At 40.3% G+C, this 71,079-nt stretch overlaps 5 protein-coding genes across 9 annotated transcripts; all 5 read right to left on the bottom strand.

The window, feature by feature from the left end:
- Positions 1-22,129: 22,129 nt before the first annotated feature.
- On the bottom strand, positions 22,130-31,235 carry sgk2a (serum/glucocorticoid regulated kinase 2a). Its single transcript, XM_034086247.2, has 13 exons — positions 31,137-31,235; positions 29,262-29,325; positions 28,431-28,492; positions 27,994-28,051; positions 27,235-27,318; positions 25,807-25,938; positions 25,288-25,400; positions 25,132-25,168; positions 24,939-25,025; positions 24,684-24,779; positions 23,840-23,995; positions 23,430-23,519; positions 22,130-22,674 (listed from the first exon to the last, which is right to left on the bottom strand). The coding sequence occupies exons 2-13, from the start codon at positions 29,280-29,282 to the stop codon at positions 22,519-22,521; spliced, it is 1,092 nt and encodes a 363-aa protein (XP_033942138.1). The 5' UTR covers positions 29,283-29,325; positions 31,137-31,235; the 3' UTR covers positions 22,130-22,518.
- A 1,896-nt stretch (positions 31,236-33,131) lies between these two features.
- Positions 33,132-48,947, bottom strand: l3mbtl1 (L3MBTL histone methyl-lysine binding protein 1). 4 transcript variants are annotated; one of them, XM_071203628.1, is made up of 22 exons: positions 48,870-48,947; positions 47,212-47,416; positions 46,410-46,591; positions 45,813-45,939; positions 45,106-45,268; positions 43,076-43,214; positions 42,847-42,895; positions 41,901-41,989; positions 41,359-41,463; positions 41,073-41,208; positions 40,588-40,679; positions 40,036-40,187; positions 39,853-39,929; positions 39,526-39,644; positions 38,944-39,054; positions 38,617-38,785; positions 37,847-37,979; positions 37,563-37,751; positions 35,444-35,493; positions 34,812-34,969; positions 34,657-34,719; positions 33,132-33,915 (listed from the first exon to the last, which is right to left on the bottom strand). In XM_071203628.1, exons 2-22 carry the CDS (start codon positions 47,387-47,389, stop codon positions 33,781-33,783), a joined length of 2,616 nt encoding a protein of 871 aa, XP_071059729.1. In that variant the 5' UTR covers positions 47,390-47,416; positions 48,870-48,947; the 3' UTR covers positions 33,132-33,780. The 4 variants fall into 4 exon arrangements, with proteins under 4 accessions (XP_071059729.1, XP_071059730.1, XP_033943467.1 ...); XM_071203629.1 differs by having other exon boundaries at positions 37,874-37,979; XM_034087576.1 differs by having other exon boundaries at positions 39,526-39,611.
- Positions 48,948-49,200: 253 nt separating this feature from the next.
- LOC117449271 (serine/arginine-rich splicing factor 6-like) lies at positions 49,201-54,026 on the bottom strand. 2 transcript variants are annotated; one of them, XM_034086836.1, is made up of 6 exons: positions 53,786-54,026; positions 53,209-53,399; positions 51,462-51,580; positions 51,150-51,352; positions 50,981-51,031; positions 49,201-50,838 (listed from the first exon to the last, which is right to left on the bottom strand). In XM_034086836.1, the coding sequence occupies exons 1-6, from the start codon at positions 53,890-53,892 to the stop codon at positions 50,403-50,405; spliced, it is 1,107 nt and encodes a 368-aa protein (XP_033942727.1). In that variant the 5' UTR covers positions 53,893-54,026; the 3' UTR covers positions 49,201-50,402. The 2 variants fall into 2 exon arrangements, with proteins under 2 accessions (XP_033942727.1, XP_033942728.1); XM_034086837.1 differs by having other exon boundaries at positions 53,236-53,399.
- A 952-nt stretch (positions 54,027-54,978) lies between these two features.
- eif2s2 (eukaryotic translation initiation factor 2, subunit 2 beta) lies at positions 54,979-61,737 on the bottom strand. Its single transcript, XM_034087451.2, is given in 10 exon segments — positions 54,979-56,297; positions 56,806-56,891; positions 57,044-57,100; positions 57,185-57,333; positions 57,914-58,014; positions 58,105-58,234; positions 58,365-58,424; positions 58,426-58,466; positions 59,864-60,047; positions 61,606-61,737. Coding segments are annotated over 10 exon segments (999 nt in total). The 5' UTR covers positions 61,621-61,737; the 3' UTR covers positions 54,979-56,121.
- Positions 61,738-63,105: 1,368 nt separating this feature from the next.
- LOC117449819 (charged multivesicular body protein 4c) lies at positions 63,106-70,174 on the bottom strand. The gene is made up of 5 exons (XM_034087707.2): positions 69,837-70,174; positions 67,574-67,751; positions 65,993-66,107; positions 65,446-65,572; positions 63,106-64,429 (listed from the first exon to the last, which is right to left on the bottom strand). Exons 1-5 carry the CDS (start codon positions 70,021-70,023, stop codon positions 64,365-64,367), a joined length of 672 nt encoding a protein of 223 aa, XP_033943598.1. The 5' UTR covers positions 70,024-70,174; the 3' UTR covers positions 63,106-64,364.
- Positions 70,175-71,079: the final 905 nt, after the last annotated feature.

Below are 71,079 nucleotides of genomic sequence, written 5' to 3'. Positions count from 1 at the left end.
GGTAGGTTTTCGCCTGTTTGGGGAGTTTATATATATATATATATATATTGCTCGCATAAAATCCCCGGGGTTTTTTGCTTTGTATGTCGGGGGCGGGAGATTCATGTGATTGGTTGTTGGTCGCGTTGCTCGCAAAAAATCCCCAAGCTTTCAGACACGCCCAGCTCCAAGATTTTCAAGATTTTTGAAAAGCTGCTGTGTGGACGTACCGTAACAGACAAGGGGACGAGTAATGACCGGAAAAGCATGACATGGGACCTGTAAAGGCAACCGAACAACAAATATTTGCCAGTGTGAACATATGGTGTGAACAGTGGCGAGCCGTCAGGGCCCTCTGTGAGGGCCTAAGATATTCGAAAAAATAATATTTGAAAACATTAAAAAAAAACATGTTTTTTAAAATATCATTTTTTATATATTTTTTTGTTACATTTTTAGTTTTACCAAAAATAACTTGATTTAATTGTATTTAAAATAACATTTCCAAATAAATAAATCCTTCGAATCTGCCTGTACAGTTTCTGTTAGAATGTGAAGGGTTAAATGCCGTCTCTGCGAGTTACTGTGAAGACGGGAGAGCATGGTCCCTCTCTACATTCACAGAGGGCCATCTATAGTAACTCAACGAGAGAGTAATGTCAAATGACAGTACAATTGACCAATCATATCTTCCCTCTAAATGGGCGGGCTTTATTTTCGCTGACTTTATGACAAGTTCCGCCCGCTGTGAAGTCTATGCAAGTGGTGCAGTGACACGTCCTAAAACCCGGAAGTAAGCTGCGCTCGGATTCCCTCGACAGAAAGCAACGGGATTTCTCCATAGGATTTTGGAAAATAGCTTGAAATAAGGTCTGTGGAAAACGAACCTGTTAGATAAATGCACGTTTTGTTCAGCCGAATAATATCCACATGTCTACCCTACTTTTATTATTTTCTAATCATAAATCTAATCGATAGATTTATGATCGATAGATTTATGATTAGCATAAGTTCGTTCATGATGGCTCAGGGGGGGTCAGAGGGCCTAGGTATAAAAGTCACGGCTCGCCACTGGGTGTGAAGCTTTTCCAGACGTGTGGTGTTGACAGCAAATCAGGTCTTCTCTTTGAGTGCATTTAAGATGTATATTTGGATTGCAGGATGATGACAGCAAAACAAGAGCCGGGTGTTTAACTGATAACTAAACAACTAACTGTGATAAAGAAATAAACCGAAATTAACTCAAAACAAACAGAAAACAAGCGAAAACACGCACAGTTGAAAAACTGTGTGGCTTCCCTCTGGTGATTCCCAATCCCTAATGCTGTGCACCTGTGTCCTCCCCAAAGAGTAGACTGTACCCTGAAATTGGCTGAGTCCCCGCCTATGCCCAGGTCAATTCAGTAGTATCACAGCACCTTCATATACAAATATTAAAGTACATCAAATTGGCTGCAACACACCGGCTCCTAATTGTTACTGTATAATAACATAACAATTCAACAACATACAAAACATTGCAGCCAAATAGAATAGTCCATATCAGTATTGGTAACCCCAATAATAGAAGTTGGGTTTCAGTCTTTATTCAGCTTCCAATAGAAGACAGATCTTCGTTTATTTGATTGGTCGCTTCAGGATGTTGTACTTCGTCCGGACTTTAACCGACCGCACAAGTCCTTGTCTGTCGGGAAAGGTCTGCAGTACCTTGCCCAACAGCCAGGATCCGCGAGGGGCATTAGAGTCTGCAACGATGACAATGTCTCCTGTGACAAAGTTCCTCTTGTCCTTTGGCCACCGTTGTCTCTCTTGCAACAATGGTACATACTCCTGAATCCATCTGTGCCAAAAGAGATTGGCAAGGAATTGAACTTGCCTCCATCGTCGTTTGGAGTAGGAGTCATTTTTGTCAAAAAGCCCAGGTGGTAGAGAAGGTTTGCCTTTTAACAAGAGAATGTGATTTGGAGTCAGGAGTTCGAGATCATTTGGATCCTCTGAGGTTTTTGTAATGAGACAGTCATTCAATATGACTTCCACTTCGCACAGGAGTGTATGTAGTCCTTCATCATCCAAATGTTGCTGATGAAGAATAGAGTTCAGCACTTTCCTGACCATGCGAATGACTCTTTCCCATACTCCTCCATGATGGGATGCGGCTGGAGTGTTGAAACTCCATTTCACTCCAGAATGAAGCAGTGAGTTTTGAATTTTCTGATGGTTCAAATTAGATAGAGCTTCTCTCAGCTCAAGTTCTGCTCCAACAAAGTTGGTTCCGTTGTCTGATTTGAGGTGATGTGTTGGTCCTTAGCAAGAATGACTGGATGTTTTGTATCTTCAGGAATTGCTCCTTTGCTAAGCCTACCTCCCACTCTCAAGATTCCTTGTTTCAGCACCGGATCAAGTTTATAAATGTGACTTATTTTCTTCACTGCAGATGTTCCCTTTTTCAAAGCAGTGATTTCATCACTATACTTGTCCATTTGGCAGTACTGAATGATGACACTTTCTGCCGCGTCAATATCTTCAGGAAATAAGACGTGACCACCCATTGTGGCTCTGAATCTTTTCATGTCCTCTTCCTCTTTGTTCTTTTGTTGAGTTGGGTCAAGTCCACTGCTGGACAGAGAAGCTTGTATTTCTTTTCTCTTTTGACTCAACAACTGCAACGTCTTTCTCAGCTGGAGAAACCACGCAACTGAGATCTTAAGCCTTTTCCATGAGGAGAAGTGGGTTATCAGTTTATTTACTGCATTCTGTGGGTCTTTATCAGAGATGTTATTTGTTGCATTTGGTGCATCATTAATGATGACAGTATTAACTGAAACTTCTCCTCTAACCTCTGGATCATCACTGCTGATGGAAGTTGAATCCAAGATGTTAAGAGGCCATTCCTCTTCACTCTTGGAAAGAAACTCTGGGCCATGGATCCATCCGCTGCAAGTGAGAAGGTGTTCAACTTTCACCCCACGAGAGGCCTCATCAGCTGGGTTCCGTTTTGTGTCAACGTACCTCCATTGTGAGATGTCTGTGGCTTCTCTTATAGCAGAGACCCTATTGGCAACAAAGGTGTGAAAGCGCTTTGTTTTGTTCCTGATGTACTTTAACACTGTTGTGCTGTCTGTCCAGAAGATTGTGTTTTCCAGCTCTAGTTGCAACTCTGCTTTCAGGAGTCTGTCAACTCTCGCTGCCAGCACAGCAGCTGTTAGTTCCATCCTTGGGATTGTCACATTCTTTAGAGGAGCAACTTGTGCCTTTCCTAGAACGAAAGTTACATGGATCTTCTCATCATCACTCTGCAGCCTCAAGTATGAAACTGTGCCATAGCCGTTCTCGCTGGTGTCAGAGAAATGATGTAATTGGGCACTTGTGAGCTGTCCAAATCCTTTGGGTTTAATACATCTTGGCACACTGAAAGTGCTGAGTCTTCTTAGATCTTCTAGCCACCCCACCCACTGCAACTGGTAGTTTTGAGGAATGTGCTCATCCCAACTGTAGCTCATCTTACAGAGGTTTTGCAGCATTATCTTGACAGGTAAGGTGAAGGGTGCTAAAAATCCAATGGGTTCATAGACCGAGCTCACCACCGACAGGATACCTCTTCTTGTGAATGGTCTTTCTTGGACTGCCATCTTGAACCTAAAGGTGTCAGTTTCTTCGCACCACTGCAGTCCCAGGGTTCTTTCGACAGGAAGGCTGTCTCTGTCGAAATCCAGTTCTTTCACTTCCTTGGCTCTTTTCTCCACATCAATGGCTTCCAACACTGACCTGCTGTTGCTGATCCATTTCATCAGTTGGAATCCTCCCAAATGGCATAGAGCGGTCAGGTCTGTAACCAAAGACATGGCTTCTGCCTCTGAAGACAAGGATTTCAAGCAATCGTCCACATAAAAGTTCTGCTTGATGGTGTCTGTTACATGAACTGGGAAGTCTGCTTTGTGGTCTTCAGCTGTTTTTCTAAGGGCAAAACTGGCACAGCTGGGCGATGATATTGCACCAAACAGATGAACAGTCATTCTGTACTCAGTGAGCGGCTGTGTCAGATCACCTCTTGGCCACCATAGGAAGCGAAGAAAGTCTACATCCTGTTTTGCCACTTGGACTTGATGATACATAGCTTTTATGTCAGCCATAACTGCTATAGAGTTTAGGCGAAACCTTGTGAGAACTCCGAACAAGGAATTTGTCAAGTCAGGTCCCTGGAGTAGTTTAGTGTTGAGTGACACACCTTTGTAGCTTGCCGCACAGTCAAATACCACTCTCAGGGTTTTCTTTTTAGGATGGTACACCCCATGATGCGGGATGTACCATACCTTTCCTTCTTTTCCTTTCACCTGATGCTCTGGCACACTCTCTGCATAGCCGTTGTTTATGACATCACCAAGAAAGTTGATGTATTCCTCTTTGAATGTTGGATTTCTCTCCAATTTCCTTTTTAGGCAGAGGACCCTTTGCTCAGCAAATGGTGGTTGTTGGGCATGAGAACATTGTCCTCTTCTCTAAAAGGCAACTTCAAGCAGTAATGTCCATTGTTGAGTTCAGCTGAAGTGTTGGCAATTTGCATGAACTTAAGATCTTCTATGGACATTTCTGGCTTGTCTTCTGCTGATTTCTCATTGAAGTCATGGTTGTACTGCTTCACCAGCAGTTCCTCTATGTGAGCAATGGATATGCGGTTGGCTGTGACTTTGGGGCAAATACTCCCACTCTCATTGCCTCCTCTCAATGGTCCGTTGACAACCCATCCCAATAGGGTTCTAACAGCGTAAGGTCCTTTACCCCTGCTGTTTATCACTTCCCATGGCTCCATTACTTCTGGAGAGTTAGTTCCAATTAACAGCTCCACATCAGCATCGATAGCAGGAATTTCCACAGAGTCCAAGTATGGCCAAGCATACAAGTCTTCCTGTTGTGGGATGTTATTACGAGTCACAGGCATCTTGCGTTGGGTGTACACATCAGGCAACTCAATATAGATGTTACCATTGAGTGCAGCTACCTCTAGTCCTGAGATGACGTGACTGTTGACAAAGCTTTCTTTATTCATTGTTTTCATCAGGAATTTAGTGTTCCTTCCTCTCACCTTTAGCTTCCTCATCAGTTGCTCAGAGCAGAAAGTAGATGAGCTGCCGGGATCTAGAAATGCATAGGTCTTTAGAATTGTGCTGCCTTTCTTTGCCTTGATCTTTACAGGCACAATTGACAAGACGCAATCCTGTGCTCCGGCTCCTATATGGCCACATGTTTTGGGAGTAGTGGCTTGACTCATCCATGTTGTTTCTTGCTGTGTGTCCTTTGATTTGATTTCTTTCCATTCCTTTGCATGGATATGGAGAATGCTAGGATGTTTCAGGTTACACAACTTACAAGACAGCCGACTGTGACAATCTTTGCTCATGTGTCCAACTGATAGACATCCAAAACAAGCACCTTTCTTTTTTAGGAAATCAATTTTATCCCGATGCTGCTTCTTTTCCATCTTGGGGCACACTTCCAATCTGTGGCCCTCTTCACACAGCAGACAAGGTCCCTTTGTTGACTTATCAGGTAAGTATTTCTCCTTTTGAGTTTCAGAGTTAACAGCTGCCACAGATGTAGCGAAACTGCTTCCTTTCTCCTTTATGCGTCCCTGTGACACTTTATTTCCAACTTTGAATTTTGAGAATGAGACAACTGTGTCTTGAATGTCTCCATACAGTGGGTCAGATGCAATAGACACTTGTCACTCAATAAAATTGACCAAGTTACTGAAACCTGCTTGACGATGGCGTCTCTCCTGATGTTCAAAAGCAATGTTTCTCCATTTTTCCCTCAGTTTGTATGGTAACTTCATGATTATAGCACGTATGTTGGATGGCATATTCATTTCTGACATCTAGCTTATGTCCTCCATAGCGTTACAGCAGACGCGTAGGAATAGTGAAAATGCTTGTAAGGCTTTGATGTCCTCTGACTTCAGTGGTGCCCATCCAAGTGCTTTTTCCATATATGCAGTGGCTATTTTTTGTTTTTTTTCCAAAGCGTTCTTCTAAAAGCATTCTTGCTCTTTGATACCCCCTGTCAGATGGCATGTGTTGACAGCTCTTGACCAGGTCTCTAGGTTGCCCTCGAGTGTACTGCTCCAGGTAGTATAAGCAGTCTACACTGCTAGCAGCTTTTCCTTCCACTCCATTTTCAAAAGCTCTGACAAATAAGTTGTACTCAAGAGGGTTTCCATCAAACACTGGTATGTCCCTTGGGGGTAATGATAATGAAGACTGCTGTTGCACTAGTAATGCTGTGATGTCGTTTTGCTTTTGCATGATGGTGAAAATATTGCCTTGGTCCGGTTCCTCACTGTTTTGGTTTGATTGCTGTGCAGTTGGATATGACTGACGAGATCTTTAAGGCATTCTGCCTTGGTCCTCATCGAGTTGGATACATTGCTGTTGTGTATATGCACTGGGATATGACTGCAAAGACCTTTGAGGCATGCTTGGGATGTGATTTGAAGCATACGTTTTTGATCTGGTTCCTTGTGAAATGGTTTCTTTGCGCCGTGCCCCTGTTCCACTTGGCATTGTAGCTGCAGTATTGAACTGGTTGTATGGATTTTGATGTGATTGAGTGGGTTTTGTAGTTTTACTGCCTCCTGTTGGTGGATGATTGTATTGGCAGTTTGGCTCCAATAATTGTGCTTTCATTGACATAGCAGTTGTACTGCCTCCTGTTGCTGGATGATTGACGGTACAACTTGAAGTTTGTGGAACAAATGGCACAGCAGAGGGTTTGAGAGCAGACTTGTGTTTTGACACATATGCATTTGTTCCATTTGTGACTCCTATGTCAGCCCCTCTGTTTCTGAGTACTGTGACTTTTGCTGTCTGCGCAGCAGTCTGACTTTGCACTTCAAGCAATTCCCTTTTCTTCCTAATTTGAGCTTCTTGAGCTTCCAGCTCATGCTTTTCCTTGAGAGCAGCCTCCAAAGCCAGGAGTGCAGCCCTTTCAGCCTCTGCCTTGATACGTGCAGAGCACGTTGTTGACCTTGAGGACCTTGAATGGCCAAAGCTTCCAACTGACACATTTGTTTTGTCACCAATGTTAGAAATACTGTCATTTGGCCCAATATTATCCAGCTCCTCATTTGCATGTAACAAATCATCGATTTCATCATCCACAACCTGTATGCATTTCTCCCTGTTTGCATGGACCCATTTTTCCATTTTGTGTAATACTCCTTTAACATTGTGCATTTGATTTTGAAACCATTCCGTTTGTTTAAACATTTCATCCTCAGGCAACAAAGGTTGTAATGACTCATGCAACCTTGTAGTTTCCCCAGACAGTTTCCACAACATTTCATGTTTGATTTGCATGTCAGAAACATTTCCATCTGAAATCATAATTTGTTCCAATTCCTTTGCCATTTTACACAATTGCTTTATCCCAGAATTCCTGTCCTTTTGCATAGATAATATCTTTGCTTCCGCTGCTTTATATGTGAGTTTAGCTGTCCTTTTACCAAGCCCATCCTCCTTTTCAGTTTGATTGACAGCAGCGTTCATTTCTTTGTTCATTTCCTGATTTTCCTCGTTACTCATGGCCATTATTTACCAATCCACGGAGGCTTTGTTTAGAATTACTTTATGGGATTTGCCTGTATCCCGTTGCGTGAAGGCCACTCTCCTCCGCAACCTTTTATTCATTCATAAATACTCCTACCGTGACTTTGATGTTTGGTCCGTCCCCGTTCCTCTTGCTGGTGCGTAAAGTGGATTTAAGTCGGGAAAAGTCAATTAATACAGCGCTGTCCTCCTGTGTCCAACTGTCCATCCGTCTTTGGAAGCAAGTTTTTCAACAAATGTAAAGGCAACCATCCATCCATCCATCCATCTTCTCCCGCTTATCCGTGGTCGGGTCGCGGGGGTAGCAGTTCCAGCAGAGAGCCCCAAACTTTCTTTTCCCTGGCGACATCAACCAGCTCTGACTGGGGGATCCCAAGGCGCTCCCAGGCCAGCGAAGAGATATAATCCCTCCACCTGGTCCTAGGTCTACCCCTTGGTCTCTTCCCAGCTGGACGTGCCTGGAACACCTCCCTAGGGAGGCGCCCAGGTGGCATCCTAACTAGGTGCCCGAACCACCTCAACTGGCTTCTTTCGACGCGAAGGAGGAGCGGCTCAACTCCGAGTCCCTCCCTGATGACCGAACTTCTCACCTTATCTCTAAGGGAGACACCAGCCACCCGGCGGAGGAAACCCATCTCGGCCGCTTGTATCCGCGATCTCGTTCTTTCGGTCATGACCCATCCTTCATGACCATAGGTGAGGGTAGGAACGAAAATGGCCCGGTAGACAGAGAGCTTTGCCTTCCGGCTCAGCTCCCTTTTCGTCACAACGGTGCGGTAAAGCGACTGCAATACCGCTCCCGCTGCTCCGATTCTCCGGCCCATCTCACGCTCCATTGATCCCTCACTCGAGAACAAGACCCCGAGATACTTGAACTCCTTCACTTGGGGTAAGGACTCATTCCCTACTTGGAGTGGACAGTCCATCGGTTTCCTGCTGAGAACCATGGCCTCAGATTTGGAGGTGCTGATCCTCATCCCAGCCGCTTCACACTCGGTTGCGAACCGATCCAGTGAGTGCTGAAGGTCGCAGACCGATGAAGCCATCAGAACCACATCATCTGCAAAAAGCAGTGGTGCAATCCTTAGTCCACCGAACTGCAGACCCCCCCCCCCACGACTACGCCTCGAAATCCGATCCATGTATATTACAAACAGGATTGGTGACAAAGCGCAGCCCTGGCGGAGGCCAACCCTCACCGGAAATGGGTCCGACTTACTGCCGAGGACCCGGACACAGCTCTCGCTTTGGGAGTACAGAGATTGGATGGCCCTGAGTAGAGACCCCCTCACCCCATACTCCCGCAGCACCTCCCACAGTAACTCCCTGGGAACCCGGTCATACGCCTTCTCCAAGTCTACGTAAAGGCAACCGAACAACAAATATTTGCCAGTGAGGGATATGGTGTGAACAGTGGCGGCCGGCCCATAGGGGCGCCGCCCCACCTCTTGCCAGATACAATATAAAAAATAAAAATAAATATTAAATAAAAAAATATATATTTAAAAAATATATATTTAAAAAAATATATATTTTATATTTTAATTTTTAATGAACAAGGTAAATATCATACAATTAGTATCACAAAAATGTATAATCTACAATACAATCTCGTTTAAAATTGTGTTACGATGTCTAAAGTTACTGATAAATCACCTGTTTCCTGCCTGGCCTTGCCCGTGGCATTAGTTTATCATTACGGGGCAGAGCCCCCGAGCCAAACAGCAGCAACCAGCAGGTTGCAAAAGTCTCAATAGAGAGGCGAAGTCACGCCCATCTACTTCCGGCCCATGGGACCCTGGAAGCGAAAAATTAACATTGAATTCAATGGGGAGAGAAAACGTATCTTTTGATCCCGTTTGAATTGTGCCACGAACTACACATATGATGTTTGTCAATCTTAAACAATAAGTTCCATGTCAAAAAAGTCACATTTTGTCGTAAAACTGTTGAAATATAAGACTATGAATAATACGCGACTACAAAGACTACAAATCCCAAATCCCATTCTGGCTCGCGTAAGTGATGTCACAGGCGATAATGCTCCAAGTGGTTGCGACTCGTAATTAAAGCGAAGAAGAAGAAGATCTCATAACTGATTTATTCCCTCCAATAAATAAGAGATTGCTAAAAATAAATTCACTTTTACAAGATGTCTGTGTGCTTTGTACCAGGTTGTAATCACATAAGTGATCATACTTATAGATCATAGCTCGTTCTATCGCTTCCCGTCTGATGAAAGGACCAGGAGTCGTTGGACCAAACATATCAGGTAATACACATGTTGTGCATGGAACACAGTCAAGCTAGCTACATAGCTAGTAGCGAGCACGTTAGTTAGCATCACATTACTTAGCCTTGTCATTTGTATTAGCCTTAACATGAAGTAGGCTAACGGCAGATTAGCATCTGCGATCTTTTCTACTTAATGCTATCTGCTCAAATGGTTAACATTGAACATTAAAAGATCAGGCAGTTCAGGGAGAGTCGAAGGAAGGAAGGCAGGCAGGCAGCTTTGCATGACATGTATTTATTTATAGAAGGACCATGCATACAAAAACATTAATCTCAGCAAAGAGAAGAGATGCAATATGCCAGATTATAGCTAATAGCTCATTTCCATCTGTGGTCCATTCTTCTGGACGTGTTTCATTGTGATGATAGTGAGTCAATCTGTTTGTTGGAAAGACAGTAGTTGAGTGATTACTGAGAGAACATTATTAAAAGAGATAATTCTTTAAAGTGTTGTTACTGACCTTTTTCTCTTTTATTTCCTTTCCCTCACCTGTAACTGCTGAGACCCTGAGGAACATGCACACTGGACTGACCTGCTCTGGCAACCTGATTTCCACTGTACGTAATAGTATTTGGTTATGGTATATTATTTATATACATCAAAGGCACAATGCACCCCCCAGAGACACACATGTATTGAGTGTGATATTGTGCATAGGTTAGGGTGACCAAACGTCCTCTTTTGCCCGGACATGTCCTCTTTTCACGCCCTGTCCGGGTCGTCCGGGGGGGGTTTATAAATTCATGAAAATGTCCGGGTTTCGCGGACCGTTTGCATGTACTTAAATTGACTGGCGCATTGCACACTACGGTACTCTGTTGCGTGTGTGACGTAATCCCTGAGTCTGAAGCTTTGTGGGCGGCTCTACAACTACGCTGACACACACACAGAGGAAGGGGGCAGAGCGGACCGCAGCTCACATTCACAATGCCAAAGCGCAAATGTACTTTTACAGATGAATTGCAGAAGAAATTCCAAATCTACCGACCCGGTCGGAACAAATGGGAGGCGGAGTGCACCGTGTGCAAAGCTTGCACATACGTGTGTGTGTCCAATAAAGGTGCAGGCGATCTTAAAGCGCACATGGACACAGACAAACATCGGAAAGCTGTGCAAGGTGAGAGTTTGTCGGCAAAGTTGACAGACTTCTTTGTTAGACCAGGCAAAACAGAGGATGCTGTAAATGCAGCGGAGGGTGCGTTTGCATTTCACACTGTGAAACATCACAACAGCTACAGATCTATGGATTGCACAAGTGCCTTGCTAAAAAAAGCATTTCCAGACTCTGACACTGCCAAAAAATTCAGTAGTGCGCGCACTAAAACCGAAGCCATTGTCAATGGTGTTATAGCGCCCCACTCGATTGATGTCGCACATGAAGCACTCAAAGAAATCCAGTACTGTGGTGTTTCTACAGACGGGAGTAACCACGGAGCAGTGAAAATATTCCCAATCATAATCCAGTACTTTGACTGGAAGAGGGGTGGCATGCAAACTAAATTAATCGAGGTTAAAGACACACCAAATGAGACAGCAGAAACCATTGCACAATATCTCATTGAAATATTGGTAAAAAACAATTTGTCTGAAAAATGCATTGCATTTACTGGCGACAATTGCAACACAAACTTTGGAGGAATCCGACGTGATGAAGGGGGAAAGAATGTGTTTGCAAATTTGAAGAGGTTGCTGCAGAAGAACACTCTGATCGGTGTGGGTTGCCCAGCACACATATTGAATAATTGTGTTCATCATGGGGCAGACACAATAGATATTGACCTCGAGAATATCATGTTCAAAATCTACCAGTACTTCCACATTTACACTGTGCTCAATGAGAGCCTGAAGGAGTACTGTGATTTTGTTGACATTGAATACAGAAGGATGCTTTCTCACAGCAAGACAAGGTGGCTGTCATTGTTCCCAGGCATTGAGAGGATGATACAGATGTTTCCAGCCTTAAAGGCATTCTTTCTGTCTCAGCAAAAACCACCCATAGTGATCAAGAAGTTTTTTGAAAACGAATTCAGTGAGATCTACCTCTGGCACATGCACTCACTCATGTCTGCGTTCCACACCCACATTCAAGACATGGAAAAGGAGAAGAACTCCATTATGGAGGTAAAGAAAATAATGAACAGCATCCACACCATTCTTCTTGAACGCAAGAGCAACAACCTCATGTCCCTTAAAGTTAAGGGACTACTGGCACAAAAGCGTAGTGATGGACTTGGTAAGGAATATGACCAGTTCTGTGCTGATGTGCAAGTCCTGTACAGTACATGTCTGGAGTATCTGGAGAAGTGGATGACTCCCATGGAAGAGTTCTCCACATTCACGTGGATGGATCTGAGTGAGCCACCAGAGTGGGATGATGTGGAGGCCTGCATCAAGTTCCTAGGAGAGAAGGGGGTGGTAATGGATGATGTCAAGTGTTTTGACCAGGTCACCAATCTGAAGAGATTCACAGAAAGGTGCAACCGTGACGAGGAGATCAGTGGCCTGCAGGTGCACCAGAAGTGGACCAAATATTTTGAGAAGGCCAAAAGCATTGCATGTTACTCAGAACTACTGAAGATTGCACAGTTTGTCTTTGCACTTTCCTCTCACAATGCAAATGTTGAGAGGATTTTCTCACTGATGCAGAGCCAGTGGACCAAGGAGAGAAACCAGCTGTCTGTTGAGTCACTGAAGGGGATTCTATTTGTACAATTTGAAAGACATGTCTTGCAAAGACTTTCATGCTTATTTGTTGAGCAACCGAAAACTGCTGGGAAAGATCAGCTCCACAGCTAAATATCGATGGGCAGACAAGGGGGATGAAGAAGAAAAGCAGGATGAAGAAGATTGAAGTATGCAGCTATGCAGAGAGAGAAAGCTATGTAGCTGTGGGAGAGAAACTTTAAACTTTTAATTTTAAATTGGGACCCTAGAAAACTGTTTGCTAGAAGCTAGAAATATGTGAAAAGTTGTCGTTTCACTGTGGTTGTTTACAATGAAGGGGCCTGGAATTGTGTTTACAAACATTTAAAGTAGGCTTATATTTGGTTCATGGTGCCTCAAAATGTGTTTGGTTTGATTTAGGTAATCAAATGTTATGTTATGTTCACTAATGGCAATTATGCAAATGTGAAATCCAAAACTGCATAGTGCACTTTTAAAATAATTGGATTAGTATCTTTGTGAGGTTACTGTTTTATTGTTTACATTGACAAGATACAAAGAGATTATTTGTTAAAGCTGGATTTTCTATTTTCTACTATTTCATATATTTTGTTATTTATTTTTGTCCAGTAAGACTTGAAAAGAGAGCTATTATTTTATTACAGGTTGATGTTTAAGTTATTCTTGTGCATTTGAGATTTGTCAGAGATAGTTCTAGGCATAATAAAGCTGTTAACAATGTTGATTGTTGAGTAACCTTGGTTTGGTGTGTCTTTGGTTATAGAGAGATATTATTGTGTTATATACAGTAAAAGAATATAAATAATAATTTTATATCCATACAGAGGAGGCATACTTTAAAACAATAAGGCATCTTTGAATAAATGTTGAGTATCATCAAGTATCTCGAGGCTGGGGGCAGCATGTACTCTTTTTTGGAAATCAAAATATGGTCACCCTAGCATAGGTCAAGTGAAATCATCTTTACACACTAGAAAACTGTAGGAGCGGCAACTTGTTCTGAAATTGAATTTTTAATATCCGATAATGAAGTTGATCTGTTTTCTTTATTCTTCTCTCTTCCCAGCTCCATCCATCACCGTGCTCTGTTCCTGCAGGTCCTGCTTGCTAATCAATGCTTTATTTTTGTACACAATTACAAATAAAGTCAATGTATTGTATGACATGAAGTTGTGCTTCATTCGGAGTCAATAATAAATTCATTCTGCCTTCAACTGCACAATGATTGTGGACTGCACCGACATCCATGTAGCTGCCCCCAGTAAGATGAACCAAGCAAAGAGGGTCAACATCATGCCTAAGGACATCCCGCTGCATCCGCGAGAGAGGGCTTAGACTGACCTGAGACCAGCACACCCAAATACAACGGCTCTTTTAAGAGCCACCTACAGTTTCAAAGAGTTGCAATCCTACGTTATTATAATGATTAAACTGGTTCATGTGTCACTTAGTTTACTGAACCGTGATGAATGAAAGAAATTAGTGAGGTAGTGGTTTAAATAAGTTACAAAGACATTAGTATATGAGTAACAGGTCAGTGTAAACACAAGCTTCTGTCAATTATGGATCACTCAAACTATTTATATAAAAATATGTAATAAAGTTCTAAAACAAGTATTAGGTATATTCCTTGATAGCTTTTGGAGAAGGTTGTTTTTAAGTTTACTAAAATCTATCGTTTCAACTGTTTCACTTTATAAAAAGGAACAGGTGAGTAGACCATTATTGAGTTTCTTATTCTGTCAGTAAATTATCCAAATGAAATGTTTATCATTATTTTATTCAACCCTAAACAAATTGATTGTACCTTTTTAATAATGACCTTACATGGTTAAGTTAAATTAACTTCAGAAAATCAAATCTGTTCTGAGAAAAAACTAATAAATGTTTAAAGATAGGAACTTGCCATCCCGCTGAAAAACAGTCCGTAGAGATTTAAAGGCGTAGTTGTAGTTCAGTCCAACGTTTCATTTGGATTCATTTCTCCAACAGTCAACTATTTTCATAAAGAATATATATATTTTTCAAAGTCAACTTTATTGTCAATCTTACTCAGTTTGTGTTTATAGACAGAGATCAAAAATACTTTTAAATCAAATAAAATTATACAATTTACAGATATGTATACAAATATATATATATATATATCCTATATAATGATGGTGGACACTTCACCTCCAGCAGGGCAGATGGCTGCACAAGTCCATCGGGGGATGCTCCCAAAACACAGACTCGCTCACAAAGAGACCAGACTCGAACACTGTCTCCTGATAGGCCTGCACAAAAGCCTTCACCCCTTCGGCCTCGTTTACAACCCCCCAGTTGACAGCCATGACTCCGTCCAAGTTGTACCCCCCGAGCACCCTCTTCATGAGGGACGCGCATGGAGTGGATGAAAGTCCCGACCGCAGCACAGCACCAAACTTGCTGGCTGTCAACCTGCCCCGCCTGTGTAACTGCCACTTTGTCCGCTGTCCTCCGGTGGCTGTCTGGATGGCAGCTTGCTGGTCTCTGCTCAGTCGCATTGAGGCAAGAATTGCCTCAAGCCCCCGACCCCCTTCACCAGCTCCGGCACGGTGACAATGGCCTGATGTTGAGGCCGCGGCTCTGGCTCAGGTGACAAAAGCCATGCCATGCCACACTGTGCGCCCCTCAGTGCAGACCTGAACCAGTCTACATCCTGAGTGGCGATGTCTCTGGCCAGTGGGTTGTATGTCTCCTCTCACTGTTGGTAAAGTTGAGACACCGGCTGGACTACTTTGGAAGTGCCAGGCTTCCTCCACTGGCACTCAACATCTGTGGAGCTGATCTGCCACATGGCACATATTGCCAATGCTGCAGCGTGGCTGCATTTGTACATCCCCCGTGCACAATCACAGACAGCGCTCTGCATCGCGCCATCGTCTCCCATGCAGATCTGTACAAATAAAGAAAGTACCATGTTTGTTAGCATGCTATAATAGATTGAATGAGCAATAATACAAGGATGGTCCGGATCTGGGGGTGGGAGGGGTTATTTTTCCATAGTTTTGTCTGATTGTTGTTATTGTTTGTTTTTTCTGTATTTTTTGTAATTTGTTGTACTGGTTGTGATTGTACATTGTATTTTTCTAAATGTGTATGAATACATTTTTGAAAAACATTTGATCAACAATAAAAAAGGATTTGGTCAGGATCTAGACTCAGTGTGTAGTTTATTAATTAATCAATGCTCTCTACATTAGGAAAACACATACCAGTGTACCCGAGGGAGTCACGCACAGCTGTGCCTGGATAACCAAACAAATTGACAAGATAACCAAAACCCTTGAATCTACACACAGCAAATAAACTCAAATGACACAACGAGATGTAAAAGGAGATCACACATACAGTATAGTCGATATAAAACTGGCCGCTTCAATCTGAAGAGCAACTAAAACAAAACACGGGAGTTTACCTTGTTCTTGTGAACACTAATGTTATCCACAGCACACACAGACCACGAAGTTCTAAAGGAGAACACTAGTTACTGAAACAAAACACGTTAGTGTACCTTGTTAGCTAATGTTAGCTAGCTGACATTAACGTTACACATTGCACTCATATTACTCACCAACATCTTGTAAAGCCGGTCCCGCTGCTCTTACAGAACCGAATAACTCCCCTTTCGTGTATGTACAGCTCTCAACGTGTCCAGACTTGTAGTCACCTCGTTTTATACTTTTATTCTCATTCTGAAAGAAACAGGTGAAATTTGCTAACGTGACGGCCATCTTTGTGATGGTGACGCGTATTGTGCGAGACCTAGAGACCTGTAGTTCACTCAGCGGTTTCACACAAAAAAATGTGTAACTTCACAGTTTTACGACACATTTTAATTTTTTTGACTTGCAAAATATTCTTTTAAATTGACAAACATCATATGTGTCATTCGTGGCACAATTCAAACGGGATCAAAAGATAACCTTTCTCTCTCCATTGACTTCAATGTATAATTTTACGCTTCCGGGGTCCCATGGAGGCTCCCGGAAAGGGAGGGACTTCGCCTCTCTATAGTAAACTGTGCCGCCAAAACATAATTTCAGCCAATCAGCGCCGTCAAATATTTTGGTCACGTGGACGCTCACGTTGGCGCCCATGTTGCTTACGTGCGTTGACGTGAGGAGTTGTTTTTTAGACTCGTGAGTGACCAAGGTGACGCAGTATTTGGATGAGAATGGTGTGCAGGTGGAGTCGCCGGAACCTCGGTCCGCCCAAGAGCTACTCTCCAATCCTTTTGAAAGGAGAAGTTTGGGAGATAAATTGATACTTAAAGACCTTGGACCGGATATATTTGTATATATCACAGCAAGCTCAAAAAGACAAAACGTATCAACAAGGCTTCTCACATGGCTAGCTGGATGCAAACAGGTAAATGCTATCTTTTGTTTCACATGCTTGCTCTTCAAACAGCCGGGGACAGATACGATCTGTTCAGAAACTAGACAAAAGTTAAACAAGTACAAACCACAGACTGTCTGTGTCATGGAGAATACAGTCGCTGGTTTATTTATGTCTGTAGACCGTTGTTGTGAGTGTGGACGGTCGGAGCATATATAGCGTTAGCTTAGCCAAGCTCCATTCAGGGAACAAGCATTCTAAAAGGTTTTTTGCCTGCCGTCTGTCTGCAGACTTGTCAAAGCATTAATTCATGGTTTTTACTAACCAGTATCAGTATGTTGTTACGTCGGCATCATTTAGAAACGTGTATTACAATTTAATCACGGTAAAATATGTTCATGTTGTTGTAGCTGTAGCTCCCGAGCCAGCGCGTCTTGTTTGAATGATGCGAGTAAACACAGCTGACAGCTGCGGTGAAACTCGAGCGACTAGAGCGATGCGATAGGAGCGTTTAGAGCGAAGCGAATATTCGCATCGCGTCCGGTCTGAACGCAGCATTAAAGCGAGCTCCGCGCTGCACTGGAAACGCGCCATTACATCACCAGAAGTCCTAATTTAAGGGGTCATTTCTCCCAAAAAAAATGTTTTACTCACTCTATCAATAGCCTCACCAAAAATATGTTCCACCAGCCGCCACTGGGGGTGAAGCTTTTCCAGACGCGTGGTGTTGACAGAAAATCAAGTCTTCTCTTTGAGTGCATTTAAGATGTTTATTTGGATTGCAGGATGATGACAGCAAAACAAGAGCCGGGTGTTTAACTGATAACTAAACAACTAACTGTGATAAAGAAATAAACCGAAATTAACTCAAAACAAACAGAAAATAAGTGAAAACACGCACAGTTGAAAAACTGTGTGGCTTCCCTCTGGTGATTCCCAATCCCTAATGCTGTGCACCTGTGTCCTCCCCAAATAGTAGGCTGTACCCTGAAATTGGCTGAGTCCCCGCCTATGCCCAGGTCAATTCAGTAGTATCACAGCACCTTCATATACAAATATTAAAATACATCACATTGGCTGCAACAGGACCTTTACATATTGAAGTTAAAAGCATCAATCTGGTGCACGATGAGAGCAAAATGAAGAGATCTATGGATACATCTCAACATCCATATGCAACAGAACTGTAAACAAATTTAGTTTTGGTGCTAAAAATCTTAGCAAGTTCTTTGTCCTTTCGAAGGGTGTAGTAGTCCATCATTGCTAGAAAAATACCACAACTCCCTTCGCCTCTTGCATCCAACGCATCAACAGAGCCACGGAAAGGAAACTGGTTTACAGCTATACATTGAATGATGTGCTGCTACATAGGTGCGGTTTCTCTCCAGTTGTGCTGCATTTACAAGAGTGGAAACCTCTGTACCAGTCTCACTTCTTGCACGCCTCTCCTTCCACAAAGCCACTAACTTCATGTGCTCTTTGCTTGATTCATGCCTTCCCAGTCCCATCACGTAGCGTACAAGAGCATGGCGCCAGTTGTTGTAGCCAGTTGTGGTGAAGACGTACTAGAACCGAAATGCATGCATAGCAGAAGATGGCATCTTTTTTACAAGAGTATTCCAGCCAATCTCTGTTTTTAAACCATGAGCTGCAAAATATGCGCCTTACCCCACTCTACATGCGAGTTGGGTACTTTTTTAAATATACCTGGGCAGGCTCTGTTTTGCCGAGGTCCTCTGGCACTTGCGGGCCGCCGAGGGGTGGCGGTGTTTGGGGCAACGAAGACGGCTGTGGCTGCTCCGCCTCCGTGGGCGGGGCGGGCAAAGCCGGCGAGTTGGGCGGGAGGACGTTTGTGTGTCCCCATGATCTGAACTGTTATTACCTGCAGTAGATGCAGTGTTACTGTTGGCGATACGGGCTGATTGTTTTAACCATTTTCTTATGTCCATCATTGACTGCTGTTTAAGCACCTTGGAGATGACGAACGCGCAGCGGCACAGATCACGCACACCTGACATAATAACGTTACTTACCGTTTAAATTGACCAAATAAATGCAGCAATGTTATTTAACCACAATTACAATTTATTTTATTTCAACTATATTCTTCTTATTATTATTATTATTATTATTATTATTACTACTGTTATTATGTAATATTTTTCACTTTTCATTTTTTTCACTGTTTTTCTTCAAATGAGGGTGCATAACGACTCAACTGAGGGTGCAATGCACCCTTATGAACCGGGCCTGTCGTATATTTACAAGTCACTGTCTTCTTAGGTCGAGTTGGGTTTAGGGTGACCAGTTGCCCGCTTTGTGCGGTCATCAATAAACTGAATGGATTTTTAAGAAAACATGACTGATTGGTTGAATATAAATACATTGTTTCTGTTTTGAACACAAGTCTAATGGCTCATTCAAAGGAAACCATAAATGTTTTGACAGCAGTTTGATTTATTAACACATCTTGCGCACACACACACACACACACACACACACACACACACACACACACACACACACACACACACACACACACACACACACACACACACACACACACACACACACACACACACACACACACACACACACACACACACACACATGACCCGTCTCCTCTATGTTATAGGATCAGTCAGGGAACAACAACTTGGGATGCCAGGTTACAGTTTGATAAGGCAGCATTTTTCTGAGTTAATTGAGACCATTTAGAAGAAGAAATTACACTTCCCCCCCCCAGTTTGTATATTTTGTTTCATTGAAATGCCTTTCATACAGTATCATGGATATTTAAAACTTTGAACGAAACCAACAGAGATTTTCATAAGGAGGCATATAGGAACATATACTATCATTTGAAGGGAAGAGCTTCCTTGATGTTAGTAGTATTAATCATGCCCCTTTCGTCACATTAGTATGCACGACAAGTGACAGATGACACGTCCCCAATTATGCAAATGAGCTAAGTCCCGCCTCCCATTGTTCGAGATCCTTTGATGTGAGTGAGTACAATTATGTTAATGAGCTAAGTCCCGCCTCCCGTTGTTCGAGATCCTTTGATGTGAGGGGTGAGGTGTTATAACAGGTAGGTGTGAAAAGCCCCCCTGTGTAGTGCCTTTGTTGTCTAATCCTTTGATGTGTTGATTAAGGCAGTCTCTTTGAAGTTATGCTGTCTGGCCCCTGTCCCCTCACACCCCTTTGTAGTCTAATACTGTGTCTTACTGGTTTCCTTAATCATGGTGTCTTACCAGATTCCATGTTATCTGTGCTACTTGTGCCAGTCATCAAGGATAAAGCTGGGAAGATTAATGGCATTGATAATTACAGACCCATTGCTTTAGCTAGCATTCTCTCCAAAGTGTTGGAGAAAATTCTGTTGGATAGGCTGGAAAGGTATATTACCACAGCTGACAACCAGTTCGGTTTTAAAAGAAAACATGGCACAGATATGTGTATTTTTGCTTTAAAAGACATTATAGCAAAATATAGAAGCCATAATTCCACCATGTTTCTGTGTTTCATTGATGCTTCCAAGGCATTTGACTGAATCATTACAAATTATTTGACAAAATGTGCCAGAGAGGGGTACCCAAGTACATAATAAGGATCTTAGCCTTTTGGTATGCACATCAGACTATGCAGGTGAAGTGGGGCAATACTGTGTCTGAAAATTGTTATGTTGGTAATGGGGTCAAGCAAGGTGGGATTGTATCTCCTTTGTTGTTTAATCTGTACATGGATGATCTGTCGAGGAAACTGAACTTGTGTAAAACTGGCTGTGTCATCGGAGCTACTGTTGTCAACCACCTTATGTACGCTGATGATTTAATCATCTTCTCCCCATGCAGTGCTGGCTTACAACAGCTTCTGAGGACTTGTTCCCAGTATGGCATTGATTTTAATATTAAGTATAACGCCAAGAAGAGTAGCATCATGATTGTGCGAAGTAGATAAAATAAAAAGGCTGTATTTCCTAATTGTATTCTCAGTAGCAGCATTCTACTTGTGTGCAGTGAGATGAAGTACCTTGGTCATTATAGTTCTGAGGATCTCACAGATGACAAAGACATCCATAGACAACGCTGCAAACTGTATGCCCAGGCAAACATATTAATGCGGAAGTTTCACAAGTGCTCTGTAGATGTCAAGGTATCACTTTTTAAAGCTTTCTGTACACCATTGTACACGGCTCACCTGTGGAGTAACTACAAGGCTAGAAGCATGCAAAAACTAAAAGTTGCATACAATGATGGTTTACGGTTGCTGCTGAGGGTACCAAGATGGCCCAGTGCCAGCCAGCTGTTTATTAACTTGGGGGTATCTACTTGTCAAGTTAATGTACAAATTCATGTGTCGCCTAGAAGACTCGGACAATCATGTTATCTCGATTTTAATTAACCCTGTGAAGAGTTCTACCCGCTTCTCTTCCATGATTTGGAGACATTGGCGCAATAGCCTATACAGACAGTGAGCATGTGTGGCTAGCTGTGATTGGACTGATTTTATGTTTTTATCTGTTTGTTTTTATCTGTTTTGTGTTTAGCTTTTTATCTTATTTATTGATGTGTGTTTTGTCTTTTTGTATGTGATATGGACCTTGAGTCTGGAATAAAGATTGGAAATATAAGTGGAAAGGAAAGTTATGTACTTTATAAAAACAATACAAAAAATGCAGTTTGTGCAAGCTATGCAGCATTTTCCCAGTGAAATCTAATCACCTACACATTCCATCCATCCATCCATCTTCTCCCGCTTATCCGTGGTCGGGTCGCGGGGGTAGCAGTTCCAGCAGAGAGCCCCAAACTTTCTTTTCCCTGGCGACATCAACCAGCTGGGGGATCCCAAGGCGCTCCCAGGCCAGCGAAGAGATATAATCCCTCCACCTGGTCCTAGGTCTACCCCTTGGTCTCTTCCCAGCTGGACGTGCCTGGAACACCTCCCTAGGGAGGCGCCCAGGTGGCATCCTTACTAGGTGCCCGAACCACCTCAACTGGCTCCTTTCGACGCGAAGGAGGACACATTCATTATTTATATTTTGCTCATTAATTTGTATTATATTTTAATCCTTCATAGGATAACACCTCTTGTAGTTGTTCCTGGTTTCCACCAATGCCTATGGTTCACAACCATTTATGTTTGTGCCTGGGATACGCAGCTTGTGTTTGCTTCTACACCCTTTTCTGGAAAATAGAATCCGAAGTCTGTATGTACACATGATTTATAAAACATATTCTTAATTACATTGCAAATTATGAGGGTAGAGACCATTGGCATTGCATCTTACAAATTATCCTTCTTCCTGCAAGCCAGTCATAACACGTTCATTTTGCTATCTCTCTAAGAAAAGACCTGGGACCTCCAGGTAAAAAGTTGTACACATACAGTATATCAATTTAAAATGTCTATTGCAGATGTGCTTCCTCTCTGCTACATCCTCAAGAGGAACAATTTATGAGAACCAATGCCGTAGGATAGATGCCATGTTAGTTTTCTGCTATCATACAGGAGGAGCTCTTATTTACATGAGACCCAAAAGAGGTTTGATCACTCCTTTAAAAAAATCTAATGTTTGAAAAGGTGACTGCCGCCTCACAGAAAGCTGTCCTCTGTGGCGACGTAGGAGAACCCATTGAAAGCGTTGTTGGAGCTGCTGCTGCCGTTCAACTCTGGGGTCCGACTCACTGAGTTAGAGACCATTTCTCTTGTGAACTCTGGATCAATGTGCTGAGTGTCAGCTGGGCCTCTCTGAAAGATGAAACAATCTCTGTAACTGATCATAATTATAGTATTGGAGGTGAAGTTTCTATTTTCCATAACAGAACATGTCTGGATGCACTATCACAGTTTTTTAATGGTAACTTAGCAAAGAAAAAGGAGGCTGTATTGTTGCTATGGTTGCATGCACTTTCACATACTGCACACTGGTTTATTTAGAAGCAAATATGGCTGTTGCCATGGTAATATGAATAAAAGACTAAACCAAGAGCACACAAAGCATAAGTGAGGACAGGAAAAATAATCTGGATGCATATGACTGATGTTTTTTATGTTGCCCCAAGAAAATAAATGTTTTTAAGTTCACATATGCAGTGATGATTACAAAAAAATATAGCTGAATAAAAAATAAAAAATGTCTAGGTATTTAACTTAGACAGAAACATTGAATGGAGAGGATGTTCAAACTGTGAATACGCCTCTATTGGGCCTGTATGAAACATTATAAGAGGTGAGAGAATTTGACAAAGGAGTTATATATACCCTTAGAGGTTAAACTGACTTTTAACCTGTTTATCTAAAAGAGAAATGGCTGAGATGTAGAAAGGAATTCAAGAGGAGATTTTCTTGGCTGTTGCCACTGGAAAATGTGTTGTGGGGGGGAAAGTTCAGGGGGACGTTAATGATTGTTTTAGAGAGGGTACACAGATGTTTGGACGGGCAGACAGACACACTTATTATGTAAAGACAGTAGCAGTAGCAGTTAACAGCCGGAAACCACTCACCACATTGGGGTTGTAAGGAGGAGTGATCCTCTTGTGGTAAAGGTCGTCCCAGTTGATCGAAGAAAAAAAGACGTGGTTCTTTATTTCTAACTAAAAATTAAAAAAAAAGAAATATAAGTTATACATGCGTACTGTACTGGATATAGTTTTAGTGACATGTGTTATTCCTCATATTAGGAATCCACATACTCAATTGAGTTTTCTGCAATTATTAATAAGTATGAAGGTGATCTTTGTACATTTTCTCGGAGGGACTGGGTTTAGATCTGTTCTTAGAAAAGATCAAAGCCACTCCACTAAAGCAAGTAGTCCTTCGATAAACAATTTGTATACAAGTAGGAATAATTGTTTTCTGGAAAACCATCTGTTTTAACGTGGAGTGACGTTTTTTATTAACATAATACACTCACAAAGTCGGCGATGGCTCCGAGGCGCCTGTGCTGGTCTTTCTGCAGGAGCCCCTCCAGCAGAGAACAGACGGCCTCAGACTTCCCAGGAGGCAGCGGCAGTGCCTTGTGGAGGATCCCATCATACATTTCACCCACATCACGGCTGTAGAAAGGAGGCTGAGGGGGAGGGATGGGTACAAGTATCATTAAATGATGAAATGAAATTTAGCATTGTATATATTATATATACATATATATATTATATAGTCAAACTTTCCCTAGATGTGTCCACTTGTAATGAAGCAAGTTAATGAATGGTCATTATTGATAGGACCATGGCTTGGGACCATAACTTCAGCCTTTAGCCAAGAAGGCGGCTATACAATGCTTTAATTAGCATCAGTAAGCTAACATGACTATATATTTACAAGATATAGTCATATTTAGCATTTTGTCGACTTGAAATATAATGGCAATTTATCCAACTGTTGATACATTTTGCACCTACGTGGGACTCTGAATAGCCAGTGAGTCTGCTTAATATTTATGATCCCAAGAGGATAGCTCCTAATATTTTAGAGATGCTCTGACCTTTCTTTAGCACCATCACCAGGTAAAACATTATACTTGTACTTGTAGTACTAAATGTTGTATATTATGCATGGATTGCCAACTCATTTGTAGGCTACATGTCTTATTCACTCATTGTTAATATCTGTCTTTGTGAATGTCATTGTTTGTGCTTGTAAAAAAGAAAAAACTCAATCAAGATATTGTTTTGTTTTTTTAAACTGAAAAAAACGTTGCCCTCAAGATATTCTTGCAACATGAAGATGCTTCAAATCAGCTGCAAACCCCCCCTCACCAGGCTGTAGATCATCTCATAGATCACTGCTCCCAGACACCACCAGTCCACGGTCCGGTCGTACGCCTCCTTACGAAGAACCTCTGGTGCCAGGTACTGCAGACAGACAGAGCGGAAGTGGCATATTCTCTTTTTACAACAGCTATCTCTTTCAATCCACATTGAATACCTAACCATGTATGACGCACAGTATTGTGTATGACAGATAATTCATATGATGTCTTTTTCCTGTTTACATGTATATTTTTTACGCACTTCTGGAGTCCCACAGAAGGTCGAGGTTGTGCCCTCGGGCTCTACTCCTTCTTTGCACAGCCCAAAATCTGTCAGCACCACATGGCCCTGCACACAACAAACCACATCTATATTTTAGTTACACTCATATAATAACAATAAAAACATGGAGGAGTTGAAGATTACAGAAGTAAATGTGTTGTTTTAGACTCACCTGAGAGTCGAAGAGAATATTCTCCGGCTTCAGATCTCTGCAAAGACAATAAAAAGCAGATTGTAATGATTGTAAAAGAGATCCACAGTAAAAACCAAAAGCCTCTAGATAACGATATGACCCAGGACAATTCAATACATGTGTGTTGTTTCTGACCTGTAAACGATGTTAAGGGAATGAAGATAGCCGATGGCGCTCGCCACCTCGGCCGCATAGAATCTGGCTCTGGGCTCTGAGAAACACCTCTCTCTCTGCAGGTGGAAGAAGAGCTACAGAAAGAGAAAGTTATGTGTAGTGTTCATTTGTGTCTTTGTTCTGTTATAACGCCTTGTGCGGAATGCTTTGGCAATACTATGTTTAAAATGTGGTCATGCCAATAAAGCCCCTGTGTATTGTTTGATCACAGTGGGGACTTTTCTGATATGAACAACCCTGTCTTGACGTGCTGTTCCATATAAACAAAGTCGAAAGAGACAAGAAGAACAATCTTTTTTCTTTTTTAAATGAATGAAGAAAAATAGATCGAACAATCACTGCTTAATAAAACATTTGAATAAAAGAACAATAATAAAGTAATACCTGTATAACTTCTGAATCACCATTTCTGACCATGTTCGATACAAATAATGTTTTTGTATGTACATACACTGTAGATATTTAGTTTTGGACACATACCTCTCCCCCATTCACATAGTCGAGGACAAAGTAGAGCTTCTCTGCGGTTTGGAAGGAGAAGTGGAGCCGAACCAGAAAGGGATGTTTCAGACTCTTCAGCAGCACATTTCTCTCTGCCATAATGTTCTTTTGCTAAAGAGAGGAGATATTAAATAAAATCACACAACTACACCAGCAGAAAACCTATTTGTCTATACCCTGTGTAGTCAAGAGTGATTTGTAATGCCTGTGGGGCTCATTTGTTTGCAGGAAACATTTTAACTGGTCACAAAAAAGCACCCATTTGAATAATTTAAATCATCTTTTCATAAAAAGATGTTTTTTCATCTTTTTCAATAAAGCTTATTTGATGTTATTCTGCTGTGAAGCATAGTACAAATAAGCTGTGAATATCATCAGATCTTGTCTGATTTGAGCATCTAGAGTTTCAATATTGTATTTCTATATTTAATTTCTGCTTTAAAAAAACAACAATGGCGAGCAATTTGATAGTTTTGTTAAGTTGTTGTAAAACTTAAAATATAAATTAAAATGGTAATCATTTGATTAATAACATGATCAAGGGGAAGTCATGTTGTACAAAAACTACATGAAAGCTTTTTGCACACTTAATCTTTATATTTAATTAAAAATATTATTTTAAACTTTATTTTATTAATCAACCAGGGTTTTTGATAATTGTCTAAATTCTGTTTCAGATGATCTTCCTAGGGAGGCAAAGGTCACCATAGTCAACTAGTTTTCTATCATTTAGACATCTCAGGCGTTTAAGTTTTCAGAAGGATTTAAACAGAAATAAACACTTGAACACTTCCAATTGAGCTAAAGCAAGCTAATGAAACGAGGACACGATTTTCTCGTTGTGTTGTCATTTTATATTATTGGAGTTGTAAAATATGTCCTTCGTACAGAACAAGCTGTAGATTAGATAAGATTCAGATCATGTTGCTGCGTCAAAACACTGTTTACTAATAACAGTCACACACACACACACACACACACACACACACACACACACACACACACACACACACACACACACACACACACACACACACACACACACACACACACACACACACACACACACACACACACACACACTTTCCCCTGGGTTAATTGAGCTACTTTCCACCATCATCTACTTTCCACTGTGACTGGCAGAGCATTTCGTAGATTGTTCACATTTCTATCAGGCTATATGTAAAAAGTAAGCTTTATTTTCAATTCTTTCAAATACTTTTGTCTTTTCAAGTCAAAACTGAGTGCCTCTTAAAATGAAAAATCTCCTTTATCATATTCAAGAAAGAAGTTAAACACACAATGACTAAGGCAAGGTTTTGTGGATGCTGGGTCTATAAAGGACTTTCTACAAAGAGGTTAGAAAGCAAGAATCAACCATCATTCAAAATAGAAACTCGAGTGCACCTCTTTCTTCTTGAGGATGACTTTCTTCTGCAGCACTTTGACGGCGTAGAATTTGCTGTCGGCTTTGAGCTTGGCGAGCAGGACCTGCATGAAGGTGTGTTGGTGAGAGGTTTGTTTAGTAAACAGCCTGAGCCACCATCTTGTCACCACATTTCATCAAACACAACACAGATATAGTATGTGATCTGTGGAAACAGATGATACTGGTAAATCTGAGAAGAGCCATGAAACAAGGTCTGACAATGACCCATGGCCAATAAAAAACATTTAAATGTCATTATTCTGAAGGAAAGTAATTGAATATGTTTATTGTTTTCTTTAAATGGAACACATCTCTGGTGCTGTTCAATTTTCTAGTATTTTGATCATGATATTCTAACCTCAAGAGGCCTCAGTGGGTTGAGTAAAGTAAAGTTAATGATTCATGAAGCAGGCAGCACATTCTGATCAGACAGGAGTCAGAGTCCTGTCTGCAAAGTCAGCAACAGCCCACTATCTCACCCTGTCTAAGAAGGTCAACGTGATACAATTGCTGCCCTTAATAAGATCCCCCTCAGGTAACTCATCATTTATATGACCCCCAATATTCATTTCTGCAACAGGGACTATCATTTGACACAACAGCAGACTTGGTCTAGTTTAAACTGCTTTTACTGCAGGTGAATGTGTGACCTGAAGGAGTAGCAATAAAGAAAGAGCTGGAAGGAAAAACAACAATAAATAGATAGATAGATAAATAAGTAATTGTTCCAGTGTCACCTTTCCAAAGGTCCCTTTTCCAATGACGGCCAGGAAGTCAAAGTCAGTGGGCCTGGCACTGAGACAAGATAGAGAGAAGTCTGTTCAATTGTGGACAAAAGTATAACAACCTCTGACGCACTTTATTTGTAATGGCTAACAAATGGTAGAAAAGCTAACAGCAAAAACAAACGATATTTGGTTTAAATGGTCTCTTTGTCCCTTTAGGAAAATGGTTTTCATAAGAGAAAATGCAGATTCCAATACATTATTGTTATTCTCTGTGTAATTTTGACTGAATTCAGTCTCAACATCTTCTGAAAATGTCTCATCCAGACAGCTGAAAATGTACTTTGAGCAGAGACAGCGCTAGTGTATTTTAGTTAGATTTGTAGCAAAGTATCTTGTGCATGAAGACAAAGAGAAATCCATGCTTCAGTGAGAGCAGAGCTACTGACTGTGGGTTTGCTGAAGGTCCTAGGTTGACTTCATCATGAGAAGAGGAGGATGGTGACCGCAGCTGGAGGACAAATAAACACAAAACAAGTCAAAAAAAGAAAGACTAAAATAAACGTGTATTCACTTTTAAAGAACTTTGTATTGACACCCTAACACAAAGTTTAGATTTCAAAACAGTCCAGCAGAGAAAACCAAATGTCACAAACACTATCCATTACACAGAAGTTGATCAGGGCCCCAAATAAGGACAAAATGAGAGGAGAAGGATTTTTTAATTTATTTAGCATTTAAATAATTTCAAAATGTCAAGAAAAAAGTAGGACTCACAAAAGGCGCCACCGCTTGTAGGTTAATTAATGCTCCGAAATTTAACATTTATTCACGTCATTTCTGACATTATTCTCAAAATGCAATAAAAAAATGCACCCATATATCTGGGTAAGTGTTTTTAAGACAATTCATCTCCATTAAATGGTATCATGGGAACAGTAGCACCGAAGGGGAAGCAATGTTAAGCCTGATGATGAAAACACGAGGATCTGAGTCACATTGCATGATCACTGTGGAGTTACAATACTTTAGATAAAAAGATCTCCCTGTTAAAGATCATCCATTCGATATATGAATGCACTAAGATCTGCTTTAGGCAGTGGAGATTCTAAAGACATGAAATCAGGTTTGGATAAGCTACACAAACGCCCACATTCATCCCAGATGTCCTTAATGAATCGCTAATAATAATAATTTGCTCACAGACTAAAGAGGCTGCAGGCAGATGGCCTAAATGAAATGAAGTAAAATCGTCATGCAAACAAAAAAAACACACTCACATTACAGTTTGCTGTGGCCATTATCCATTCCAGTCCCACTGATCCAGCATCAGTGTCTGAAGACCTGTGAGCGGAGATATTAAGGGTCATGAGGTGAGCAGAGGAGCCTTTAAACTGTTCTTATTTCACAGATGTCGTCTCGTGTGTGTGTGTGTGTGTGTGTGTGTGTGTGTGTGTGTGTGTGTGTGTGTGTGTGTGTGTGTGTGTGTGTGTGTGTGCGTGCGTGTTTGTGTGTGTGTGTGTGTGTGTGTGTGTGTGTGTGTGTGTGTGTGTGTGTGTGTGTGTGTGTGTGTGTGTGTGGGTGGGTGGAGGAGGAGTGGGGGGGGGGGGGTGTATCAGTGAACACGTTTACACAGTAAATATTGTTGTGTTATTTTCATATTTGTTCAAACATATCGGACACAGACACAAAATGAAACAAAGTCTCAATGATCCCAGTTGTCTTCCCTAAAGAGCTCCAAGCCGGTTCATTATGCATGAAGACTACAGAACCTTTGGATTGCTTTTTTTGCTGATTTCTAAAGTTGTGATAAACAGACATTTTGAAGACACACAGATTTACATGAACTTTACCATACTTTAGGAGAAAACACTCAAAGCAAGAAAATAAATCACTATGCGCAGGTAAATCTAGGGAACTAAATGTCAGTTACTATACATTTCTGGAACAAAAAGCATTAGCTCACATCCAAACACTTAATTTCCTTGAACCAAAAACTGAGCTTCAACTATTTTTCTCTACAAAAAATCTACGTGTTATTGCTCTGTCTGTTCCCTTAGAAAATACAATATATTTGAGCAGGTTGTACTGATGTTTATGGCAGTTGACCCACATTAATATCTACATGAACCAAGCAAGTGATTCACACTGCACAAGTAAGGTTACAGCCACTAAGGATGTTATGCTTTCCTAGATATTTCCGAACAGTTTTCAGAACACAAGAGCTTGCACTGACTTTCCCATAGTCTTCCTCAATAATCTGGTGTCAGTGCCTAGTATTTTTGGGATTTGACCATTTTTATTAATTCTCGAGTAGTAACAAATATTTTGTATTCTTCCACCCCGACGTGAATCTTTGTTAAATCAACTCCAAAATCTGACACACTGAATCTGACAAAACCAACTTTCCAACACTAACTTGGAACCTTAACAAATGAACCATTATCAATAAGACTTTCGCAAGAATATTCTAAAGGAAATAAATATTGCAGGAGACAATATTCCACAGATTACATTTAAACTGACTATTTGGCGCACCGCAGAAAATGTTGTCAAGAAAATAACAATTTATAGACATAAGATGATAAACAGAGACTTAAAGACCAATACAATGTGTCTCGACAGCCTGACCCCTGCATAGACTAAAAGCAGAGGTGTAAAGTAACTAAGTAGATTTACTTAAGCACTGTATTTATGTACAATTTTGAGATACTTGCACTTTATTTGAGTATTTTCATTTGATGCTACTTTGTACTTCTACTCCACTACAATGCATAGGTTAATTACAGATGAATACATATAATGAACACTTTAATAAGACTTTAGTTACACCTGGAGTAAAATCACAAGCTATTTAGAAAACAAAGGAAATACAATTATAGCTGCATATTTTGAAATGGGCCAATCTGCATTATAAATACTTTTGTTAAGTATATTTTGATGCTTTTACTGTTATACTTGTACTTATAATTAGCATTATAATATTATAAGCTAATAACAAGTTGATTAGCTGAACAATAAAACTCAGATAAAGAGAGACGTGAGAATATTCAAGTTTCCTGTTATATCTTCAAAAATAGAAAATAAACACTTACTAATTGTATAATAATCAGTGTATAATCCAGGTGACATGTGAAACAGCGGAGTGTTCTCACCTGTGTGCAGAGGAAGAGAGTGCTGCTCCGTTCAGGACTCAGAGGACACTGAGCAGCGGATCTCAAGTCAGGGTTTATTGTTTATGGTCATGAAGGAAGGGCGACTTCAACAGTGAATCATTAATTAACGAGGCGGAGAGATGTGTGTACGCGTGTGTGCCCGCGCGCGTGTGCGCGTGTTGGAAAAGGAGAGAGTTGGTTGTCCAGACTTCAAAATTATTGTACTTCCGGATTCTGCTCTTCGCTTTCAAAATAAGACAATTAGCCAACACTGTTAAAAGGACCATTATATGTTGTAGTTATCAATACAAACAAAAGTTAATTAAATGTTTTGTACAGAAATGTTACTGTAACTAATGTAGATTATTATTAGCACGACTGCTAATATTAAATATTATTAAAAAGTCTATGTATACACAAATATTGAATAAGATATAGTTTAGAACCCACTCCGCTTACCAGAAGTTTCCAAGAAAAAAGTCGAGTTCATTAGAAGGCAGATTATGTTCCCCTCAAAATAAATGGAAATGAATATGCAAAATGTTTTCATGTCAAGATTTTAACCGCTGTTTTAAGATATCTCCTAATTCACTGAATACATTCTCTGTGAAAGTAGCAATCTTGTATAACTTGGATTTTAAAATGTATAAGGCTCGATTTGATTTAAAGTCACTCTCAAAAGAAGTATGTTATACTACAAAGTATCCAACATAAGTTCCCAGTGCAGTTATGACATCAACAATTAAGAAGCAGCATGCAATTTAGCTTTTTGAAATGTGTTGCATTTCCCACTCCAGTATACTTTTATTTTGAAGGGAACACAGCAGGGGTCTCTGGCCTCCTGAGCATCCTCTCATGTTTGACACACTTACCACCCAACAATAAGTTTGTATTTTCATAAGGTTTAGTGGGTCATCATGCTGTTTTTCTGTCCTCTGCGTTGGAACAAGAAGATAAGTGGTGAGAGCAGGAAGGGTGTGAGAGGATTTGTCACCACCACAGCCAACTGTTGACGACAATATGGTGAATAGGGGGATGTGATGTGAGCAAAGTAAGTTTATAGTCAATAGACCAACACACACACGCACCTGCACAAGAACAGGAAATGCAGTGTGTAAAAAAGACAAGAGGCTGCGGCTTTAATCAGACAAGACAGCTTTGGATGTTTATTAATTCATATGGACTGAATGACATTTGTGACCCAAGATTATCTTGACACACACGCACGCGCGCACACACACACACTCACATACACACAAACACACACATACAAATCCCACCAGAGAGACACACAAAAAAGATTCCAAGAGCCCTTAAAAAAATTATTTTATCTCACAATGTTGTATTCATACATTTTGTTTTTTAAACCAATTCTGACATATAATGTAAACATTTTAGTGTTGTTGATTCCATCACATGTAAACTGCAGAGAGCTTCATGGACTAGATACAAAATCCATGTTTATAGTGCCAAAATGTGTATTTGTGCACTCTCTAGTGACCAAGTGTGGGAACACCATTGTGTAAAATCCATTTGGGTTTCACAGTTGTGCTAAAAGGCCAATGCAAAATGTCCTTCTCATCTATTAAGACTTGCAAACTCTTGCATATATATATATAAAAACTCAAAACACTCTGTTCTTTGACTCAGATACTTTTAAAATATTTTTAAATTACAGCACTTGTATCACTTGAGTTTTCACATTAGCAGTGCGGTTAGAAAGTACAATGTTGGATAAACTCAAATATCAAATACTTGAGAAAGAGTGGGAAACTTTAAGTGCTTTTCCGTCACAAACGTTAGTCTTTTCCCAACAGTGTCAACATAGCAGCTTTTTAATTTCATTTTCATTTTATTCTGTTACAGAATAATTTGATGAACAGAAAGAGCTGTAATATTTAACTTTCCCTAGTACAGTACTTTTGTCTTTACTTTTTTTATTGCACATAACATGAGGCTTGTAGGAGCCTCACTGACCAGCCTTGTCTACTGTATTTTGTCTGCACCCCCCCCCCCTCCCCCCACATCCACTGTCTTCTCTTTGCCCTTTTAGTTAACCAATGTTGTAAATCCAGTTGAGTCCGAATCTCGGTATGTCTTGTAAAAATGGTCATGTGTACTTTTTTATTTCCATAACGTGTCTGACAATGTTGGGGAGTTACTAGTTCCATGTAACAAGCATTATTTTATTATACTACAATAACTATAGTTGTTAGTTACTGTGAATCAAACAGTTACTAATCAACTAATCGGTTATAAAAGTAACCAAATGTAATGAGTTACATTACTTGATGAAGGGTTTAAAAGAGACACTACTTTTTTTTGTTTAGGGTAAGTAATCTGTAACCTATTACATGTCAAAAGTAATCTTCCCAACACTGCCTGTGTTAAGGCCTGCATCAATATGAGTGATTCTCATTCAGGAAGTAAAAGTACAAATATTATTGTAATGGATTTTCCTTTTTTTTCTTCTTCTAACCTCTCTCCTTTATTTCCTCTTTAACCCTGATCGCACCTCACCCCCCACCCCCCTCTCTCTGATGGGTACAGGACACCAAACACATGAAAAAAGGGGTCAGGGTCTTTTTTCCCTGGAACAGAATGAATTTGGCACATGATGATCCCAGGTCAGGTGAGGGCGGGATCACTTGAGTACCTCGTCTGTGCTCTTGAACATGAGGATGGCGTTAGAGATCTTGAGGGCGGGGCCTAGCTTGATGCTCATGATCTTCACAATGTCGGTCTGTGTTAGCAGCAGGAAGGCCTCGCCGTCAATCATCTGGGGGGGGGGGGGGGGCACACAAAACTGTCGTGATGCAACTCAAGATTACAGGTTAGGAAAAAACCTGAATTTGTTGGTCTTGTCCTCTGCTACTTGGTGTATCAGATGGATGGAGGACGTTTTGAGGAAGCTAAATAACGTTGTCTTAACTCTAACTGTTATCAAGATCAGTTGTTGGTCTGTGTCTGTCAGAAAAAAAGGTTGTGATGTATTTATTTAAAACCTCAGAGACCTGCACTCGAGGCGAAATACTTTTGAGTTGTTGTCTTAAAAATTCCTTTTATGTTATGAATTGTATGTTTTTATCTTATTTTTTTCTTATTTTATGAAGAGTGTTTTTATCCTCCATAATTATGACAATCTTTGCCTGTGTTATATTCATTATATTGTCTATTTCCCCCTACTGTAGATGATGATCATTATTTATGTTTTGGCATTTTCCTACCTTTATTGGGCAGTTAATGTGAGGAGGAAAAGGTAGGAAATGAAATAAAGATCCCCTGCTGGAATTGAACTGGAAAGGATGCGGCTTCTGAGCATTTTTGGAAAACTTAATTAATTGTACTTAGTTAGAAACTGTTGCAAATACATCATCATTATGTTTTTAAAGCCAACAAAAAAAAAATGGTGACATACCATTCATCAGCAAAAAGGTAACAGACTGATGGAACCTGACAATAAATACTGTATAGGCCCGTCTACATTTGGGCATGTGTAGAGCATAACATGTGGTCTCACCTCTTCTTTGAAGAGACAAGCCTGTTCTTCACAGCCGATCAGATTCTGTACAAACATGAAGACCTGTGGCACAAACACAACAGATTTCAAATAATCAAACGAACCAACCATTTATAGATATATAAATATATGGGTAAGTGCCGAGGTTTTCTCACCTCTTCCACGCTCCATGCTGCCACCTGGCTGGCATGAATGCCCTGAACGCCGGGCAGCAGCTTACAGTGCTGCTCCCAGCAGAGAGACAGAGTCCTGTCAGTCTGACCGCTCAGAGCGGACATGAACAGGGACGGGTACACGCCCTCTGAGGACAGGTCTGAGGACAAACATGCACACACAAACATTTGGCTTAATAATAACAGGTGTTTCTAATAATTGTACTGCCGTATAGCTACAGATGCCAAAGTTCACTATAGTTGAACCTGAATGTTTTATTCGCCCCTTGGCTCGGATATAATGAAAATAAACGTGATGTGAATTTTGCATATATGTGACCTTGCCCTGCCACAAGCTAAATGTGCCTTGAAGGCTTATAACCAAACGTTTGTTATCCGGCATTTTGCCATCGGATCATTTTCATGTCAAAGCGTTAAAATGAGTTAACTAAAACAAGACGGTGTTGTGCCTATGGAGAGACATGAGTCAGCAGAGACATGATATCTTTCCACTGAAAGACATAATACGCTCCTTAAAGCAGGCTACAGGTTTGACAGGCAGACCCCCTTAAGCTGAAGTCAACTAACATGCTCTCATCAATGCAGGACATGTGAAGGGAATTTCGAAAACTCACTGTGGTAGTCTCTCTGCTGGTTCTTCCTGTATTTGGGAGGACGGCCAATCCTGAAAACAGAGGACAAGATGAATGTGAGTCAACATGAATGCACGCACGCACACACACACGCACACACACGCGCGCGCGCACACACACAGAAACACACTTCCCAATGCTGCACACAGAGCCGCATACATAGGGTTCCAGATAGTGTATACATGAACTGCATACATACACACACACACACACTCCTGGCGTTTCTGATGCACATTAGCTAATGTGGAAAGACGGCTGGGCTGAATTACCATTAAACCTAATGACTATTTCATGTCAGGATGAGAGGAAGAGCAGAGAGGAAGATGAGAGGCCAGGAAGATGAGAGGCCAGGAACTGAGCATGGATGGATTCAGCAGGACTGATTCTCCCTATTTCCTTTTCATCCTATTAGTCTCTCGTCATAATAAATGGATTTCAGGGTCTGTGAATGACATTTGCTTTTGTCTGAAATATTTGATGGTATTGATACTTTTAATTTAGCCAAGTAAGATACAAACTTACCATCTAAGTCTTAACCATGGTTGATCCATTGATCAATTGGTTTTAATTAAAGTGTTTAATGCCGTTCAAGCTTCTGTTGGATTTCAATATGACTCACTAATATCATTGTGTGAAACCTTGTAATACAGTGGTTTAAGTTCTACTAGCTTTCTACTCTACACTGTGAAAATGCATACACAACTTCAAAAACACGCAGACAAAAATACACACTGGCAAAAGCACAGAGGAGACATAACAAGAGAGGCTAAAGAAAACAGAGTGCAGTGAGCTATGAACTAAAAAGTTACAGACACGCACACACAGTCCCAGTGTGGTTCAGTTTTTTTTCTGTAAGCCGTTCGTTTTAGGTTGCTACAATACATTTGTTGCACCCCCTTCCACAGCAGTACATTGGGGCTGGCTGACCCCCATCGACTGTACATAATACACTGACTATGGATAACTACCTCATACAATCCCACTACAAAACATTCAAACTTTCCCTTTTTTCTACCAGTTTAATATTTACCTGTAGAATTTCTAGTCAAACAACTTTTTTGATGATTTGATGATTTGCTATAGCCAAATAGCCACCTGTCAAATTCTTGCTTCTATACCTACCTGTTAGATTGTGGACTGTAAATTAGTCACATGTTAAATACCTACTTATATACTTATATAAATATATCAGTTTAAGAATGTGGGAGATAGTCAACTATAATGTAAGTGCAAATGTCTAGTTTCTACAAGTTAACCTTACAGTTGGATTCTCTTCTCCCAGGTGGGGGAGTTGGACCAGCCAGACCTCAGTCACACGGCTGTTGCTATCGTCGGTGTTGTCACCGAGAACAGTACAAGTCCAGTTCATCCCAGGCCTGCAGGTACTGCTAATGTGGTGGAAGATGATTTTGTGATCAGGGATATCCCCAGGTTAGCAGATGCATTTTTATTGTTGTCTGGGTTGATGTACGCTTTACATTTGGACTACCCCAAGAAACTCATCAACTATTTCACCTTCATCCAGAAAGTGCGGATGGGTTTTGCACATATTATCTGTGTAATAACTTGATTATTTTTATAACACATTGTTGCTTAAAGCATTTTAATGAAACTGTTTACAATTCGTAGATTATTATCTTGCCCACCAAATCGTCCTCCGTTGCTCATGTTATCACTTTAAATAGTTAGCGAAGCCTGGAATATGTGCCTTTTACAATAAGAAATTGTTAATTATTGTATTATTATTGTGTAGGTACAAATGGGATAATCAGGCCATATGTTTTACATTAAGCACTGAGATGCTCAGTACCTGGTTCTCTCGCTGCTATGTGTTTAAGATACACACGATCACACTTGTATACGGTTGTGTCTAAAAGGTAACGGACAAAAAATATTAGCTGATGAGATATTTTCAAATATTTTTTTTTAATTTGATATTATATTTAGCACACAGACTAGATAGAAGTGGACACACACACACACACACACACACACACACACACACACACACACACACACACACACACACACACACACACACACACACACACACACACACACACACACACACACACACACACACACACACACACACTCTTACCTGCCACGGTAATGGGTCTTCTTGGGTCTCTGGCTGAGGAAGAGGGTCCTCTTGCACTCGGAGTCTGACAGCTCGGCCTTCAGCCTGCCTTGGTTACGCTCAGCCAATGGGCAGCCGGATATGCAGTGATGGGCCGTGAAACGCCCCGTCACATGGCCCGAACCATCACAACCAGGAGTAGGACACTTCCTGTTTGAGTGCATTTTAAGAAGATGTTAGATTTCCTGATTTAACTGTGATGCGTATTTTGAATGGTTGGCCTGCTGAATAAAGTTTTAATTGACCTGGTGATAGAGTTGAGATCAGCTGACCTGTTGTGGAAGCTGTACTTGTTGGCTCTCGGGTGGCTGATGGGCTTACAGGGAACAGAGGAGGGGTAGGTGGACTGGCCTGTAATGGGGGGAAGATCCCTCATACCTGTACATTCAAAAATACATTAAAAAACTAGTTCACAAACCCCCTTGCAATGCTGCAGTAGGTTCAAGGTTCAAGGGTTCAAGGTTCTTTATTGTCAAACTAACATAGCTACAGAGTAATTATGTCGTTGAAAATCTTAGGTCACAGGCTTCTCCAACAATGCAACACAATAATACAGATAAACAGACAATATTAAAGCAGTGAGGGAGATTATGCCAATTGCTACCAAGTGGTGGAAGGTTTAATGGGCCTATTTCTCAGACATTTTGAGTTGTCACACTAATACTTACTGATTAAAACCATCATGTATATATCAGCAACATATATGGAAACTAGTTTTATAAAATTGACATTGATGAGAGAAATGTAATGAATCAAAGCAATTGCATGCAAACCAATGAAAAAGCAACAGAGTAAATAGTGGAATAGTGCAAACAGTAAAACAGTTGCAAAAAGGTTTAAAAGTTCAATAGTTTAGAAAACAAAGGTGTTCTCATTTGAATTAACATTTAAATGTACAATCTCTCCCCTTCCCCAGTTTAATTGTCATCAAAGACATCTTTTGATTACAACAAATGTATTTGTTCTTTAATTTAATGATAAACTTTGATTTGAGTTTTGAAGAAAATCAACTTGCAGTTTGGACTGAAGTGCAGGCTGCTCCCGTGCGGCTGCTGTGTTTTGGAGTCCCGCGGGGGAACTTTGAGCGGGTGATTGGTCGCCTCACACCAGCCTGCTGGGTGGATGTCGGGGTGATCTGAGTCCATCCACTCATCATAGACGTGACTCCAGCCATCATAATGGACCTGAAGGAGCATCAATATATACTCTGCATGAATAAACAGCTACAATTCCTATGATAGCTAAAGCTAAAGATGTACAGAATCACTTAATGATAGTATTTTAACCTTAGACATTAGTACTTATATATTTATAAATAAAAGCGCTCCACACAGAGTATTACCCTAATGCGATGAATCTCCACTTCCATCACTGAAGCCACTCTGATCAGACCGGGGCTTCTCTTGTCCACGGCCTCCAGTTTCATCTGAGTCTGGAAGCTGTGGGCCGCACGCTGGAGAGGACGCGCAGAGGATGATGGGAACCAAACATGTCAAACATACATTCTATAAAGCATTGGAAACATAATTTCTACTATTTGATTTGCAGAATTGTATGCCTTTTGTTAGATATTTTACATCAGGGAGATTAAAGGAAATTAGGGGAGTTAGATGGGAAACTACATGTAGCAAAGGTCCTCGACGGACTCAAACTCCAGGCGTTGCAGTTAGGGTTAGTTTGGTTCTTTTGAAGGGGAGCTGTGAGGTACTTCTAGAGACGGTGTATTACCTACAGTAGATCGCGATTGTCACTAGCCCTGGTGGGCAGCAAACAGCTCTTTTGATAACTGAAGATGTCATCTTTGAACAAGACTTCATTGCAAAACCAGTACCTTTACCTTGCAGGTTTCTGGTCTACCGCAGCTCAGCATTTCATATCATTTTTTAATTGGATGAAAAAGAGTACATTTATCCTTAGTCCTCACCACTTTGAAGGCGTCTGCAGCCACCGCTTTGGACCCAGTCTCCTCCAGGTACTGAGACCAGATAAACCGGGCCTGGTCTGGGTAATCTGGTGCATCAGAAAATAAATTGACATCTGTACCTTAATAGAAACATATAAAATCATCCCTTAAGAGTCTTTCTATTTGTGCAAATGTTTGTTATTATTTTAAAGGCAATGCTTACTAGGGCTATACATTGAAGCCCCCAAATGAAGATATTTGAACTCAAAGCATTACATCATCAAGGCATTTTTACAAAAATGATTAAATATGAACATGATTGAATGAAAACAGTAAAACACTGGTCACCTTGGGGTGGTGTTAGTGGGAGGTCCCTCTCTTGGCACCAACCAATCGGGTGAATGTATGGACTGCTGGAATCACACCTGCATAGTTTGACTTGCTTTAGCAATTTCATATAGTGTAATGTAATAATATAAAAATGAGATATATCTTTAGCCCACACATCCTGTTTCTGTTTCAGAGGCTTACCAGTAGTCGTACGTGTCGTCCCAGTTGTCAAAGTGCACCAGGAAACGGTCGTCCACCACGTCAGTGACGGTGGCTACGCAGATGAGGGAGGGGTTCATACGGTCCACTGCCTCCAGCTTCGTTCCTATCTCAAAGCTGCTCTTCACATCAACCTAAACAGAGAGTAGAAAGGGCATATTGAAGTAGAGAGGGACAGAGCTGTGGACTTAAATTATGCACAAGTTGTTGACAAAGTTATTATTAATTTGACTGTATCTAAATGTGTTGAATCCACTAATAGTACGAGTACCGGCAGGATACAGTTTGATGAATTGGGATTGAACGCTGGTAGGATTAAACATTAGCTAGCAGGAGGAAGTCAAGTCAACATGAACACAACTATCCTTTTCTATACAAGTTATATATTTTCTGAGAGACTATAACTGAAAAACAGTTTTTTACTATATTTGCTTTTGATTGGAGCCAGAGTTTTCACGACCCTAAATCATTCTCACCTCATCCACTCATGCTTGTAGATAATGCTACTACCGTATATTATATAGTGGCAGTTACCCTCCCAAGACTGGCAAACAGCTCTTTGGGCGCCACTTGTGCTTTAGTCATTCTCAGGTAGTTGGCCCAGGTAAACTCCTCCTCTTTACAGCCTGCAGGAAAAACAGAGATACAGAGAAGATTAAAAAGACCCATGTTTGGTAAAGCATTCAATCATTGAGAGGAATATTTTGACATTTTCTCTTGTTGAGAAGTTAGAGGATGCTTATCTGATATATGTACGTTAAATATGATGCTACAGCCAGAAGATGGTTAACATAGCTTAGCATTTAGACAACAAATAAACATACAATTAGACCTGTCAAAGTAACTGTTTTTGATTGACGATAAATTGTTCCATGAATAAATACAATAAACAATATATTTTCCATTTTAATATCATGATAATATGAGAGCAATGAATTTGGAGTGGAATATGAAAAGATGTGAGTCTTTTCAATATGTCAATAAGACGTTGGTCTTTTCAATATGTCGTGACCTCTGACCTTTGGGAGTGTGCAGTTTGTGTCCCGTGCTCTCACACCAGCCTGTGGGGTGGATGTCGGTGGAGTTGGCGTTCACCCAGAAGTCGTGGCAGTCGGAGTAGCCGTCAAAGTGAAGCCGCAGCCGGTAACCACAGACCTGCAAGAGGACACGACGCATGAGACGAAACAAACCAGCTGATCTCCACCTGCATGCAGAGCAGCCTGCCAGTGAATGACTGTTTATCATCCTCAATAATCAACAGGGCCATTAAGACGCATCGACCGTGATAATGGCCGTCTGGCTCACCTCGGCCACGGTGAGAACAAAGTACATGGACGGATGCTGCGGGTCGATTCCCTCCAGCTTCATCCCCTGCTTAAAACCGTTCTTTACTGTTGGCACTCTCTGTGTCTGGTCCCAGGAAGAAATAGACAGAGTATTTTAGTACACACCACAGGGATAAAATAAGCTGAAAATAGAGGAGAGCGGGAAATTGGATCCGAACAACAAACAAAGAAAAGATGAGATTACAGAGTTTTATTTTAACTTCGTTTTTAAACGTTAAACAAATGTACATAACTCAACCCCACTCTTTATCAGAATAAGAATGTATGTAATGTCCTTCGGCTGCATACATCGCTGTGTCCCAGATACATTTACATTTCTCATTTCCTTCCTTGACAATGCTGCACTATTTTTCCACTCAGGGCTATAGATCTGTCCCTGAGCTATAAATAGAGCTGCAGAAGTAGTAAAGAAAAGCAGTACAAATCATGGGCACAGTGGGTAAACCTGTGAGTACATGGCCAGAAACTGCAGTCTGAATATTAAACTCCAACATACAGTACCTCCTGGAAAAGGTTGTTGGGCGCCGCAACAGATTTGGTCTCCTCCAGATACTGAGCCCACGTCCACTGCTCTGTCTTACTGTCTCCAGCTTCAACAAAAACACAAATAAAGTCATTATTTGTTTATGAGAGGAAATGGGAAGAGGAAAAACATTGAATAAGAACACATGAAGGAAGTTGGTAAGTAGGAGGGAAGCAGCTAATGTTCCTACATGGAGGAATATAATTGAAGACACGAGAGAAACGACTTAAAGGTCAGGGAAGGACACGATACAAATTAAAGACATAAAGGGGCTGGATAACAGGATCATTTGTCACTATTGGAAAATTAAATGTAGCGTCTCGTTTAAAAAATACAACAAGTCAGAAGAGAGATATTCATTTAACTTGATGGAAAACTTAAAAATAGAAAGTCCTAATTTGTTATTGTCTTTGTATGGAATTACAGGTTGTCAGGATTATGTTATTATGACTTGACTTGTCATTAAATCAGTTTTATTGTGAAGTAAAGCTATTGAGTTTATTAATTAAATATTTTTAAATTGCTTGACACTGCTGGTGGAACAATTTTTTTCCGCAATTTGGGATAAACAAGGTGTCTGTCTGTCTGTCTGTCTGTCTATCTATCTATATATATATATATATATATATCTATATATCTTATAGCAGACAACAACATTTTAAACATACTTAAAGTTACAAATATACCCAATTCTATGCTACAGTATATACTGTATGTATATCATAAATCCCCTGTCATTTAGTCTGCACATATATGGGATTAAGGATCTTTTATATCTCTAAATTCTACATCTTAGCAAGGTCTGTTAGTAAGAGGGAGAGGAGGAAGTTAAACAAACAGAAGATGTACCTTAACATAACTAAAGAAAAACAAGAAAGGATGACAAATTCTAAAACAGACAAATAAGACAGATATGAGTTCAACCTCCTCTGATGAGCCTGCAGTCTGCTTTAGAATCATCCGTCTTCTCATCCTAAGAAAAACAAAAATTAAACGAATGTCAAAAAGTAGAAAGAAAATACTGTCACTGAATTAAAGGAAACACATTACATTGTTATTAATTAAATGATTATTTTCCATTACCTTTATCAACCAAATCACTTAAATCTGAGTCATATCTAGGTGTTAAATGTTAATAACAATGCAGTCCCACCGTGCCTTCGATGTCAGAGTCTTCCTCAGAGGGACTCAGGTACTCCTTCCTCTTCCTCTTCCTCATGGGCTTCAGGTGGTCGGGGTTAAGAGAGGAGACCCTCCCACCTGCTGGCACCTTTTCCACCCCGAAACTCCTCCTGAGGTGAGGAGAAATAAAAAAGAGTGCTCGTTTCCACACACATCACCTGAGCGTAGCTGGTTTTCTGTTGTGATGATATTTGTGTCTGCCTCTCCGCTGCAGGACTGATGTTGCTTTATGGTTTTAGTGTTCCCTATTTATCTCAAAATGTCTACTTCAGTGAGGGAAGATACACCATCAACCAAATAAATAATATGTCTACCAGGATAAAAATATAAGGGTGATAATTAATGCAGAGCTTTAGGAATGGGTCTTAAAACTCAGAACTGTGTATTTGTGTACTCGTGGTTTCCTTGTATTGAAGTCTGTGGCTTTTTGGTCAACACAAGATTCAGAGATTTTCATGTTTTGTTTTCAATTTAAAATACGTCAGTTAATTTTCATTTCATTTTTCATTTCAAACCTTTATTTAACGAGATTGGTCCCATTGAGATCATAGATCTCTTTTTCAAGGGAGACCTGCAGCATATAGGTTCCACATGAAACATAAAACAATAAAGGACATTATACATTATATTTACATGATACATTTACATAGTTATAGACATTTACAAGTGCCCATAGTATCAACGAGCATTTCATTTAGCCTAGCTTTAAAAACATGCAGAGGAATGAGATTGCTCAGTTTCAATTCTTGCTGAAGATTGTTCCAAGCAAGTGGAGTTGCGCACATAAAAGCTGTCTTACCTAAGACAGTCCTTGCTCTTGGCACATCTAACAATACTACATCATATGACCTCAGACAATAGCTGCTTGCAACTCTCTGTGTTATCAGAGAGCAGATATAATACGAGAGTTTACCCAACAAAGCTTTATAAATAAACGTGTACCAATGACTGAGCCTCTTTACAGTAAGTGATGGCAGACCTGCCTTGGCATACAGGGTACAGTGATGCGTAAGTGCTTTACAATTTGTGACAAATCTCAGTGCGCTGTGATAGGCGGCATCTAACTTGTTCAGGCAATAGGCAGGTGCATTCATATACAACAAATCACCATAGTCCAGCACAGGTAAAAAGGTCACAGTGACTAGCCTTTTCCTGGCCTCAAGCAAGAAACAGGACTTGTTCCTGAAAAAGAAACCTAGCCTAACCCTCAGCTTTTTAAGCAGATTATTGACATGAAGTTTAAAAGTAAGACAATCATCAAGCCAGATACCAAGGTATTTATAACAGGTAACCACTTAAATACTCATGACACAGGTGAATTTTGAATTTTATTCGGGTTTTAAAAAGTTGGTTGCTTACAGGAGACTAAATGAGACTACAGAGGTTGCCGGGGCATTTACCGTCATGACGACGAACACATAGGAAACTTTTCTATTAAGTGGTAGTGGTGCCACTTTAAGTATCGTAACGTTTTTGTGCCACAAAGTTTGTTATTTGCAATAATACAAACTAAAGCCCCATTGGCTTTTTTTTCAAGGAAACCAGTGCAATGCTAACTTCCGGGTTGATTGCAGTAACTCATTATCCCTGCAGCTATCTATACACAATAGGAAATCTAAAAACAATAGGTTTAAAATCCAGATTCAGGGAATCTAAAAAAGAAAGGGAAGTTTCTGGGAAACTTAAGAAGATCTTGGGGAGGCTTTAATAGAAAGGTTTATTCATGTATTTTATACCTGTGTTATTCATGTTTATTTAATTATCTTAGCTTTTTAATGACTGTTTTTAAATGTCATTTATAACGTGTTTCCGCTGCCCTATTTCTTAATGATCTTAATGTCTTTTATTTTTGTAAAGCACTTTTAATTGCCTTGTGTTGAAATGTGCCATATAAATAAACTTGCCTTGCCTATACACAAATGATTAAAAGTGCCTGTGCACACACGTGTATACAGAGGTGCATGAGTGAGCATAGAGCAGAAGCAGCTGTTGCCATCATACTTGTCAGTGATTGGCTCTCTGCGCAGCTCCTCGGTGTAGCTCCTCTGAGCTCGGGGATCGTGGTTCTGATGGCCCGGTCCCACCTGGACCTCATGTTTGACCACCGGCACAAACCTCTCCGGCTCCACGGATCCTCTCGCTAAGCCCACAGGAGCCAACACATCTGACAGATGAGAGTCAGACTGATTAGACAGGATAACTTATAAATACAAATGATTCAGTGTCTTGAACCTGCATGGGTACTGTAACAGTTTTACAGTATTTCTGATCTATTACTGTTTTGACTATTTAAACCATTGAATGATTACTTTTAGGATTTTCTGTTGGATTTCTGATTTGACCAAACATGTAAGTGATGCCTGTGGTATTTTTATCATGAACCTGCAGATGCACTCTTCACTCGGCTTGAGAAGCTCTGCTGCAGCTGATGTAATTATTGCTCAAGTGATCATTGAAAAGGGCACGCTGCAAAAGACTTCAAATACAAGTGCATCCATGTATAGAAAAGCAACTCTCCTTAACTAGCATGACACCTGCAACACCAGCAAATACACGAGGATGTTTCATCACTATCATACAAAAGCGTTACGGATCAAATGTGTGATTTAAATAACGATGTGATACCTAAAACCAGATAAAAAATGTATTTCAAGGTATATCATTTTCTGTTGGATGATTACATTGGCAGTATGAAACCATGACTCTACCTGGCCTTTCTGATGGAGCAGTTTCTGCGTCACAAGATCTCCCAGAAGTCCCGGCTGCTGGTTCGGTGCTGCTGGTCGTCCCCGGGTTGATCAGCGTGCTCAGGGTACCTACGTCACTCACACAGAACTACAACACACACACACACCGTCAATATATCCCTCTGTTTAAAAAAAATGGTTGCTTCTTTATATCCATGACAAAGGATTAAAACAACAATGTTTTCGTAATTTATTTTTTACCACTAGTCAAAAAGTCAAATTGAACTCAATTAAGCAAAAATACAAACCAGAAAAAACAACATAAATCTTCAAATTTGACATTCAAACTTTGTAATTTCAGCAGATGAATGACTTTAGTTGTACATCAATTATCACAGATTTGTCTCTTTTTCCTGGCATTGCTGAAGTTGATGTGGTGAAAGGATATTTTTCAATAATGTAAGTTACTCAAACTGCTGTCAGAATAAGATGAATGAGATTTAAATGAGCCAACTGGACGATCTATATATATATATATATATTTTAGGAGAAGGCAAGCAAGTAACAAAAACATCTTGAAATCCTCTATAAAGAATAAAGGCACAAACTCGGGTTCACCTTGAGGTTGCTGCTTGGCAGGATGGCCATCCCCTCCTTCCACTCCAGGACGTGGACGATGCTACAAGCCCCGCCCACCTGTGCTGTCAGGGTGGTCGTCTCATTGGCCCGGCCTCCTTTACCTGCGTCTCCAATGGATATGGCTGGAGTCACATCCAGCTTCTGATGGCCGGCAGCAGGAGCTAAACAGAGAGTTGCATTCACACTTAATAATGTATGTGATCTCACGCAAGACAGCACAATTCATTTACCACGTCATGTTTTCATTTTGTTGCATCATTTGGTTTGGTTCAAAACTGAGTTAGGTTGACATGTTAGCCTGTGTTACCAGAGACTAGGTTTTATTCAGCACTCTACACACTATCATTTAAGAATCCTCCATAGATTTAAAATGTTACATGTACAGCAGCTTCCCTAAGACCTGGGGACGGATAATCAGCGGAGTCCCCTTTAAGTCCATGTTTCCATACTTTGTTGCCATGACAATCTGCTAAATAGTCTTTGTGTTTACATTATGCAGAAAGACATGTCACCTCTGGATCAATTTAGGCTTCTCATATCTTGCATCTGACTCAGAGCATTTGAAAGATGGTACATCATTTTTCTAATTTTTAAAACATGATTTAATATTGACACTGAGTTACAGTTCAGCTACCAATGCACCCTGAAGCTTATGCTCTCTTTTGAGTGTGATCATCAGTTTAAAGAGGTCAGTGTTGATGTACTTGATAATACGGTAGAACTCTGAGTTAAAGGATAGTCTCTGTAAACCCATGTGACCACACTGCCCCCCCATGTTCACCTGGGAGGAGGAAAGCTGTGGTGGTGTGGGTTTGGGGACGAGCCTTCTTGGCCACACCATCACTCCCACACACGAGGACGGCCTCGCTGGAGGACAAGGAGGCAGAGGCGGACGGGTCCAAAGGTGTGCGGTCAGGTTCTTTGGGTGGAGCCTCCATGTTCACTTTGGCACTCATCATGGCGTCGCTGTCCCTTACTCCGGAGCGCTGCAGGGCAGAGGGGGTTTTCATCAATACAAAGACTGACAAGATAACATGTTTTCCATATCTGAATTAATTGTGTTGTATGTCTAAGGTTGTCTCATGTAAAGTGGTAATTTTTGCTTATATAAAAAAAAGTTATAATAGAACCTCTGTCCTTCCGCCTTCCAGAGAATTTAACATGTACTCCAATACTGTACTTAAGTACAATTTTGAGGTACTTTTTATTAAAGCCGTTTATTTTAATGTGACTTTGCACTTCTCATCTACTTCCTTTCAATGGACAAATATTGTTTGTTTTAAATTCCACTTAAGTTATCTGAGAGATTGATTTGCTTTACATATTAAGATTTGAGCACAGCAACAACAAGTTTGACCATAATAAGAAACAGTTTTTGTTGTGTTCATTTTTCATACAAAAATATTTAGTTTCAACTTCTCAAAGTGCAGAAGAAAGTTTTTGGAATGTTTTATTTTAAATAATTGAATTTTTGCACTGTTTGGACAAAACACACAAATATCTAATGATATAATATATAAATAAAGTTATATTGGACCTTTTTTTGGCTTTGGCTACCTTTACTTTTGATACTAATTGCTTTAGTAAGATTGTACATTTTAAATGTTAAATTATAGTCCACTTTGATATATTTCTCAACATAGTAAAATACAAGGCTATTTCTATAAACGTTTTTCTCTCCAATTTCTTCCTTTAAATATTTGTTCCTAAAATGGCCCTGAGACAGATGGAATCAAATTTACAAAAGGTAAACAAAAAATACTTTTTATTAGAATTATTTATAACTTAAAATAAATAAGAAACTTTTAAGGGTGGCTTTTACAGATAATGGCTGAGCAAAGCCTTCCTCCAGGAATAGCCTGACCCGGTGTGACTTTAACAGCCATCGATTATACCACCACCAATTTAAAAAAAGCATTAATGGTGACTCACAAATGTTTACACAAAAGCTTATAAGTCCACACACTCAAAACATGCACATTTCAGTTAAAATGGCGGAGGCAAAAGAAAAACCATGAGTACAAAAAATGTATAAAAGCAGCAGTGTCTAAAATCCTGTGAAAATCCCATTTAGTGAAAAATGAACCTTGTCTCCCATTCCGGCTGCATCTCCAATGAATGAGCAACATTTCCCCTCACAACAACGACAAGCATACTACACATCGCATTTAATATCGGTTAGACTGCTTTTATCATTTAAAAGTATTTAACACGATAGGTTAATTAAACGCGCGGCACTATCACGTATATATATTTTAAGATGGGAAGCTTTGTGGTTGACGCCAAAACGCTTTACCTCAACAAAAAAACATATTTACACTTGTCCCTTTCAAACGTATGTGGTGTAAATACGCTGGTACAGGGCACTATTTGAGGAACACAGTAAATGCGATATAAATTGGTGTTTGCAGATCATTTCGGAACTGAAATTTGGCTTACCAGCTATGATCTCCTGCGGCTCCGGGGTTGCGACTGCGCATGCGTGGGCCCCCCAGTACAGTCACCGCTCGCTGGATATAATGTAACGCCAAAAGACTTCGATATGTGCAAATAATGTAGTGGACTATCGATTAGTCTGGAGAGCTGTCTCTTTTAATTAATTTAATTTTTACTTCCCATTTAACATCTGCACTACATTGATTGTTTATTTCCCTAGAAAAGTCCACCCTTTAATGAAAGAGTATTAATTATATAATTAGCAGGATATAGGTCATGTCGATACTGCAGTCAAGGTTTCTGTAATACTGACAAAGAGACAAAACACGGCAAGTTTCTCTCATTAAGAACTTTATTTGATCATACAATAAAAAGGGCATTTTCCCATAAAGTCTGTGAAAAAAAAACGTGAATCTTATTCCACAAGATGAAGAAGGGGATGCATTTAGTAAATATGATGTTGTTAGTATAAACCCACAAACAAATCCTCCCGAGACTTGAAGGATGTACCTCAACAAGAACTCCAGTTCAAGTTTTGCACAATTGTCGGTGGCTTAAAAAACCTTCACCCCCTACATTCTCGAAATTGACTTTTTTCAGGGCTGCAAATGAGCAAAGCGTATTAAATCGAACAGTGCATTTGATGCCTGGAACTTTAGGCAAACTGAAAAAGGTTCTTACAGTGTACCTGCTCAGGGTTACAAAAAACTCAAACATTGGTAGCAACAGAGAGGAAGAAATCCGGTTTTGATGCAGATTAAACAGTCTATGAAAAAAAGGTTAGAAAGGGATCGTAATAGGCCACCTACAATGCAAGTTGTTTAAACATGAAATACAAACCCCTCATGATTCCTTGTAAATTTGCAGTTCAAGTTGCATCCCAGTTGTGCATTTTAGAGTGCTGCAAGACAACACAAAGATAAGCGATTCCTTGAGAAAGCAATTGAGAATGTAGCTCAGAAAAAAGTAACTGCATCAATGCTGTAGTCAAACGCTACTTTTTCTCCCACAACCATGCAGTTCAAATTAATATGAAACGAAACTATTGCAACAAACAATGCCTGCTGGATGTGCCAGATGCCAACAATGCTATTAAATTAACTGGTCTACCAAACAAAAAAGCTCTGTTGCAAACCAAGATGCATGATCAATGTTTTAAATACAATTCATAAGACATTTTTGCCAAACTCTAAAAAGTTCTCTTTGAAACAAAAATATATTTTACCAACCAAGATTAAATGTTTGGGACTTGCACTATATTAGGTTTCTGATATAAATATATGAAGACTAGCACTTCAGCTTTTGTTAAAGAAAAGGGGGGAGAACCATTTGTGAGGCACACCATTCATGATTGCAAAAGGATAACGCCACCACTGTGGTGCATGCTCTAATAAAACATGTTAAGGACAAGTGCAAACTTGAAGGAGAAAAGTAGACAAGCCAGGAAGCATAAGCCATTATGACGACACTGCTCATTATGTACAACATAGGGATGAGGCTTGACAATAAGAGAATCATCTCCCTCTTCTTTTTCCACTAATCCTGAGAAGCCAATCTAGAACGGGAGCGAGACCTTGAGAGGGACGGAGAGCTCTTCTCCTTGGACTTGGATCTGCGGTCGTCCTCGTGTGGGGTTGGGGAGCGGGAGGCAGATTTGGCAACATGCTCATCCTTCCCGTTCTCCAGTGGGGAGGCGGAACGACAGCGGGACTTCTTGTCCACAGACATCTCCTTGGACGGGCTGCGAGAACCTCGCTCCGACTTTACCTTTGAACGACTCTTTGAGCGAGATTTGGATTTTCGCTCAGCAGAACCGGACCGGGATTTGCGGGAGTTAGAACGTGATTTGGATTTGCGAGAACGGGACCTGCGGTTGCGAGATCGGGATTTGCTTTCTCCCGACTTGGAGCGAGACTTCCTTCCAGACCTGGAGCGGGAGTGGCCACGTCTCTTGTTGCTACGGGAACCAGACCTTAAAAAAACAATTTATTTTCAATTATTCCGGCACCCAAAACATATCTTAAAGCATTGTACACCCAACTAATTTATGTAAATACAACTACTATCATACTATTGAGAATGCTTTGACGTAATTTTTTAAGACCCATTCTTACCTCGAGCGACTCTTGGAGCTCCTGCTGTGGGAACGACGGCGACTACGAGACCTGAGGGTGAGATTGCAAAATCAAATAAAGAAGTACAGCCAATTTCTTCTGCAAAATGTTAGAGTTTTGTTTGAATATACAAATATTTAGCATCACAGAGTTTATTTAGTGTTCCCACCTGGAGCGGCTGCCAGGGTCAGACCTGCGCTTGCGCTGCCGGTCCGCCACCAGGTGAATCTTGCGCCCATTAATGTCTGTACCGTCCAGCTTGTCAATGGCCCTTTTCATGTCCGAGTGGGACCGGAACTCGATTACACCCTCATTCGTGCGTTCCTTATGGGCATCTGCATACGTCACCTCTCCTGCCTGACGCATGAAGTCCTGTATGACACGGAAAACAAAGTAAGAATTGATCATCCTGAAAAGTTCTTGGTCCAACAACTTGACAATTTACAGAACAGAGGAAAAACAATGATTTTAAAACATGTACCTTGAGGTCTTGCCAACTGCAGCGGCTGGACAAATTCTCCACAATGAGACGGTATTCAGTACGGACAGGGGGTCCATACTTATCCCTTCCAGTGTGGCTCCGGCTGCTGTAACCGCTACCTTTAAAAACAACAGCACATGAAAAAAGTAAGAGATCCAAGAAAAATGAGCAAGACACACAGAATTATTAGCCTGGGTTATCTAATGAACGCATGGCAGTGACTTGCTATATAAAAGTCCAAGGGGGTATACATTTGATCTTAATAAGGAGAGTCCCTCTGATCCCATTTTCAAACACAAAGCTTCAGATAAGTGATCTACGGGTCACATCACGGGCTCTTTGTATTGTTCAGCATTTTGATGTTTTTCACTGCTGCAAAGAACACCACTGCATCTGTTTCCGGCAATACAAAGCCTGTCTTACTCCGGTATATCACACTGTGACGCTATAGCTGCTTTAACAAATGAACAGGCTCGATATTCTTTCAAGGCCTCCAACCCCTGTAACACAAACAGAATGGAGGTATCCACATAGGCTGTGGTCAAGGACACTGTTCGATCAAATTGAAAAAGAGCGGTGTAGAGAAACACGTACACCAATCTTTAGGTATTTGACCGGATGTTGGTCTGAAATTTAGTTTCCCGGTTTTCTAACTTACAATATCTCTTTTGATTGGAAGTTCTTTACTTGAGCCGCTCCACTTATGTTTGCTGTCAACATAAAAACCAATGGCAATCCTCACCATCACCCTGGTCTATTGGCAAAAGGCTGATGTCATCATGGCTTCCGGTTAGGTCAGCCAAGGATCAAGGGGGGGCAAAGGTCACACACACATTGTAAGGTGAAAGCCAAGGCCAAACGGGACAGGCAGTCATCTTAGCCAGTCATCTTTAGCCTCAATGGACTCTCAGCCTCAGCCCGCAACTGGACTCTTTCAAATTGAAACATCAAGGACTTTTGTTAATGTTGAATATTAAAATAGTTAAAAATACACATTTCACAGGAAAATATGATTCTAGTCCTTATCATTGAGTTAAAAATACACTAGCTAGGTTTGTGATTAGCTTTCTTTAGTGGTGCAAACTAATTTGGAAAACCACACCTTCAAAAAGAAAAAATAGCTCAACCAAATTATTATGATAAAAAAAAGCACATGGCAGGAAAGCCTTGCGTTTAAGCTCTTATAGCTAATACCAACTTTAAAGCCTATGTTCGAAGGGCACTGACTTGCGTATTGTTGTTCCACCCAATAATGAAACCCAGACCATCAAAAGGTGGCCAATGATCACTGGGGAGGAGCAAAAACCGTTAGGTCACCAACCCTTGATGGTAGAAAATGAGCATTGTTCAGCAGGATGAGGCCGAACACACACAAACAATCAATAAGAATTCAGTTCAGGTCAGGAACTTTTCCATGTGGGCAAACTGCCTCATAAGTTATAAAAATGAATAGAATAAGTATCACTATATATATATATATATATATATATAATGTTGCAACTACTTTTCAAGTTTGCATGAAATCTGAGCCATAATAACGTTTAGCCATGAATCATGGATCACTGATCGTGACAGTGTACCTGGAAATCAAGAGTCTCCTGAAATAGTCAAACATGTGTGAGGCTGAGCTTATGTTGCTAGTATACATTAGCAAAGTTATGCATTCACACGACAGCTGTCTGTGCAGTCCAGATCGACACCTCGTCCCAAGGGAAAGAGAGGGTATCTTGTAATAGACTGCACTTACTGGGCCCACCACCCCTGTAACCCCCACCGTGGCCGTCTCGGTCTCGGTCTCGGTCTCCGTCCCGGTCCCGGTCTCGCCGTGGTCCCCGGGCGTTTTCGATGATCACCCGCTCGCCGCACAGCTCCTTCCCGTTCAGCTCATACACGGCATCGTCAGCGTCCCGGTTATCCTCAAACTCCACGAACCCATAGCTACAATGCAAAGACAGAGTTTGAATGATAAAAATCAAGTCAAAAACAATGTAAAAAGCCACCCAGCTCTCTGGTTAGTGTTAGCTGCGCTAGCTAGCTCCGAACTGTAGCAAACAGAAACACGCCATGTTGGCCATGCGCCACCTGTCACACGAGCAAGTTAATAACATGAAATAACAACAACGCCTCCTCGTAATATTATAAGAAAAATAATAACTTTAACTTAACAACGATGCCGTTAAGGCGAACATGTCAGTGCGTCAGATATTATTAATTGTTTCGTTTCTTTAGCAGCACTGCCCCGCACTGGCCTCGTTAACATTAACGGTTAGCTCGAATGCTAGCTTGGAAATGTTAGCTAACACACTTTGTTTAAAAAAACTCACCCGTTTTTTAAATCAATTTCCATGAGCTTTCCATATCCGCTGAAAAATCTCTGGATGTCCTTTTCGCGTACATTATAGCTCAGTCTCCCGATATAAACACGAGGCATGGTGTCTCTCCTGACGCTGTTCTCGACTGTTCTTCACGAGGGCTCGTTAGTCGTTACCAGCGTCGTTACCAAGCTTCTCCGCTCCTCGAGCTGCAGCTGTTGTACAGCGTTAGCTTCTCTTCCAACAAGACACACCAGCCCATCAATTTAGAGCTAACGGTGGCAGATTTCCGGTATTTCATTTCAAATTAAAAGCCCAATTTCCCCAAAACTGATATTTGTTGGATGTTAAGTTTGTCCTCAACTACAGCTGGTATTTGCAATCATAGTGGAGGATAAGAAGTGTATACATCTGTTTTCTTAGGTCATAACTAGTCCTTAAATAAGAATGATGTTATGTTACAACTTGCATTGTGTGCTCTTTGTTATTAAGAGCCATACACTAATGTAACACTGGCATAATATATTTTAAAACTCAAACTGAAAAGGGATCATTAATGAATGACCTGGAGTTTCTCGTTAATATGTTTGCTTTATTGTATAATTTAATCTAGGTAGTAGGCTATGTATGTTGAATTGTTTTCTCAATAACATCCTGTTGATTTCTTAGTACCCTAAATAATCTCTCAGAAATGTGTACTTCAATGGAAAAACTACTTCAAATAAAAAGTTCCTATTATTCACATAGGCACCCAACAGAATAAATGTATATATAACCTAAAGCAGTACTGTATCCAAAAAAACAGTTCAGAAAGACAAATAACTAGTCTTTCTTCTTTAATCAGCACTGGTCTTGGGTTAAATACAAATTGTATTGCTTTGCATGTATAATCTGATCCAGTTTAGTGTCATATACAATATCATTTTAAAGTGAGTGTAAAGAAGGAACGGCAGAAATAAAATATTATTTTGTAAATAAATTACACTTGGTAGATGTGACAGTGTAAAACAAGTCTCAGCTAAATAAAGCATTATTTACAAGCATCGACTTTTGGATTCAGAAGTAGCAGCAAAATGGCAATAATGTCAAGCACGGACTTAAAAGAGCAAACTGGCTGTAGTCTCGTTAAATTTAAATTTAATATTCAACAAATTCATTACAAATCATGTGTGAACATGTGTAAGCACATAGAAAGAGAGCCGTGATGGAGAGAGAGAGTAGAACATTTTATTTTTGTAAAAACCAGGTTTTAAAATGGTTCCAGCCAGACCTTCTTATCCATTCTTCTCAAACAAGAACAGTATCAATATAATGTGGTATCTAGCATCATTGGTTGATAACTCTCCATATCCTGGCTAGCTTGGGCTTACATTTCTTGAATAACACTTGAAAATTAAGATCTGTAAGAGAAGACTGATGTTAAGTTTCCACTCAAAGTGGGGAAGCTTTCTTCTTGACAAAATGTATTAATTTTCACATCAAATCTCCAATGTTTGATAAAATGAGTTGATCTTAACATCAGAAGCAACAAATCATGAAGTACACAATTGCTCATCAATGCCCAAAAAGCACACAAACACGCTGAATTATTTCTAGATCTGTCCCCCAAACTACCTCTCTATTAAAGTCTTCAGTGAAAACATGCTCTCCCCTTTATCATTGTTTGACTTTGTGGTCATCTCCTGCTATAAAACAGCATCATTGTTAGGAGCCTGGCACAGATAAGTAACAATGACAAATCCTCCTGTACGTATGCCCAAGCATTTTGATTAGCATTGATAAACAGGAGCAGAACATTCTGGACAGGCAGGTTTGTGATTTAGAAACAAGAACAAAACCTTGAGTTTAAGCAGAGTGAAATTCAAGAATAAAGACCTGACCACATGAGCGACACAACCACACTGAGCAGAGCAACTATGCCCTTTCATGGTAGATTAAATTAGCTGGAAAAATGTCATGTCTGTTGTATGTAAATTGGGAGAGGAAAGACTGAGGATGCCATATTAAAAAAATCAAGGTTTTCTTGTAGGAATCACAGCAAATGGAGAAAGAAATAACAACCTAGGAGCTGGAGGGTTCGTCAGCCAGACAACAAATCAAATGCATCCAACAGAATGTGTGCTACACATCATCTGCTCGTGGTGCCTGAACCCCATCCGCCAGCCTTAGATACTCTCACTCCCCGCCTCTCAGGCCACGACACAACTCAACAACAGCCAAACCCTCCCGCAGTTCGATTCAGAGAGTCCTTTTAGAGAAATCATGAGGGCCCCCGACCCCAGCCTCAGCCCTTCAGAGGGGAATTGGGGGGGACCGAGAGAGGAGCGGGAGCCCAGCTTCGGTGGTCTTTAGTTGGCTTTGGCGCGGAGCTGCGCCCTCTTGCCCGTCACAGCCTGGAAACCGGTCTTGATGCTGGCGACGGAGCAGCGGGAGTGGCACGTTTCACACTGCAGGAAATAGAGGCGAGTGTCCTTCTGCAGGATGGTCTCTGGGGAGCGGCAGGTGTGACACGTCACGTATTCCTCTGCGGGGGGAAAGACAGACATTAGCACTGTTTTCTGTACAGAGGTACGGGATGGAGAACTCAAAATAATTGTTAGATATTGAGTATAAAAAAAAACTCAGCATTGCCCTCCTAAAACACTGTTTGATTCATGGTGGAGAGCTAAAGAAAAATCTGATTTCTTTTTCAAAACAAGCTGAATTTGATCAAAAATCCATAGCTTTTATCACATGTTTGTATGGGATGTTCATAAAGACTTATTTCATGGTGGTGAAAACCTATTCTAAATCTAATCTATACGGTTACAATTTGTTAAAAAAAATGTTTGGGTAGATTATACTTGCCATTTGCAATCAGTGAGGTTGACATTAGTAGGTGACGGATGCTTTTTTTTAAATAAATATTGCTTGTATTAAATTATTTGACCCAAGTTGAATACAGACATTGAACGTGGACTTCAAATAAAGCACTAATTTAAGTTAGATATTGGTATATGAATAGCTTTTTACGAAGTAAAATGTATACTTACTGATATATCTTCTCAAAACGTTTTCTATCTGTTTCTGTTGGAATCTGCCTTTAATTACAAGCTGGTTATTTCCGTCTATGGAACCACTGTGAACAGACAAATTTGAAAAAAACACAAACATTAATAACAATTCACGCAGAAACATTTGATTTTATTTGTGAAAATAGCACCTAGAATAGAAAACATAATCAAATGACTGTTTACTCATGAATGTGTTATTATAAACACTTAAACTCACCTTGTTCCCAGCTCAGCTAACAGGAAAGCAAGGAGATGTTTAGGCTGACGATGCAACCTGTGATGAAGCATACATGAGGTGAGTTTAAAAATGCAGTGCTGGTGTAAACGGTTTGAGAGATGTACGAGGTGTGAGACTCACAGTTTGCAGATATCTGTGAAATTGACGAAGGAGGTTTTCTTAGTTCCCACTCGGACCACCTGAGGAGGCTTCATCACAAACTTCCTCTTCTCTCCGGCCACCATGTCGGGGTTCTTCTCCCTCATGATGTTGAAGACTCGGTTCAGGAGCTGAGAAAGAGAGAAGAGTTAGAGAATTGTGCTTCTATGAACAAAGAGTTTATTTTAGGGTTGTAGTTGTTGCCTTTTTCCCCCCAGAGGTATTTAGAACAGGGAAAATATCTATATAAATGGATAGAGGAGCGTGTCATTGATGGCCCGATAAAAAAAACGTTATACTGATGTGTTTAGCCTTATTTCTATTTGGTTGATAATCAAAATAATGTTTCGATCATTCAGGGACAGTACATAAGGCGAGGGCTATAACTTCAATGCCTTTTTAAAAAGCCTGTATTGTTTGCATTTTGGTTAATTGCCATGATTCAAAGTGTGCTGAACTAATACCAGTTTGTAATTATGTGTTTAAAGAGTGATTTTCCCAGCAAATATATGTTTTTATTTCCAATCCGATTCCTAATTATGACCTCAGGACGTCACAAAATGTGTTCATCATGATCTAACTTAGCAGGCAGATTTTTTCCAGCTTACAGGAAATGAATATACCACCCTTTTTTTCCCTCCCATTCGCTTTAGTCTTTGATACAACTGAGCACACACAACAAGGAAGTAGGACATTTTCCATCCATCCTACCTCATCATAAGAGTAATCTCTTTCGGAACCGGCCCAGGATGGTCCTGTGATGGAGCTGAAGGAGATCCCATCGTTGTTCTTCCCCTCGTCATCCTCCAATGCTGATAACACAACACATAAACATGAACACATCATTACACAGTGTCTTTTTTTTATTCTTCAATTTACATCCTGAGTGGACTTATTCTCACCGTCATCCTTCTCCAGTAGCTCTCCCTCATCAAAGTCCACTTTCTTTTGCTTCTTTTTCTTGGTAGGAAGCATCAGATCCAAGTTGTCCTCTTCGGGCACCTCTGTCTGCTCTCCTTCGATTTTCAGCTCCTGGTTTGGAAAACAACGAGAAGGGACATTTAGTGAGGAAACAAAGAGAAATGGCAGCTTGAAGGTTATTAAGACAAGAAAGAGACAATGAAAGAAGAAAACAAATGGCTGTGGTTAAGCAGCGACTGACCTTAAGACCCTCCTCGACTTCATTTTCAAACACTTTCTTAGGCTTCTTCTTTTTTTTTTTTTTGGTTGAAGAAGTTCAAGTCGTTCAAATCATCGGATGGCTCTGGAGAAGACAAAACAACCTTTGTGTTGGTGGCTGAATGACACAACGTCACGTGTGAGTATTATGCATAGCAGAGATGGGGACTCGAGTCTGCGACTCGGACTCGAGTCGCACTTAAGTCGCACACACAGAGACTTCAGACTTGACTTGGACTCGTGACCAAAAGCCTTCAGACTCGACTTAGACTTGTGTGTTGGGACTCGTGAACAATCATTGTGTTTTCTATTTTTGGCGTATTAAAGGTGGGGTAGGTACATTTGAGAGAAACCGGCTCGAGATCGCTAGAATTTGAAAATACACAACCGGAGATAATCTGCTAGAGGCTGCTACTTCCTTATAGAGCCCGCCTCCTCCAACACACACGAACGCGCACATGACCAATGAGGGCACGAGATAAGTATGTGCCCAGATGGAAGGCTGACAGGCAGGTAGGCCATCCAGTTATTTTAGCCGGGCTCATTACGCAGACGTGCGCGCCTCTGTTACTACCTCGTAGTAACACAACGGCGACCAGCAGCACACCTGCGGCTGTACCGCTTAGGTTCAACTACAAAAACTTCGAACAAAACGCCGGTGGCACCAACAAAAGGAGCGCACACTGCAAAGTCTGCAATATCAAAATCAAGGATGCTGGCGCAACAACGTCGAATTTCATCAGGCACTTGAAAACTCACCCTGAGAGGTCAGTCACATTAACGCATGGACGGTTAGCAAACATGTTTAGCTCAGCATCAGCTATGTAATGTTAACTTAGCTTGCTACTAGCTTTGCAACTGAATATTTGAAAAGATTAGTGAATGTTTGTCACAATTGTTTGAGTTGAGTGGCGTTGACATCCAACTCTTGACATGACATAAAAAAGGTCGGTAACGTTAATCATTACCCGCTTTTAAGTACTTTTAACAGTTTCCCTGCGGGGGATTAATAAAGTATTTGTGATACTGATTTCTGATTCTGAAGTGTTTTGCTTATAAGTTGTTTGCATTTAGCTAAAGTGTGATGTTTTTCCTCATTGCATTGCAATAGCCTGTTTAATGTGATCATATAACAAACAACTAATCAGTACTGATACTGTATGCTAATAGATATAGGAGTGATAATAATACAGTACATGCTTTGAATTTCTTAGATATAGCTGTGCAGTACTCTTAACAGACTGGATAGCAGCAGACAATAGAAGGCTTATTACAACCAGAAGAGACATGAGACTTTTATTTTTTTAGAGACTTGAGACTTGACTTGGACTCGTGACCAAAGACTTGAGACTTGATCAAGTCTCACCCCACAAAGATTTGAAACTTGACTTGGACTCGTGACCAAAGACTTGACTTGGACTTGCAAAAAAAGACTTGTGAACATCTCTGATGCATAGTGAGGAATCTCAATCTCATTCTAACCTTTCTTCCTGCCTTCATCTTCCTCGAATTCCACCTCCTTGTCATCTCCTGTCTCTGGCTCGGCCTCCTTCGCCTCCACCTCCTTAGCCTCTTCTCCTCCCACGCCCTCTCCTCCTTCCTCGTCCAGCATGAAGGGCTTCTTCTTCTTCTTCTTCTTTTTGGTCATGTTGGGATCGAAAATCATCTGAAGGAGGAGAAAAGAAAATGTATATTATATATACTTGTTTATTTTATTAATTGATGACATATCATATTTTCCTAGCTGCCACCTATGTAGTACGGCTTTTGTTAACATTTTATTCAAAATGTCTTAAATGTTGTATCATTTGGACGACTGCTTATAATTTCAAGAATAGATTCAATATAATCCTTATCAGTAATGGGACAATTGCATCCAAAAATACCAAAAGAGGCCAAAGGGGAAGGACAGATTCTCGTCCTCATCTTAATGGTAATTGTTATCTTAGCAAACTGATGCAATTTTATGAAATACTGTTACAGCTGAATGACTGGAAATACATTATTTGTTATTGCCTTTTAATGAAGTCTTTGACTCCTGCTGTATTGAGGCGGATCCCTAACCCAGGAAAGCACTTTGGATTAACTTCTGCTGTTTTGGTGCTATATCAATTTACTAGACTATGTTCCTCAGTTAAATATGATCTGTATATGACACATTACCAAAACACAGTGGTTTAATGTTTTTAGCAATGAAAGTTTCTACAGGTCGAATCCTTTACATACCACTTTTTGTCTGATAGTTTTTCATTTAATTATTTTTTAGATGTTGAATACTCCACAGTAGCTGGGCCACTTTTAATCATTCAAACTGCATTGAAACGTCCATGTCTCTTTATTTATTTTTCAGTAACTGTAAAAATGGTCCATAGTTAGGTAGATTGGTACTTGAGAGTATTCTGAATTATTCTGTATATTTTATAGTGTGTATTCTTAGTCTTCTGAATATATGTATTTTCTACTGTGAATATGTTTATATTTGCTTTCAATGTTAGCTTTATTGTATTAGTATTTTATTTTAAGATATGTTGTAAAACTTGAACAATGACCGTCAAAAATGCTGGTGTGACAAATTGTTCCCAACATGGGATACATAAAGTTGATTTCTATATTTCTATCTTACAATATTTGTATGATGTTGGTTTGTATCAGAACATAGGGATAGCATCCACATAGAGGTACATTGAGTGACTTTATACAGCTCATTAAAATAATGTCAAATAAAATAATTTCGTGATATTTCCTTTTTATAATGTTGACAACGATAAACATGACAATTCAGCTGTGTCGGTGTTAACTGTCCATAGCAAATTAACAGAACCACCGTTACAACTCGGTAACAGTAGCTATTGTTTCTGGTAGAGAACTCCGACCGTTAGCTTAGTAACCGGCCAGCTAACGCTAGCTAGCTAACATCGACCGTATAATAGGAGTTAACCAACAGCTGTGACACGGCGGAATCCTAAACCACGGGAATAATTATTAATAATCTCGATGAGAAAGATCGTGAAGCAGCGATGTACTGGATGCTAGCTTCTCATTCAGGCAGGCCGGGCTGCTGCTAGCCGCAGCCATGTGAGGTTTGGTGCGGCGAGCAGGGAGGAGCAGCCAGCCGAGGCCCAAAGTCATCTCTACACCCATCTAACGCGATAATTACCATTATTTCACCAAATAAACATACACAGCAACACAGACCACACAGCGAACAACCCGAGATGACTTACCTCGTCTCCTGACATGTTTGCGGGCTGTAAAGTGACTCAAATCCGGCTACTTTTGGTCCCTCGATCAGTCCCACAATGCTGCGCTAAAAAATTCTTGCATCAGCGTTGGATCAGCAGTACGCAGGCGTGGAGTCGGCTGATCCTGACGTAATCAATTTGCGACGTCGCCTTCCGTGTTGGTGTTCAAGAACAACAATTAAACTGCTGCAGAAAGGCTAGAAAAGTCTATCTGATACATATCTGTTAATAAATAAGGTTAAAGGATGTTTTTATGGTTCTAAGATATGTATTTGAAGATAAAATAAGGACATTAACGGGCACTTCTGATCTGTTTTGTTCTGCACAAAGAAAGGAAACCTTGAATCTGTGCACCTTTTATAACATAGGCCTACTGTATGTTAGCTGATTTATTATCTCCTTCAGTGCTTCGACCCCCTGCATATATATTCAACATGCTTGCCTGAATAAATGTGAAATGGTCTGTTTTTTTAGTAACTCTTGCTAAATTATAGTTATTGTCCTTAATTGGAAAATGATTTGTATTTATTCTACCCTATTACTATTTATTGACTAATACAAGAAGGCAAGTCTCTTTTAAGACCTACACTTTAATTATACCCTTCCTATAATTATATTGTACAGTTGAGAAAGGAAATCGTTGTAAATTGCAGAGGTGGGAGAAGTAATCAGATCTTGTACTTTAGTAAAAGTAGAAGTACCAGAGTGTAGGAATACTCTGTTACAAGTACACTTCCTGCATTCAAATTGTTTCTCAAGTAAAAGTACACAAATATGAGGATCAAATATACTTAAAGTACCAAAAGTACTCATTATGTAGATTGGTCCATTTCAGAATAATATATATTATATGTTTTGATTATAATTATTGTTGCATTAAGTGTTCTCAAAGCTGGTAAAGGTTCAGCTAGTTTGAATGACTTTGTATACTGCAGGGTAGCTTGTGAATTTACTCCAAGTGGAACTAAAGTCTGATTTAAGACTTGATTATATTTCACATCATAATCCAAATCTACTAAAATGTACACAATAAATGTAATGGAGTAAAAGTACACTATTTACCTCTGAATTGTAGTGAACTAGAAGTATAAAGTAGCATAAATTGAATGTTTGAAATCGTACTTAAGTACAGTAAATGTACTCAATTACTTCACAACTCTGGTAAATTGTTAAATGTGTCATGCACTTCCTAATTTGTTTTGGCAATGTACCCATACTGAAGGCTATGGAAGGACTTGACTTCAGTATATGTATTATTGATAATCTTGACCTTGATATCATTTTGGGTTCAATTTGAATATTATATGAAAAACCTAATCATTATATTTGATCAAAATCTATTATCCACAAGTAGAAATGTAATAACTCAAAGCTTTTAAAACACCACATGTGCGAGCTCCAGCTTCCCAAATGTGAGCATCGTGTGCTTTTCTTTGACAGTAGACGTTCTGAACTATTTACATGAATGACAAAACCACAATAAAAGAATTGAAAACCTTTAATGATTTTGCAAATAATATTCTCATATGGATAAATAAAACATAGAAATGCAAACATGCTTGTCCATTGTTCCTTGTGTTGTTATTTTTTTCTATGTAAAAAATGTACATCATGACTTGAAAAACTAAAGGAATCAACTCTTTAAACTCCAAAATGTTGTAGATTGACTATAATCTAATCTTTTACAGAGCACCATCTCCTTCAAGATGCAGTTAATAAGATGTGACAATAGGTTATTATTATTATTTCAACATTATACAATTTGAAACCCTTATGGAAAGGCCGGAGACAGACAGAGCCTGATGAAAGTGTTGTGTTCAACATCTTCCTTCCTAGCCGTGCGTAGTGATCTGTATCGTGATTCCCAAATTTCTGCATGCTTCACACAACCTCGACTGAACCTCTCATTGACGGCAGAAATACAGTATATAAAAAGAGACACATTTGGGATATTTACACAAATAACAAGAACCACTGGTGTGAACGCCTTTGATGGAGGGAGAAGCCGCTGACATGGCGACAGGAGGCAAAGAGGAGGGGATAAAAGAGACAAAGCACGCAGCCTGAAACAAAAGAAGAGATTCATATTCTGGCAAACACACAGCTCATAGCTTCTTCACCCAGCTCATGCTCAGCTTTTCTCCTACTTTCAACAGCATTAACAAAGAACAGAGAGATAAGGACTGTTATTTTTGTCAAGTAGGGAGAAATAAAACAAAAAAACATCCAGCCAGTTTAACGCCATAAACACAGGTAAATATGTGAGTCGGAAACAGCTCTTTGAGGATTACATTTCCATGAACATTCCCGTCATACAGTGAGGTTAGCGTCGCCACACAGCCTGTAACACTAATCTGATAACAACGCCTTCTTCGTACCACAGCGCTCATCCTATTACACTCCAGTATGAACTCTGTGGGCGCCGAGTAGCCCTGCCCAGTACAATGACCGTTAGGAGCTAGGCTTGTGTTAAAATTGAGGGTAGAAATATTAGGTGACTTTCCTAAAGGACAGGATAGAGCCTGGATATAAAAGCCCCTGATACTCAGGGGTCTCTGTATTGTGAAGGGGACAGGAAAACAAAGTCTACAGCATTGTTGCTTTTTTTTTAGTCTTACATAAAGTCAGCTCTTCTCAGACACACAAAAATATACTCATACACAACATCCTATCAGTCCATTCATTCCCTCTGGCTCCTTCTCGTCCCTCTCTGATACAGGTATGATGAAGCAGCGCTGCGCTCACATGGCTTCCATCGCCCAGCGCTGCAGGTCCTCCATGTCGTCCTCGTCCTCCTCTTTCTTGGCTTCGGGGGTAAAGACAAAACAGTTGTTAGAGATATAATGGTTGCTGGTTAGCTGCTCATGAAGAGGGATGCAGGGTACACCGGGGGCCGATATATTATTGGCCCATAAGCAGGAAATTGGTTGTTAAATGAATGTTTCTAAAAGTAGACTATTGTGTCTAATAATGTGGATGGCAGAGAACTCACGGCTCCATAGCGTCTCTTGGATAACTGGACTTAACTCACACTGTACATTTTAAATTTAAATTTAAATGTAATATTCCATTCCTTACAAACCTAGTGTATATATAATATCCTGCTTTATATTTAGTTTCCCATTTCCCATTTGGGATCAATAAAGTACATCTTACTTATCTTATGGCAAGGGACGGCTTTAAGAACCATGTTGTGTGTGGGGATTTGGAGATGTATTTGAGTGAGACACACACAAACATACACTTGGAAAAACATGGATGTAGTCATTTCCCAAAATGGACCATATGAAATGCAATAAAGCTAAAGCAGCAGCTTATCTTAGCATAAGGAAACAGCTACAGTGGTTCTGCCCAGCATGTATGAGATATACCAGCACATCTCATACATCATTCATATATCCTTTCTTGAATCCATACAAATGTTTTAAGCCTGTTTTAAATTTAAGGGGTGGTGTTATGTTTGGTGTGACTATTTATTTTGGCCTTGACCAATAACTTCTCTACTGGTTACCTGGCAACTACGCAGGGCACATTACTCACATATCAGCCTCATATAATTCACTGCCAGAGTCTTTAACTATTCCTTAATCTAAAAGAAGAAAGATGCTGCAGTAGGCTCCGTCAAGTTGCAAATGGACTGTATTCATATAGCGCTTTATCCCGTCTTTACGAGCCCTCAAAGCGCTTTACATTCACAAGTCATCTTGCCCAAGGACATAGTACATTGACATGTTCACTGCAGTGATCAAACCCACAACCTCTCGTTTGAAGCCTGACAGCCACAGTTAGAGTTGATGAATCAGTTTTCCAAAAGGCTCTTACCAGATCTGGAAGGTAATGAAGAAGAAGGCACGTTGGGGAGGGGCGCGTTCTCCGGACCCCCGATCTCCAGCAGGTTTTTGTCCAGCTCCTCCTGCTCCAGCTCGTCCAGCTCCGCCAGCAGCTCGTCCTGACAAACACAGCAGAAACCTTTCAGATGAGGATATTTACAAGACAAATTCATGCAGAACAGAAACCCCAAGGAGATTGACCTTGGTAAAACAATGTAGATTACATGTAAAAAGGGACTTTTGGTGATATAATGAGTAAAACATCTCGCTGAGTTTTTTAAAGTTCTCAAAGTCAGTTGGCTAGATTTGAGGAAGAGTGTTTCTTTCTGCCATATGTCCCTGAATGAGTGAATACCATCAATTATGGTGAAGTTGGTCTATGAATAAGGCCATTCAAAAATAAGGCAGCCTTCATGACTCAAGAAATGCAAAGGTCCACAAACGGTATAACCTTGTGGCTCTCAAAACAACAGTCTTCTGTCTCAAAGATGAAATACTAGACCTCCCCACAAATCTAAAATATGGATACGGTCGCTCACCTCGTCAAACTCCTCTCCAAAGCCGACAGGTTTAGAGATGGCGTCGGAGATCTCCTGAGCTAGCTCCTGCTGCTCTGTGATGTCCTGCATCAGGTCGTCCACCTTGTCAATGTCCCTGAAACAACAAACAAGATGATTCGCATTTGAGTGAAACAGAACGCACGATTACAAGCATTATTTACCCCCACAACTATTGAGAGCTTTTGTTCACTGTATATATATAAAACCACCAGACTCAGGGACAGTTTCATCCCACAGGCCATAAGACTATTAAACACCTGAACTTTTTAAAGAACATCCATAACATTAATCTGTCTGCATCTTGCAACTTATTGATCTAATATATCATATTCCATTCACTTCTTTTATCTTATCGTGTCCACAAGGCAGTCAGTTACAGGGCTTGGTTAGATGTGGTTCAGCCACAGCTGAACACATTGCTGTCCCTTCTCATTAAACTCTGCCAAGTCCGATGTTGAACACCCTTCAATGTTCGCAGATATGACTGTCAATGCCGGTCTTGAGGGGGTCCCTCGTTTACGGCATCGTCCTTTGTGTCCATCTCCAGGCATGATGTTTTCTCTTGGTGTTCTGTGGCTTACTTACAGCTTTCAGCGTAGCTTGTAGCGTAGCTTGTGCAGAACAGCTTGCGGCTAGCGTAGCTTGTGGCTGTTTTGTAGCTTGTAACTGTTGCTTGTATTGGTGATAGGATTAGCAGTATCTAGTCGATCTAGTTCAGTGCTTCTCAAAGTGTGGTCCGCGGACCACTGGTGGTCCGTGAGCGCCCCCTAATGGTCCGTGAGTATATTGGTACAATTTCACATTTGAAATAAATACATTTAAGTTTTCCGCACTCTCGCGGGAATATCTCCGCAATGGAGCGAGCTTAAGTTTCACTTTTGATTGCATGATATAGCCCAGCGCAACACCTTCATCACACATGTGGCCACTTGTTTGTACCATTTTCAGGCGATTTGTAAAAAACGATGTGTTTTTGGATATTTGTGGAGTTAGGTGGTCCGCGAGTGTTTTTTTATTGGTTAAGTGGTCCTCGGTATGAAAAAGTTTGAGAAACACTGATCTAGTTGATCTCGACGAGTCGATCTCGTCAATACTCCCAGGGCCGCGACGTGGACGCTCCTTTCATGACCCCATTCCATTCACTTGTATATAGACTCTTATTGCACTATTTCTATTTTATTTGTATTTACTTGCACTATTTTATTTGTTCTATGTCCTATATGTTGCACTGTTAGAGGAGCCTGTGCCCTAAGTCTACACTGTAGCTAATGTGCAAATGACAATAAAGCCTTGAATTTAACTGAATATTCTTCATGTTACTCTTAGGCCTGCCACTGATTACATAATAGATGCTGATGGGTTTGGATTAGGAGGTATTACTGCAAACGGGTCAAATCCTCTGTGTTTTTTTAGAATTGAAGCATTTTCCTCCTAATCCTTCTATTGATTTAAAACACACAGACCTTATTTGACCCGAAAGGCAATTTAGAAGCAGCGGGCTACACATACAATATATGTATAAACAGGCTTCACTTCACATTACTGGATGTTTGCTCTTACATGTTTTCATGGGCAGACTTCATGGCCTTGGCGGCGAAGCCCATGTTCTTGAGCACTTCAGTGTTGGTGTTGGCGTTCTCCAGAGCCTCTCTCTGGAACTCGATGGTCGACAGCGTGCCGTCGATCTGCGCGAGCTGCTTCTCATATCGCTTCTTTCTTTTCAAAGCCTGCAGAGCCGCTGAGGACACAAAACACAGTAGGGGAACATGAAAAGATGGTCACAAAAATAGACTGGCTGCTTGGAAATGGCATTCAATAACCGTGAAGTAAAACTGTGAAGTCATGGGGATTCATTTGTGGTCAAACATTAGGAGTGTAAGTCAATATACTTGTGCTCTGGGAAATGACAGTGATCCACCATTGAGTGGAATCATAAATAAGCCATACAGTACCATGATAGTGAGAAGGACACTCAGTTATAGCTTGTGACAGGCACTTGGGTGACGAGATGGAAAAAGGGTAAAACATGAATCAGCCTCAGTGGTCACATGACCACAACACTAACACACCTGCGGTAGTGAAACTATCAGACATTGTCGTACATAGCTGAATCATTCTGTCAACCTTTGTGGAGCTAAAGGAGGACATAGTTAGGCTAAGGTCAATGTACACACAGCATACAATACAAATACAAGATAACATTTGTTTTTATTTTAGTGTACCACCAAGGGGTTTACAACTTATTCTTTAACCTCCACAGATGATTTACTAAATGGATCAAGCAGGGCAATATAAATGTATAAACTATCATGGCAATAACAAATGATATGTTTTACTCCATATGTGATGACATTATTCTTCCTGTTGGTCGGCCTGTCCCAGCCAAGAGTTTTCATCTTTTCCAACACTTTAATCAAGAGTAACATATCGTGGAAATGTGTCATTTAAGTGTCATTCAGTTCCATGTAAACATGATTTTGCATGGCTCACTACGGCTGCCACTCAGAGGCCTTTTCACACCTTTAATACACAAGAATGGCAACCTAATGTTTTCTACCATTCGACAGGCATTGGGTGCCACTGCCACCATTGTATCGTTTGATCCAGGGTCAGATTTCTTTAGCACACATTGGTGCAGGGTTATCTGGCCTTCTAGCTGGAAATAGATTGATTCTGTTAAATGCTTGAACTCTTCATTAATGAACACAACTTTGGTTTAACCTTGTAGATTTGTTCATTTCTTACCAGAAGGGGATTAAGTGTGCAATCTCCAGCACACAACATATCTTAACAACGATTGTCCAGATTGGCATGAGATTTGTTTTGTTTTTGTCCTCCCCAGAAGATGATTGCATTTTATTTGTCTTGCCCTTAACCAACACTTTAAGGCAGTAGTGTCTTCAGAACTACTGCCCAAACTTCCACATGATACACTACTGAGCTGTCAGGGTGTATCCCACATTTGTTGGTAACAAACCAACATGTCAAACCGTTTACAGTATCAACATATCAGTTTGACTTCCTGACTTTATTTGACGTTTAGTTAGCCTAACATAGAGAAACAAACATGATCTCTTCATATATGTTAGTCTTTTAATCTGTTCTTCCATCTGTTTTGTTTTTCATGAAAATATATAACATGGAGAATCGTGTTACCTAGATACTGTACTACATATGCAGTAAAAAAAAAAGTATGGGGTTATGGTAATACTCTTGTTCCCACATTTCCATCATTAATAGTGATGGATAACTAACTACTAACTACTTACGTGTATGCTACTCTGTGTTTAGTTTCTGTCTTCTATAACATTATGTCAGAGCTGCAGCAGGTCTGTGGTTTCTGACCAAGGTGCAAACACGCCCACCTCTCTGACAGTGACATCATGCCCTTTAGCATGTACAACTCTGATGCACAACTCTTATCCTGTCACTCTGAGACATTATCTATATTTCCAGTCTCTCTGCAGTAGTATATCTAACAGTTAACTGTAGCGCTTCAGCCACACCTTTATGATCTTTAAATGGCCACTGATCAATAAGGCGACACAATGACCACCACAGGGAAATATATTAAGCTAGCATTTGCTCAGTGAGAAGTAGTAAAGATAAACAATCACGATATAATCAACTCTCACAGACAATGCAAAACAAACACCCTGGTATCTCGGTGATACTGTCGGTGGGTGAGGCTGCCAACACTTCTGACAGCTGGGCAAAGTTAGCCAACTTAGCTAACGTGCTAACATTTAGCTTAGCGTTGTGGAACAGGTTATTTAATAATAAGGGGGTATATATGAACACAAAACACGTCCTGGTATCTTACCTCTTTTGTTTTTCGTGCCGTTTTTCTTCGCGATTTGCAGTTCCTGTTCGATCTTTTTCTCTAGAAATTCCTGTTTTTTCGTGAGCATCTCCTCCGTCTCTCGGAGTTTCTGGATCGCCTCCTGTGGGCTCGGTCCCTTTCCTCCTTTTCCTCCACCTCCTCCAAATATCTTAGCAAACAACGACATGTCTGAGCGCTACACTTACACTAATTATATAAAAAAAATAAAGAAAATATGCGAAACACCCGAGAGAAGCAAGCTTAGCTACCTCACTGCTAGGCTACACTGACACTTCGCCCTGGCCAGATTGTTGACGTTTTTCTACTTCCTGGAAAAGGCCCCATGACGTCATGCTGCCTATGAGAGGGCGGGTCTTGTTGTTCTCTGTCTCCGCCTGCTGGACCACTGAAGCACTACATATCACTATGTGGCTTTATTTTATATTTGAGAGATCTGAAAGTGACACAAAAAGACTCAGAAAGACTATAAAAAAGGGAAATAAAACAACCACAAATTGACATAAAAGGACTACAAAGGGACGGATAGAATAGAAAGACTAAAAACATAAACAAAAAGTGGCTTAGCACACTTAAAGTATGAAGTAGGTCTGTCTTGCGCAGGGGTGGGGAACCTCGGGCCTCCATGTAAATAAACGTGTCATTATGAAATAAGTCTCTTGAAATAAATAAACGTGTCATTATGAAATAAAAGTCTCTTGAAATAAATAAATGTGTCATTATGAAATAAAAGTCCAATGAAATAAATAAATGTGTATTTAAATTGACATGTATTCATATTTATTGCCTCAATTATTTATTTCAGAATTTATGTCATGGGCATATTTATATATATATTAGGGCTGTCAAACGATTAACATTTTAAATCAGATTAATCACAGCTTAAAAATTAATTAATCATGATTAATCACCATTCGAACTATGTCCAAAATATGCCATTTATTTATGTATATTGTTGTGGGAATGGAAAGATAAATGAAAGAAGGCGGATATATCAATTTAACATACAGTATCTATGTTTATTATAACATTTTTCTGCATGTCAAAATGAAAGACAACCCACACACCTATCAATCATCAAACCGTGGGGTCTTAATTCATTACGTGTTGATTTCTATCAACGGGGGAGTACTTCAGGAAAGTCGACAGAGGGGGGGGGGGGCCTAGTGGAGTACTTCGTGACCACAGAGTGTGAACGTTGTGATCAGCTGTTTTAGCGCAGTTC

The sequence above is a fragment of the Pseudochaenichthys georgianus genome, chromosome 7 (genome assembly GCF_902827115.2).
Source record: "Pseudochaenichthys georgianus chromosome 7, fPseGeo1.2, whole genome shotgun sequence".
Lineage (NCBI taxonomy): Eukaryota > Metazoa > Chordata > Actinopteri > Perciformes > Channichthyidae > Pseudochaenichthys > Pseudochaenichthys georgianus.
This window is presented reverse-complemented; position numbering and strand designations above follow the sequence as displayed.

Excerpts from the sequence above, each read along its gene's own strand:
- l3mbtl1 (XM_071203628.1), bottom strand. The coding sequence starts at position 47,389 with ATGATGAGTGCCAAAGTGAACATGGAGGCTCCACCCAAAGAACCTGAC. Across the intron at positions 41,209-41,358 it reads TTGTTCTCACCGTGGCCGAG|GTCTGTGGTTACCGGCTGCG; the intron begins GTGAGCCAGACG and ends GTCCTCTTGCAG. Across the intron at positions 40,188-40,587 it reads TGTTTGCCAGTCTTGGGAGG|GTTGATGTGAAGAGCAGCTT; the intron begins GTAACTGCCACT and ends CTCTCTGTTTAG.
- LOC117449819 (XM_034087707.2), bottom strand. The coding sequence starts at position 70,023 with ATGTCGTTGTTTGCTAAGATATTTGGAGGAGGTGGAGGAAAAGGAGGA. Across the intron at positions 65,573-65,992 it reads TTGGAGAGGAGTTTGACGAG|GACGAGCTGCTGGCGGAGCT; the intron begins GTGAGCGACCGT and ends TGTGTTTGTCAG. Across the intron at positions 64,430-65,445 it reads TTCATTACCTTCCAGATCTG|CCAAGAAAGAGGAGGACGAG; the intron begins GTAAGAGCCTTT and ends TTACCCCCGAAG.
- sgk2a (XM_034086247.2), bottom strand. The coding sequence starts at position 29,282 with ATGGCCACAGCAAACTGTAAT. Across the intron at positions 27,319-27,993 it reads GAAAAGGGACCTTTGGAAAG|GTCCTGCTCGCCAAGCTCAA; the intron begins GTGACACTGGAA and ends ACCTTCATGCAG. Across the intron at positions 25,401-25,806 it reads ACTATGTGAATGGGGGAGAG|CTCTTCTTCCACCTGCAGAG; the intron begins GTATGTGTCCAA and ends CTCTTTCTGTAG.
- LOC117449271 (XM_034086836.1), bottom strand. The coding sequence starts at position 53,892 with ATGCCTCGTGTTTATATCGGGAGACTGAGCTATAATGTACGCGAAAAG. Across the intron at positions 53,400-53,785 it reads GAAATTGATTTAAAAAACGG|CTATGGGTTCGTGGAGTTTG; the intron begins GTGAGTTTTTTT and ends TTTGCATTGTAG. Across the intron at positions 51,581-53,208 it reads TTACAGGGGTGGTGGGCCCA|GTAGCGGTTACAGCAGCCGG; the intron begins GTAAGTGCAGTC and ends TTGTTTTTAAAG.